This window comes from Benincasa hispida, chromosome 7, assembly GCF_027475165.1.
Source record: "Benincasa hispida cultivar pf3 chromosome 7, pf3_genome.v1.1, whole genome shotgun sequence".
Classification (NCBI taxonomy): Eukaryota; Viridiplantae; Streptophyta; class Magnoliopsida; order Cucurbitales; family Cucurbitaceae; genus Benincasa; species Benincasa hispida.
In genome coordinates this window covers 51,137,498-51,209,586 of record NC_143484.1, presented here as the reverse complement: position 1 = coordinate 51,209,586, position 72,089 = coordinate 51,137,498, and the positions used below count along the sequence as shown (strand labels likewise).

Here is a 72,089-nt window from a genome sequence, read left to right as displayed (position 1 = left end):
AAGAGTGCAAGCCGACAATAACATACTTAAGTATATTTTCTTCATAGATGCACCATCAACTGATATTATAGGTAAATAGTAATTCCATGCATCTAAAAAAGCAATAAGAGTCATAAAATAATACTTAAATCTATCTTGATCATCAGCTTCTTCTACTCTATAAGTTCCTACAATGAATAAAGTCAAAAGTGAATATCTTCGCAACCTAAAACGTAGACAAAATAAAATACATTGTATTTGGGAAAAAAAACAAGTACCTGGATTTTTTTCAATCAGTGCATTTGGAGAATGCTAAAAAAATGGTATGGGAGGACTCTGGAGTATCCCTAATAGAATTCAAAGAAATCTCAGGGCCTTTCCAACCCTTATCGTAACTTACATTAGAATGACCTCTTATACAAGAGTACCTCTGAGCAAAAGCGAGATCGTTCCAAACTCATTGTGGCAGAATTACCGCATTTGCAATCTAACAGAATAAATATGCAATATACAACAAATTACCGGCATACTTTTAACAATTAAATAATGAGAGAACGAATACATACCTGTTGAAGAACTCTTCTTCACCAAAACTCGTTCTCTTCCAAGGAATGCTCCTCTTGCTCTCGCTAAGCACATCCAAGAAAATTGCCCACAAATTACTGTCGTCTACCCACGAACGGACTCCACACGAACACAGCACGGGGATGACACCACCACTTAGAACCCTCGATATTTTCGGTGTGAGAATCCAGAAGGTGTGGGCTCTGTTGAATTTAGCAGAAGAAAGGAGGAAGGAAGATCGTATACAATGACCAAGCAAATGGGAGAAGGTCGATGTCTATCATATAGATGATGCTTGATCGTTTAGAAAGAGGTACATGATCGTTCAGTAATTATGCCACGATTGTATAGACGATCGTTTAGTAAACGCTCGGGTGTGCGATCATTTAGGAAAAAGCTAGACGATCATTTAGCAAATCCTATGCGATCGTTTAGAAAGAAGCGCGCGCGTATATGATCGTGTAGAAACGTTGAACTATCATTACGAAAACTAAATAACCTCCCACTATCACACGGTTACGGACAAAATGCCGACATAATTATCCTATAATTATCCAAGAATAAATAATAAATATAATCTTATTATATTCATAACATATGGTTTAGTATCACATCAAATGCAACATATGAACCATAGTCTTTTCTCCTCCACTAGATATAAATCATATTTATATCATTTTCCTCCAAATAATGTATCTCATACATAATGTCAATCATATCATATATAATTAACCAGTTCAATCATATCATATATAATTAACCAGTTCAATCATATCATATATAATCGAACTCCCTCTTGTCAATTTGAACATTTCAAACTGATTCTCAACTTGAATCCATTGAGCTACCAAGGGAACCTTATGGACTTATAGTTTGAAGCTCCAACGGTACGTGAATAGCTGACTAAACTCTTTAGCCACGAAATCCACCATCCATTAACTGTCAAGCATTCCATTAAAGATCGACAGTTGCACTCTTCTCACCATAGATATATTTCTATGTCCATCAGATATAACCAATCAACAGTACGATAACCCTTTTGTAGATGCTCGTAAGTACAGTTGGGCCAATTTGCCATTTTGCCCCTGTAGTTACATCTAACTCCTTAAGTACCACTGATCCCTCTAATGAAAAATACAACATAGTCCTACTATGTGTGGACACCTCTCGAACCATGAAAAGGTGTGTGGCGCCACATCGTTCAAGCCCCGAGATCAACTCTTAAGGGAGTAATCTATCTACTTACCCCTGCTTCGGGGAAAGGGTGAATTTCATCTTGTGTAGCTGAGTTATCAGCTCCCAAATTAGACGAATCCCCAAAGTGGTAGGTTTGAGTCGGCGATCTAGCCACTCGCACCCATGCAAATCAAAGGACTGGCCTCAAAGGCAAGAGTTCCCAACGCACTCAAGATTGAGGTCATGTTACCTATGATCATCCTAGTGAAGTGAAGTCTCTGTCATGAACGATGTTATATAACGAGACTATTGCACTTCGTGGTCCGGTCTTATACAAACTCTTGGTATAAGACTTCTTCGCTCGCATGACTTCACATGAATGATCAAGATCATACCATCTGTAGCAAGTCACAACATTTGTAACTATTCTACAAAGTGAGCCGCATCTGTAGCCTTACCAAGATAAGGCTTCCCTCCTATATCCATATACTACAGACCATTTTGGTTATCACTTAAGACATGATTCACTTATATGTCTCCACATACATGCTTAAGTTACAAATGATAACCAGGGATTTTAGTTTATTGGTTTGTGGCAAAGTAAATAAAACATCCAATATTCATAGAAAAAGTGTCAATAAAATATTATATATTATACATCACAAGCATTTATTCAAAACTGTGTTTACAAACTACAGGACACGAGAGTTTAGGGCATCATCCCCAACAACATTCACACTATGTTTCCTTTTTATATAGCTAGTAACTGTTTAGATTGGTGACCTAATTCTCACAAAGTCTCATTGTTTGTAATGATACATATTGTTTGATGAATAAAATAAATGTTATTTAATTCTGGCATTTACTCATATCCAATAAACGAAGTTCCTTGGTTATCTTATATAAACTTAAGCATGTATATGTGATATACAAGTGGATCATGCCTTAAGTGATAACCTAAATAGGTCTGTAGTATAAGGATTAAGGTGGGATATCGTATCCTGGTGAAACTACGAATACGACCCGCTTGGTAGAGGTTTGCAAGTATTGTAAACTACTACAGACGATAGATCCTGACCATTCATGTGGAGACGTGCAAGTAGTCGTGTCCTATACAAAGAATTTGTATAAAATCGGACCACGAGATAACTAGATTCTGTATATAACGCCATTGATACTAGAGACTTACATCTCACCTAAATGACCATAGGTGACACGACCTCAATCTTGAGTGTTTTGGGAACTCCTGCCTTTGTGATCAGTTCTTTAATTAGGAGTTGGGAACTCAATCCACGAGAAGGAATTCACTCTTTTCCCAAAGCAGGGATAAGTAAAGAGATTGCTCCCTTAAGGGCTGATTCCGGGACTTGAACATAGTGGCCACAGCTTCTCTTTGGAAGAGAGGACTTATTCATAGTAGGATTATGACTTATGTTCATTAGAGGGATCTGTGGTACTTAAGGAGTTAGATGTAACTACAGGAGCATAACAGTTATTGGCTCAGTTGTACTTACGAGGGATCTGTGAAGAGTTATCGCACTGTTGATTGGTTGATATGGATACATAATATATATGTAGTAAGAAGAGTTTAGCTGTCGATCTTTAGTGGAGTGTCTGGCAGTTAACAGATGGTGGATCTCATGACTAAAGAGTTTAGTCAGTTATTCACGTACCGTTGGAGCTTCGAGCTACAGGTCCATAAGGTCCCCATAGTAGCTCAATGGATTCAGTTGAGGATCAATTCTTGGTGTTGATTTGAAATGTACAAATTAACAAGAGGTAATTCGATTATATATGATATGATCGGTATGATGTACGAGATACATCTAGTGGAGGATTAATGTAAATGAGATTTAAATTAAGTACCATGGAATAGAAAAATAGCTATAGTTATATGTTTCATGAGATGAAATATTAAAACTATAGGTTATAAATATAGTATGATAAGTTGGTTATCAATTATATTTATAATAATATTATTTATTGGATAATTAAATCTTTTTCTCTAATAACCAATTGAGTGGAAGGTTATTGGTGGTTCATGGTAACCATGAGATAAAAGGAAAATTGTTTTCCTAATTTTAGTAATTTTTTTTCAAATGTTGAATTTTTTAGAATTCTCTCTCAGAAAAAGAATCTCACGGAAGTTGTCAAGTAAATAAGATTTACTAAGCGATAGCTTAACAAAGGTAAACGATCGTGTAGTGTTTGTAGGTAATAGACACGTTGTTAAGCAATGAACTAAACGATTGCTTAGCTTTTTCTAGACGATCGCCTAGCTTTTGCTAAAAGATTGGGCATCGACCTATATGATAGGTTCTATCTTCTCCCACTTGCTCAATAGTTTACACGATTATTGATTCCTCCGTCTTCTGCCTCAAACCAAGTTCACAAAGAGTCGACCCTCTGAATTCTCACACGAGAATACCAAGGTAGCATTCTTGATGGTGTCATACTCAACTCAAGGCCATCGAGGTTCTATGGAGGCCGTTCTTGCTGTTGGGGTGTTCATGACCGAGGAGATCACTGAGTTCGAGTGCACAGTGTTCGTGTTGTGTAGCGGTCATGTTGTCGAACATTCGAGGTTGCTGTGTTCGAGCGTTCGTGATCAAGAAGCATGGAGACGAGTCTACAAATGTGTATAGAGATTTCTCTTCTTGATCATTTGTAGTTTCATGCTGTAATTTTTGTATTGAATGCATAATCGTATGTTTCGTTTTATGACTGTAATTTGGAATGTTCATACATGATTGTAATATGGAATGATCTTTCTGCTGCTCATGGAAATCCTCGTGTTCGATTTCCTTCAATAACATCACATGGATGACATGAAATCTTGTCATTCATTCCAAAAGACTTTATACACTCAACAACAATCTAGGATGCCACTTACCTATGATCATCTTTGACAATGTCGACAGCACATTGATAGGTGTTTGTGAATTTACGAACCATCCACACCTAGTTTTCTTATACACAGATGCACGTAAATACCAACCCCTGATATCAAGTATCAAATGACGTATGATTTGACCTAATCATAGTAAGTTCAAAATTATTATTAAGAGCAAGCAAATAAATAGCTTTTTTCAATATAGATTTGTTCCTAAACCTTCTTTAATAGAAATTTCAGATTGAGAGTATACAAAAGCTTCAAAATCAATTATTTCGTTATTTCGATCTGACTGTTAGACGGAATGCTTTATTCTTGCTAACTGACTTTTCAAATACACTAAATTTCCAGAAGTACTAGACGATACAGTGTCAACAACTATACATAAATCATTATGGGGTAATTTTGATAAAACTAACATAAGCCCCATCCTTATATTCAATGATTCGAATAAGATTCGAATTGTTGGAACCATACTAGTAAACTATCAAACGAGACATAAAGAGATTGGAAGATGGGAAAAGGCTTACCTTGAATACAGTCAATAAATTGTTGAAACGAAGAATCTATGGAATATAAGATTTGCATCACGATGATCGTTGTACAACCATAGCAAAAACAGAAAGATTAAAACAATGGATAGTCACTTTTTTGTAGAAAATATAGACTTCTCTTAAGATATTGATAAAATGAAAAGTATATCCAGGATATTTAAATAATAAAACAATATAGTAAGATGATTCTAAATAACAGGTGACTAAAAAAATACGAAAAAATGATAAAACTTAAATGAAATATACAGTTTATTAGATAATTGTTGAATGAGAAATTTTGGACCAATCACAAGTCACCACGTCGTTTGCTAAATTAACGATGAATTTCTAAATCATTGACTTTGGATCCAATTAGAAGTTGACACATGTCCCGAATTGAATTGAAGACAAGTTTCGTTGAAGTCACACGGATGAATCAAATGAGATTAAATTAGTCCAACTTGATATTACTATTTGGGCTTAAAGTCCAAACTACAAAAAAAGTTGAATTAGACCCAAATTCCAGATCAGGCCCAAAACCAACTAATTGGGCCTAAAGGTCAGGCCCATGGACCAACCAAGCCAACGAAACCCACTTGAGAACTCTATAAATAGAGAATATCTTTTCATTTGTAAAGGCAGCATTTTCTATACTCAGAAGACCCAGAGAGAATTCACTAACAAGCAGAGAAGCTTCCAAGACTCCTGAAGCTGCACTCCTATAAGGCAGAAGACCTTTAAAGATACAAATACTCTTCCAAGACTTATACTTCAAGCTTTCAAGACTCCTGAAGCTGCACTCCTATAAGGCAGAAGACCTTTGAAGATACAAATACTCTTCCAAGACTTCTACTTCAAGCTTCCAAGACTCCTGAAATTGCACTCCTATAAAGCAGAAGACCTTTGAAGACACAAATACTCTTCCAAGACTTCTACTTCAAGCTTCCAAGACTCCTGAAGCTACACTCCTATAAGGCAGAAGACCTTTGAAGACACAAATACTCTTCCAAGACTTCTACTCCAAGCTTCCAAGACTTCTACTTCAAGAACGTTCGGTGCTTTCCTTTTCCAAGTCAAGCATATTCACCCAACTGAGAGAGAATCAGAGAATCAAATATTAGAGATCGAACCACATCGCATCAAATCAACTCCAATATCAACACCAACTCAAGTTTAACTCCACGAAACACGTTTCTCCAGAAACCTCGTGTGAACAATGATAATATGTATAAAATATTAAGTAAAATTCAAATCAAGATAAAAAAAAATTGTTTGAATTTAAAATAATAAAAGTGAATAAAATAACGTAAAATATAAAGATATATTGTAAATTAAAATCAAAATATTGATAAACAAATTAAATATTGATTAATTCTGAATATTTTCAAAAAGTGGTTAAATCAAATAGAAAAAGATATGAAACTAGCAATTCAAATTTCAAAGTAGGAGAAAAATCCGTCACCTTTATCTCTTGAATCTGTTAGGCTGAAATCTCATACCTAAAAATTCCATTTGCACTCCATTTGCATTGTATTTATATTGAGAATTGATATACTATCTCGTAACATACGATTCCATTTTATACTGTATTTCTGTTGAGAATTTATACATGGTAGAGCAATTACATAGTACTCGAAAAAACTATTAATCGATCATACCAAAGACAATTTATGGATTAAAAATATATATATGTGCATGGCACGCTTTTGCAAAAAAATCTTATTATTTCCATTTTTTAGACAAAAATCAAAAGACACCCTCAAGTTTACCTTTTCCTCCCATTTCTCAAATCAAAAAACTTGGCCCAGTTAAACCAGAGAAGGCCAAAGTAGCCCAAGGACCTCAGAGCTTATTCGTTGTAATGGCCCAATCTAATTGTTGACAATTTTGTTAACGGTAGGTAGGATGGTATTTCCCTTCAATAAATAAATAATAATAATAACAACAACATTTCAATAAAATTCATCGTAGTACTTTTAAAAAATTTGATCATGTTTTTAAAGAGTAGACTAAAATTTCCATAGCATTATGAATAAATATGGATAAACAAATTCGGTTGTATTTTCAAATAAAATCTTGCCAATAAAAATGAAATCATCATAATTAATAAATTAGGTAATCCTCCTAAGTCCAATAATTTTATTTTCACATATAATACAACATTGAAATGAAATTTCTTTAGTCAACACAATTCAACTAATTACAACATAACTAATTACAACATAGGTAATCGATCAAGAAGTTAAATGTTCAAATCATACCTCACATTATTTATGAAACTAATATCTACCAGTACTAAAAACATATATATATATATATATATATGAAGATTTATAAATCCAAAATTTTTCTCAGGTTTAGTCTACATCCTTCGACTTGCATACAAAAGCTCCACTTAAATTTTAAATCTTAAATATATAAATAAATTCGCTCAATTAATCATCCTTTAATTATAGATATTATGGACAGTAGCAATAAAACGAACTAGTTGCTAAAAGTAATTATTTGGTTTTTTTTTATTTATAATCAAGCCTATTTTATACACATTTAATACAATGATTTTCATCTTTCTTTAAATTCTTAATTAAATTAAAAAAAAAATTTGAAAACTACTTTTTTTTAATTCTCAAAATTTGACTGAATAAATTTAGAAGTGTAAGTAATGTTCATAAATTTAATTTTCAAAAACAAAATGACTAACAAACGAGACCTAAATGTTAGAGATTATGTTCGTGAACTTAAAGGTAATTGTAAAAATCAATCAAATTTCAGTAGGGAGGTAAATAAAAACCCCACATTCAAACAATATTAAATGGAGCATTTATCTTCTGCTTTTAAGGAGCTCATAAGTCAGAGCTCCTACTCATCTATATTTTTATATACTTCCCAAAAAAATTTATAAAAGAAGAATAGAAAAATTCTAGACTCTCCGATTTATTATTTTTCATCCTAATCTAAACATTGTAAATGTGATAATAAAATGATATATCAATCTGTTTTGTTTTCCCCAAATATGAAAAATAAGATGATGCCTTTTTTAACCAAAAAAACAGATTATATTTATGGATTTCTGGGTCCGAAATTGTTGCTAAAATCAAATAAATAGCTGATGTCAATGGGAGAAAAATCTATGACTTCCTGACCACTCACCAAAACTAAATTAATGGTACATTTTTTTAAAAATTAAAATATAATTTTATATTACTTTTAAAAAGATAAAAAGTAAAAAATAAACAGTTTATTTACCATGTTTCTTCATTATTAGCTGAATCAGGCTGCGTTTTACTTTTAACCGCTTTTCTTTTCTTTTCTTTTTTTGGAAAAATATATTGTCTTATCAACTAAAATCACTTTTAAAATATCCCTAACAGCTTTCAAATCTCACTTTTTAATCATTTTTCAATCTCCATTTTTTTTAAAAAAAACATTTCAATCTCCAATTCATTATGTAAAATTAAGATGTATTTTATATATCTAATATCACGTAACCAAAATCTATGCACCCATTTTCTTAATCCTATCCTATTGATTTTGCTATTTTCCTTAACATTTAACCATTAATCTAGAGCAAACAAAATATAACATTAAAAATACAAATTCGAACAGTATCTTTATTTTAGTTATTTTATCTAAAACAAATAATTTAGTACTGATTTATCAAACAATGTAAATGCTTCCTACACTAACATTTTTTTTTTAATAAAAATACTGTTAAACCAAAATTAATTTAAAAGCTACCATAATTCGAAAATTAAGGGTTAATTGTCGATAAGCTAAATTAAATGGGCGTTAATGAAGAACGTGGATGTCTTTTTCCTCTCACTACATAATCCGCCACTGCTTTTAATGAAGTTGAATTTCAGACGATTCATTCTCCTTTCTTTTTTTTTTTTTTTTTTTTCCTTTCTAGCAAATTTTCTTTTTCTTTTTTCATTTTTAGTTCCTACATACCAAAATTTCCTTTTATGGGTCTCATAACTTCAACACGTGTTTCTGATACACATACCTTGAGAAATTAAATAAGAAAAATTGATTTCATGGGTATATTGAGAAACAAAAACAATTACATTACAATATGTGTCAGAAAATGAGTAAAAAAAGAGGGAAAAAAAAAAGGAAAATTGACTGATTTTTCTATACAGTATAAATTAGAAGAAAAAAATAATAATCATAATCAGCTTCTTACAATGATACGATCATATGAATACTTGTAATCAGAAAATGTTTTTTTTTAATTGGGAGGAACAGAGTCAACTACAGAGTTGTGGCGGTCGGAAGGGCCGGAAGGAGGAATCGGAACGCCTCTGGGAAGAAAGCTGAAGGTCTGACCGACATATCGGAAGCCAGTCTTGTAATTGAAATTGTGTTGTTGATTGTAAGAATTCGACATGTCGGAGTTTTCCATCGTTTTACCTGGACGAGTTGCAGAGCAAAACCCAGAAAAAAGAAGAAGAAGAAGAAAGATGAAAATGGCGATCGGAGAAGAAGAAGAAGGCATTGTGTGTCAAGTGTTTATGAAAGAATTAATTGCATGGGGAAATTATATAATGGAGTATTTATAATAGGGGAAATTATAAAAGGTCAACGGGGATTTTATATAGTGAAGAGGACGTTAATTTCGCAGGATTTCATTACAAAATTTCAAATTTGATTTTTGGTTTTTGTTGAATTTAGGGAATGGGATTTTTCGTGGAAAGTTTAAATGGGTTGGTTGATATTGGCAACTTATGTGAATGGGAAAATTGGAATGTTTTTGGTTTGTGTGGGGAACACTTCCTCCTCCCTTTCCTTTCCTCTTCATATTTTATCTTTCCCTTTATTGAAATTTCCTCTCTTTTTTCTTCTAATTTTATTTCTAGAGATTATTTGGTCAAGAACATAGTCCCCAATTGTTTTTTTAACCGATTCAAAACATCTCTCTATCTACATTTAACATGCAAGATCTAGTTTCGAATAGGGTGAAAAATTTTCAATTAGATGGAGAATGAAGGAGGGAGAGGAGTATTCTTTTTTTTCCATCGGTTAAACACGGACGAGGACAAAGAAGTCGTCCCTGATCCCGTCCCTCCCCATGAACATCTCTATCTATAGATAAAGATTTTTCTCGAACCCAAAAAATTATTAAACTACGACATTTAGTAGCTGAATTTTGAAAATTGTGTATATTTTAATCTAAAAGCTTTTTAAAAAATGTCTAATGCATTCCTAAACTTTCATATTTGTGTCTGTTTGGTCACCCAACTTTTAAAAAATGTTTAATTTTATTAAGATTTTGATTTTGTGTCTAAAAAATATTTATATATGTTAGCAATTGTTTAAAATTGACGGACCTACTAGACACGAAGTTGAAAGCTTAATGGATCTCTTATTAAAAAAAATTGTAGATCTAATGTATTAGTCGATTTAATTTTTTTTTAGTATGTATTAGATATTAGTTTAGGAATCTATTTGACATGAAATTAAAAATTTAAAGACATATTAGATATTTTTTAAAATTTATAAAGCTTTTACACGATATTTTATCGTTTAATAGACTAAAAATGTAATTTAACTAAAAATATAGAAAAAAAACTTGGTCATAACATTCGAGCCGCCAACAATGTTTAATAAAAATATGTCATGTGATTAATTTAAAAAAAAATAAATTGGATTATTTTTTATTTTTTATTGTTTTAAAAAAGAGAATGCATGGAATTAGGTGTAACCTAATTATTACCTAAATATATATTACTTTTCGGTATGTAATTTTTAGATTTAAATATTATTTTGGTTCTTGAACTTTGAGTCTTGTTTTATTTTGATCCCTAGACTTTTAAAAACGCCGATTCTAATCCTCTAACTTTTAAAAAGCATTTATTTTAGTCTCTGTTATTAAGATTCTATTAACTCTTACACAAAATAATGAGATGACTTATATTTTCATATGACCTAAATAAGTTAGTCACGCTAAAAAATCTAGAGTTCCAATTTTGAATTAGATGGTAAAATAATTTTCTATAGGAGAACTCAAAAGTAATTTTTGCATTCAAGACTTTGGCTGTATATTGGTGCATTAGCTTTTGATATTTTACTTGGCCTTTATTTTGCTCAACACATGCTAGTTTAAATTTCATCAAAGAGTTAAAAAAGTCTTAATAGTAGGGACTAAAATAAACATTTTTTAAAAGTTTAGAGACCAAAATAGAATAAGATGATGAAAATAGAATTTAAATTTAAAGTAATTAAAAGCAGTAAATTTTGTATTTACAAGAGAAATTGATTGGAATAATTAATGTGATAATCGAGTAAAAAATAATTTGAAGGGAGAAAGGTTGTAGAAATTGGGAAAATGAAGAAACAAAATGAGGATCTTTTGCGTAGGGAAGTGATATAAGAAAACCAAGTGCAATGGCAATGCCACCAAAGACAATCCACATCACACAATTTCCTATAATGCTTGTTTAACTTAATAACTTTAACAATGAAAAAGATGTTTACATTAATTCATTTTAAATTAAACTTTAATATGTCATCCATTTGTTAGCCATAGTTTTTTCACAATTACTAAACCTATACCTTTTCAAGTCAAGTGCAATTTCTTCTAAATACTATTGACATTTCATTCTAATTCTTTAATAATCTTTGACCCACCCTAGCAAATACAATGTAGAAACCTCCCTTATATATTTTTTTTTCTTAAAAAAAACATCCACACAATTCAATTTTCTTTCGTTAAATTACAAGTTTAGTCTTCATGCCTTCTACCATGTTCTAGAATTTATTTTATGTTGTGTTCAATAGATCTTTGAATTTTTTATTTTTTGCTAATAAGTCTGAACTTTTCAATATTGTGTTTAATATATCAATGATTTATTCTACTTTTTTTAAAAATTCACAAATGTATTAGACATAAAATTGACTTCTTAAAGTCCTATTATACATAAATTTCAATTTTATATCGATTAGATCAAATCATTTAAAAAAATTTCAAACATGTCATTCATCTATTTGACAAAAAAAAAAAATTGGAAAGTTGACACTTGTAGACATGTTAAGTTTATAAACCTACTAAGCACAAAATTAAGAATTCATAGACCTATTAGACAGCTTTTTAAAATTTAAAAAACAAACTTCAAAATTTCCTAACTAGATTTATAATTTAACCTTTTCTTCTCAATTATAATTTAAATTTTTCTTTAGGAACTAATTCTTTTGATTTTCTTTCTAATTTCATTGTGAATTCATTCTCAATTGTAAAAGAGTTTTCTAAGGAACACCTCTTCTTTAAACAATATAAGGCTAAAAGCATCTCAACAAATTAACCGTTCAAAAAACATTAGAAGATGAATTTGAATACAAAAATGGTTAAAGTACGTGTTTAGTTCATAAAATTTGATATTTACATCTTTGCATCTATTTAGTTTATAAATTTTTTAAAATATCTAATATATCCTTAAATTTTTAATTTTATATCTAATAGGTCTCTAATTTCGTGTCATATAAGATTGTAACAAGTTTTAAAATGTACAAAAACTAAAATTTTAATTTTGAAAGTTAAAAATTAAATAGACAATTAATTTTTTTATTTAATATATATATTAAAAAAAAAAAGTAGAAATACAATTAGGGGGACAATGGGATAGAAAGTGGACAAAGGGTTGAATAATAATAAATAAAAGGAATTGGACATAGAGGGGATGCCCTGGTTGGTATGCAATTACCACAATTGTCAAGGGGCTGCTTTTTTCTGATACTGACTTCCCTTTTATCCATTCTCTTAATCTAAACTCAAATTTTTTCTATGTTAAATTAAATATGTATATGCATTTAGTCTTTTTTAACTTTTAAATTTATAAATTTAGTCTCTTTTTTTCTTTTCTTTTTTCTTTTTAACAAATTCACAGATTTCTTATATAGAAAACTAGAAATTTAAAGGTTAGAAATCAAATACACCAAAAAGGATTAAGCTTGTAATTTAATATCACCAAACTTCTTGACCTTTTTTTGGGGCAATAATCTCTAAACTGTGTTTATGCCTATGGACAATGCCTGCCTCATGGATTTTTTATAACCAAATTTTCATTGACTTTGAATCACATATGAAAATACTTTTATTCTATATATTTATCTCTTTTGGAAGTTGTTAGGAAGCACGTATATATACACCTATATATATATAGAAAAATTATTTTAAATGATAAAATTACTGAAAATATTTTTAAATATTGAAAAATGACAGTTTGTACATGATAGACACTTAAAGACATGTATTGGATTGAGGATATATAAGTTTGGTAGTAAATTTTAACTTAATTTGGTATATATGCAATTTGAGTGTTTGATTTTTACCTCATATATTTTAAACTAAAAAATAACTATTTTATTGTTGTAAAATAAAGTATTGACATAGTAAATACTTTTATGAGTGTTCAATCTGTAACGGCTTAGAGAAATTTAATTTTGATATGTGCTTTAAATACTCTTTGTACATAGTCCAACATTTTTTTTTCTAAAGTTTACTTAATTGTAGTGAGTCAAATTTTACATTGATGTCTTTTTAAAATATAGTATTACAATTATGAGGTGAGAATTTAAACCGTGAATTAAAAATTACTTAATTTCTCTTAAATGGAATATATAAGATTAAAAAAAAATTACACCACACGACAAATTTCTATTTTTCCATTTAAGATTACGGTTAAGTTTTAATTTCATCCAATTAAATCTTGATATTTATATTTATTTAATCCATAAAATTTTAAAATGATAAATTTAATTCTCGAACTCTCTAAATTTAAAATTTATGAATTAACTAAGTACAAAATTGAAAGTTGAAAGTTTCATTAAACATAAAATTTAAATTTATATCTATTCATATAAAATCGAAATTTTTTTAAAAAAAATCTATTAGACATAAAATTAAAAGTTTTGATTTATTAAGTATTCTCTAAATTTAAAATTTATGAATTAACTAAGTACAAAATTGAAAGTTGAAAGTTTCATTAAACATAAAATTTAAATTTATATCTATTCATATAAAATCGAAATTTTTTTAAAAAAAATCTATTAGACATAAAATTAAAAGTTTTGATTTATTAAGTACTGTTTAAATTCCTTTTTTTTATTTGATTATAGACATTTTTTAAAGTTTAAGAATTAAATAAATATAAACCACGAAATTTGAGGGTTAAACTAGTAAGTTAACCTAAAATTTTTCTTAATAACTATGATAATGTTCCAATTTAAAGCTCTTACGTTAGTCTAACATCACTAACACTTATTCCACTTTAGTCTACAATGTTGTGAAAGATTTGTTATCTTGTTTCTTTCCTAGTTTTTTTTTTCTGTTTTTTTTTTTTTAAAAAAAAAACATGATATCCACCACGAATCTGGTTTTTTTTCTTTTTTTTTTTTTTTTTTTTGGGAGATATTGACTATGAATCTTGTAGTTTTTGTACAGTCAATATCAATTGACCTTGCTCGTTTACATTTTGGCTCTTTCCTATATTATTTTAACATAGTCTTCGTTTAATAAGAATTATATTTTTTAATTTTTAGCGGGTAAAATTTATGCTTATTTTTCTACCATTTTTTTAAAAAAAATTAAATCACATACATACATGTAAACTTGACTTTTTAATCGTATGCATTCATACAAAAACAAGTTTTTACAAACTATCAATCTAAATTATGAAAACGTTTAAAAAGAAAAAGTAGATAAAAAAACGAAATTAAACAATTCTATGTAAAATAAATAAAATAGTTGAGAAAATAAAATTGAATTTGATTGTTGCAAAGTTTTGAAAATTATAAGATGAATGACATCACAACATAACATTATAGGGCACATAAAATAATAGTGCGGCAAGTAGATGAGGAAATAGGTTAGGTAGATTAATGGGTAGGTGTCACACCAAAGCCTATCACCTTATAATTAAACAACGATATACCTTATTTATGGTAAATGCTATTGCATCTCTTCTTCTTAATGTTTTCTAGACTCTATAGTTGAAATTTAGATATATTTTTTTTTAATTTAAAAAAAAAATGTTTACTGGAATTTGGTAGAACAAAAATTATGGTATATATTGTTGTATTTGTTAAAAACATTGTTTCCAAATTTGTAGTTAGAAAAATAAATTTCTTGATTAAAAGAGAATATTTCATCAATCAAAACAAATGTATAAAGATTGTAAAAATAGATTAAAAAAAAAGTGGGATGAAAATTTTTAAATATCTAATTTTTTAATCGATAATATATGTCTTAATCAATTAAATGTATTACTTACTTAAAAAAAAATGTATCTAATAAATTGATAAAGACTATAATAACCTTTGTTGTATTTCCTCTTTTTACAATGACCACGGTTTTTTACCTTACAAATTAATTAGATGAGTCATTCGAGGTTAATTTATTTCAACAAAAATTGAGGATTTAAAAATGATGTTTCATGGAACACATTTTTTAATGGGTTGAAAAATACACATTTCTTAATTGAGTATTATTGGTCTATACTCTTATTCAAGTAATTATTTAATCTTAAATTGTAGTATATAATTAATTTTTTTTATTGTATTTTAACGATTAAGTCTTTAAATTTTATTATGTAATATTTTTTTAGTCTTCATAGCTTAAAACTTGTAAGAATCTTCTTTTAACCATGTAAAATCTTAAGAATTTTTAATGAAGTTTCTTAATTATATAGATCGATCCATTGATTAGAGACTAGATAATTATACACAACTAAAAAAATCAATAAAACTTTACAACTTACCTTGTGGGATTTTTCAGCATAGGGACAAAATTGGTACATATTTAAGATCAAAGACTAAAATTATTACAATGACTAAGTCTACAATACTAAAATTAGGGATTAAATCACCACTCTAAATAAAGTATAATGATTTTTTTGTTCGTATTAAAAAATGATTTTTTTTTCTTTTACCTTGTTATCATCATTAAGACATTTTTTAACTAAATTTATCATTTTCAATTAAAATTCAAACTTTGATCTATTGCTAAAAATAATGAAACTAAGTGCAATCAAATCATTTAAAATAAGCATATATGCATAATTACTTTAAATCTATATTGAATATACTAACCCTAGGATCATTCATACTAAATTGTCAAGAATAAATAACATATCGCATTCGATTGAGTTTGTTGAGAGCTTCAAGATGACTATAGTATTCTTCAACTAAAACTCCGAATGTCCTTAATGGGATCTCTCTCTAGATTAGATTTAAGAAAAACTAAGTGCGTATTGTTTTGGTATATTGGGGACCATAGTCCTAGGTCTCTTTATATACTACTTCAATTAGAGTTCCCATTAAACCCTAATTAACTAGGAATAGGCTTCTACCATTAAGTTCATACTCAATTAGAAATCTAGGGCCTTAATTAATTAGATCACATAATAAGACTCAATCTAATAAAATAATCCAATGTGATAAAATATTAATCCACTCATAGCCCATACTTTAATTATACATATTATTATTTAAATACGTCTAACAATCTTCCACTTGGACTATGTCTGTGTACCTGATGTAATTAACTCACGTAAACCTAAAATGCACATAAACATGTTATTTCAATAATATAATTTTCCCTTTAATTCAATCTAGTCCATCTCCTGTATTAGCACGGAATCAAGGCGACTTTTGTCACTACCCTTGTAATTAAACCTTCATTGATCACCAATTCCAATACATTCAACGACATAGGTCAAGTATGAATGGATAGCATAGAAACTACATGAAAAGTGATCTAAATCATGCCTGTTTCCAACTAATCCAAATTCCTTAGTGAGATCATTCCTAAAAAGTTTATGCTAAATTGCATGCATGATAAACAAGTTCAAATAATAAAACATAAATCATCAACTTTATTCGATATAGAAAATAAAAAAATTAAAGTCAAAGACATCTTCAATAACAAACTCCCACTAAACCATGGAATCAGAAAAGTGACTAACACCCATGTGATTAACATGCTCATAAAAAACTTTAAGTGGTAAACCTTTAGTCAATGTATATGCCACCATAGAGTTTGTTCCTATATGTTCTATCGAAATTTGATCATTCTGAACTTTTTCTTCCACAACTAAAAACTTCACGTCTACATGCCTTGATTTTGTATCGTTTTTTTTTGTTGTTAGAATATATTTCTACCGACTTATTGTCACAAAATAATTTTAGGGGTCTTTTTATGCCAACCACTATCTATAACCCAACGGCAAAATTTCGCAATCATATTCTATGATTGGATACCTCATAACATGCTATAAACTCCGCAACCATGATAAAGAAGCCATAAGTGTTTGTTTAACACTTCTCTTAGGATACAACTCCTTCAATCAACATGAAGATATAGCCTGAAGTGGATTCCAAAGTATCTTGGCATCCAGCATAATCGGAATCAAAATATCCAATGATCTCTAAAACTTCTAATCTTCAATAAGTGAGCATATAATCTTTTGTTCTCTGTAAATACCTCATAACCTGTTTGATTATTTTCCAATGATCCAACCCCGTGTTGCTCAAATATCCGCCTTATTGGGATTGATGCCCTAATCTCGTAAGGTCCTATAGTTTGTAAACATTGTTGAACAAACTCATTGTGTATTTAATAAAATATATGATATTTTATTCATTGTCTATAAAATATATGATACTTTAGTTGCATTAACCACAAACCAATAAACTAACATCCAAGGTTATCTTTGTAATTTAAACATGTATGTAGAGACATACGAGTGGATCATGTTTAAGTGATAACCTAAATAGTCTGTAGTAGATGGATAAGGCTGGGTACCTTATCCTGGTGACACTACGAGTATGGCCCGCTTTGTAGGTGATACAATTGTCGTAAAGTGCTACAAATGATCTGATCATGATCCTTCATGTATAGACATGCGAGTGGGAATATTCTATACAAAGAAGTTTGTATAAGACCAGACCATGAAATGTTTAGTCTCATTATATAACGCCGTTCATAATAGAGACTTACATTTCACCAGGATGATCATAGGTAACATGACCTGAATCCTGAGTGAGTTGTGAAATCCTGCCTATGAGGGCGGTCCTTTGATTTGTATGGGTGAAAGTGGCCAGATTGTCGACTCAAGAAGCCTACCATTTTGAAGATTCATTTTATTGGGGAGCTTGGAACATAGCTACACAAGATGGAATTCACTCCTTCCCCGAGGCAGGGGTAAGTAGATAAATTGCTCTCTTAAGAGCTGATTCCAGGTCTTGAACAATGTGGTGCCACACTCTCTCCTAGCCCGAGAGGGGTTTAGTCATAATAGGACTATGATCTATTGTTCATTAGAGGGATCAGTAGTACTTAAGGAGTTAGATGTGGCTACAGAGGCAAAACGGTAATTTAGTCTAGCTGTACTTACGAACAATTTGTGAAGGGTCATTGTACTGTTTATTGGTTATATCCAATAGATACAAAAATATATTTGTAGTGCGAAAAGTACAACTGTCAGTCTCTAGTGGAGTGTCCGATAGTTAACGGATGGTGAATAATGTAATTAAAGAATTTAATTAATTATTCATGTATTGTTGGAGCTTCAAGCTACAGGTCTATGAGGTCCCTTTGGTAACTCAATAGAATTAATTAAGAATCAGTTTTTGGATGAATTTGAATTGTTCAAATTAATAGGGGGATTTAATTATATATGATAAAATTAAGTTGTTTCAATTATATGTGATATCATTATCATAATGTATTGTATACATTATAGCTTAATGGGAGGAAATAAATATTTGAATGAGATTCAACTATAGTTTCTATGAATTGGATTCGTGGTTGTTAAATTTAATATAAATATGATTTATATTAAATTTCATATAAAAGAGAAAAGAAACTATAGTTTATATCGTATGTGATACAATATTAAAATTATAGATTAAATGTTATATTTGATATAACATATAATTTTATATATATATATATATATATATATATATATATATATGATAAGTTAGTTATCATATTTATATCTATATTATTATTATTATTTTAATAATAAGAAAGGGAGTTACAACTCCCTTCCCTTTCTTTTCTCCCCATCCATGTAAGTGGGTGTGGTAATATCTGGCAAGTAGAAAAGATTTTTTTTTTTTTTTTCTTTTTCTTCTTGCTAAGGTTAATCGAGATTGAAAAAGAGAGAAAGACAATAAAACAGTTTTGTGGTTTTAAGTCTTTGAGAGAGTTCTCTAGCTTTCCTCCTCTACATTAAGTTTTCCCTTAAAATACAAATTAGCCAAAGCCCATCGTTACTGGATTCTCACCCTGAGAATACCAAGGTAACATTCGTGGTAGTGTTTGGTTTTGTTCGAGGTTAATCTTGAAGAAAGTCTTCAAATTGTTCGTGAACTATTCAAGGGAAAGTGTTCAAAGGTGGGGTTTCTTGAAACCCTTTCTTTAGCATGCTATAATTTAGAATTAAATCCATATCTTGTTACTTGTTTATTGTAAAATTTTCTATTCAATAAAAATAGATTTTAGTCGATCTGCTTCCACTCCAGGTTCTCTCTCCATAAAGTGTTGGGATTGGTGTCCTAATTCTCCTGGAGTCTCGTTATTTTGTAAATACGCACATTGTTCAATTAATAAAATAAGTGTTATTTAATTCTGGCATTTACTCATATCCAATAAACAAAGCTCCTTGGTTATCTTATGTGAACTTAAGTATGTATATGTGATATACTAGTGGATCATGCCTTAAATGATAACCTAAATCGGTCTGTAGTATAAGGATTAAGGTGGGATACCTAATCCTGGTGACACTATGGATATGGCCCGCTTTGTAGAGGTTTGCAAGTGTTGTAAACTACTACAGATGGTTGATCTAGACCATTCATGTGGAGACGTGGAGCGGGGGTGTCCTATACAAAAAGTTTGTATAAAACCTAAACCATGAGATGACTAGACTCTGTATATAACGCCATTGATACTAGAGACTTGCATCTCACCTAAACGACCATAGGTGACACGACCTTAATCCTGAGTGTTTTGTGAAATCCTACCTTTGAGGGTGGTCCTTTGATTAATATGGGTGAGAGTGGCCAGATTGCCAACTCAACATGCCTACCTTTTTGGGGACTTGTCTGATCTGGGAGCTGGGAACTCAATCCACAATATGGAATTCACTTCTTTCCTGAAGCAGGGATAAGTAGAGAGATTTCTCCCTTAAGCGCTGATTCTGAGGCTTGAACATAGTGGCCATAGCTTCTCTTTGGAAGAGAAGACTCAGTCATAGTAGGACTATGATTTATGTTCATTAGAGGGATCAATGGTACTTAAGGAGACAGATGTAACTACAGGGACATAACAGTTATTGGCCCAGCTTTACTTACGAGCGATCTGTGAAGGATTGTCGCACTGCTGATTGGTTAAGATGGACACATAATATATCTGTAGTGAGGAGAGTTCAGCTGTCGGTCTTTAGTGGAGTACCTGGCAGTTAATGGATGGTGGATCCCGTGACTAAAGAGTTTAGTCAGTTATTCACGTACCGTTGGAGCTTCGGATCTACAGGTCCATGAGGTCCCCTCGGTAGCTTGGATTCATGTTGAAAGATCAAGTTCTTGGTGTTGATTTGAAATGTTCAAATTGACAAGAGGTATTTTGATTATATGTGATATAATCGGTATGATGTATGAGATACATCTAGTGGTGGATTGATGTAAATGAGATTTACATTAAGTACCATGGAATAGAAAAAGAACTATGGTTTATATGTTTCATGAGATAAAATATTAAAACTATAGGTTATAAATATAGTATGATAAGTTGATTATCATTTATATTTATAAATATATTGATTATTAGATAAATATTTTTTTCTTTTAAATAATCAAATGTAGTGGGTGGTTATTGATCATGGTAACCGTGAGGTTTTAAAAGGAAATCGGTTTCCTATTTTGAAAAAATGAGATTCTTACAAAAGTTTGAAAAGTTTTGAGTTTTCTCTCCGGCGAAAATAAACTCATGGAAGTCATCAAGTAAATTTAAATTTACTAAACAACGACTGGACTAGGTAAACGATCGTGCAGGTGCTAGCTAAACGATCGTGCAGTGTTTACTAAACGATCGCATAGCTTTGTTAGACGATCGTTGGCCCAAGGTACACGATGGTGTAGAGTCTGCCGAGCTAAATAATAGAGTTAAACGATCGCATAGCTTTTGTTAGACGATCACATAGCTTTATCTAAACGATTGGGCATCGACATATACGATAGGTCTTCGACTTCTCCCACTTACCCAGTCGTTTACGCGATCATTGTTTCCTCCGTTCGTCTGCCTCATTCCAAGTTCGAACAAAGCCCACCCTCTGGATTCTCACACCGAGAATACCAAGGTCGCCTTGTTGGTGGTGTCAGACTCAACTCGACACCATCGAGGTTTTCCAGAGGTCGTTTGTGGTGCTGCGGAGGCCATTTGCTGTTGCGAAGGAGATTGTGACCATAGAGATCGTTGAGGACGAGCGCGAAGTGTTCGTGCGGTAACGCGATCGTGTAGATCGAGCGCTCGTGATTGCTGTGATCAATCGAGTGCGCATCGGAGCATGGAGACGCTTCTGCTGTTGTTAGTACAATTTTTCCCTCTGTACTTGTTATTGTTTCATGCTGTGATTTCTCTGTATATTTGCATAACCGTTTGTATGGAAGTCGACTGTAAATGTATTGTTGATTCATGATTGTAATTTGGAATAGTCTTGCTTCCGCTGCTCACGGAAATTTTGAGTGTCGATTTCCTTCATAGAGTTCCTTCATGCCTAACACTCCAACTATGAATGCAATATATGGATGCGTACATACTTGAGCATACATTAGACTTCCAATAGCCGACTTATAGAGAACCTTCTGCATCTTTAGTCTTGAGGCATTGACCTACATGAAATTTATCACCTTTAGTGATAGGAGTATCTTCTAGTGCACAATCTTTCATGTTAAATCTACTTAAAATCTTTTCAATGTAGTTCTTTTGTGACAATCTCAAAATACTTTGAGAAATCACCAAGATCCTTCATCTCAAAATTCTTTTTGAGAAATCTCTTAGTGCCATGTAATAAACCTACATCATTACTTACTATGAGTATATCATCGACATAGAACACCAAAAAGGTTAATTTACTCCCACTAAACTTGTGATATATACAATCTTCTACTATATTCACCTCAAAACTAAAGGAGGTTATTATTGAGATTGATGCCCTAAATCTCGTGGGTCCTGTAGTTTGTAATTGTATTGTACAAATAGTTTATTTATTTAATAAAATCTGAGGTATTTCATTCGACATTTAGTAGCATTAACCCATAAAACCAATAAACAAACATCTAATATTATCTTCTATAACTTAAACATGTATGTAGAGACATACAGGTGGATTGTATTTAAGTGATAACTTGGACGGTCTGTAGTAGATGAATAAGGTTGGTACCTTATCCTGGTGACATTACGAATATGGTCCGCTTTGTAGATGTTACAGTTGTTGTAAAGTTCTAAAAATGATATGACCCCAAACATTCATGTAGAGACATGTGAGCGGAGATGTTCTACACAAAAGGGTTCGTCTAAGATCGGACCATGAAATAAATAGTCTCATTATATAACACCGTTAATAGTAGAGACTTACATTTTACCAAGATGACCATAAGTGACATGACCTGAATCTTAAGTGAGTTGTGAACTCTTGCCTATGAAGATGGTCCTTTAATTTGTATAGATGAGAGTGGTCAGTTCGCCGACTCAATATGTCTACCATTTTAAGGATTCGTCTTACTGGGGAGCTGGGAACACAACTACACAAGACGGAATTCACTTCTTTCCTAATGTTGAAGTAAATAGATAAATTGTTTCCTTAAAGGCTAGTTTTAGGGCTTAAAAAATGTGGCGCCACATCCTCTCTTGGCCTGAGAGGGGTTTGGTCATAGTTGGACTATGACTTATTGTTCATTAGAGGGACCAATGGTACTTAAGGAGTTAGGTGTAACTATAGGGGCAAAACGGTAATTTTCGCCTAGTTGTACTTATGAGAAATTTGTGAAGGGTCGTTGCACTATTGATTGGCTATATTCAATGACACAGAAATATATTCGTAGTGCAAAGAGTGCAGTTGTCGGTCTTTAGTGGAGTGACCGACAATTTATGGAAGTTGTGTAATTTAATTAAAGAAGTTTAATTAATTATCTAAGTACCATTGAAGCTTCAATCTAGAAGTCCATAAGGCCCCTTCTGTAGCTCAACTGAGATTATTGAGAATTAATTTTCGATTAATTTGAATTGTTCAAATTAATTGAGGAATTAATTATATGTTATAATTAATTCGAATTAATTATATATGATATAACTAATATAATGTATTTGATACATTATAATATAAAGTTTATTTGAGAGGATATAAATATTCGAATATGATTCAAATATTAATTATATGAATTGGATTCATATATTTAATATAAATTTGAGTTATATTAAATTTCATATATTATTGAGAGAATTCTAACTATAGGTTATATTGTATTTGATACAATATAAAAACTATAGATTATGTTTTATATTCAATATAACATATAGTTTAATGTATAATATATGATAAGTTGGTTATCATATATGTATGTTAAATGTTATTTTATTTAATTTTTATTTTGAATTAAATTAAATGAAGGAGTTATGGATGTAACTCCCTCCCTATTTTCTCTCTATATCCATTGTGGGAAATATGGAGGTTACATAATTTTCACCTTCTTCCCAAAAGATTCATAAAGGGTCTTAGATTCCAGCGTATGTCTCTCCTAGTGAAAATTCCTCTCTTCTAAATTCTCTCCCTCTTCCAAAATCAACAAAGCCCACACATTCCTATAATTCTCAACCCCTAAAGGAGAATACAAAGGATTATCTGTTGGTGGTGTCCAATTTGGGTTTTTGTTGAAGAATTTCAATTGAAGAGTTCGTGATTGGTTGGAGAGGAATTTCGTGAAGAATTCAATGTCTTCAAAGGTTAGTATGACTAAACCTTATTATTCTCCTCTTCTCCTTTGTTAAGCATGTTGTAAATTTGTAAAGAATGCATAATAGGTTTCTAAATTTTATTTATTCTGTGTAAAATTTGAAACTGGGAAACAATCTTGCTTCTGTCTAAGATTTTCACAAACCTTCAGTTATTACTTCATGGAATTTGTGATACCATTGACAAGAGACTTGCTTGAGACTATAGATGAATTTCTTTAATTTACACACCATAAACTTTTAATTACCAAATACAAAGTTGTCTAGTTGCACCATATAAATTATCTCATCAATATTCTCATTGAGAAATACAGTTTTTACATGGATGAGGAACTTTAGGCATTAGACAAGACTCACACTTGGGAGTATGTTGATCTACCGCCTGGCAAGAAACCTATTAGATGTAAGTGGATCTATAAAATCAAGACCCACTCCGATGGATCTATTGAACACTATAAGACTCTTTTAATGGCTAAAGGGTATTCACAGGAATATGATATTGACTATGAGAAAACATTCGCTTCAATTACACGAATGACATTTATCCGAAGTCTATTAGCCGTAGCAGCTTCCAGGCAGTGGTCCCTTCTTCAAATGGATGTTAAGAATGTCTTCCTCAATAGCACACTGTCTAAGGAAGTGTATATGCAGCCACCACCTGGCATACCTTCTTCACCAAACAAGGTCTATCTTCTTCACTGTGCATTATATGGGCTCAAACAAGCTCCTCATGCCCAGTTTGCAACCTTCAACTCTATAGTTACTCAGCTTGGATTTTCCTCCAGCGCGCATGACTCTGCTCTGTTTACTTGAAAAACTTCTCGTGGACTTCTTCTCTTTATGTTATATGTAGATGATATGATCATTACTGGTGATGATCCTCAGGCTATTTCAGATCTCCGACGTTATCTAGGAGAGCATTTTGAGATGAAAGATCTAGGACCACTCAGTTACTTCCTTGGTCTTCAGGTTTCATCATGCTCTGATGGATACTACCTATCTCAAGCAAAGTATGCATCAGATCTGTTAGCTCATTCAGGTATCACTTTTTCTGCTACAGCACCGACACCATTGGATTCCAATGTCCGTCTGACCTCTTTTGATGGTGTTCCCCTCTTGGATCCAACATTATATAGATAACTATTGGCACCCTTATATATTTAATAGTAACTCGTTCAGACATAGCTTATGTGGTTCATATTGTCAGTCAGCTCATGTTCAATCCCCGCACTATCCACTTCATAGCTGCCCTTCATATTCTATGTTATGTTAAAGGTACGCTAGGACATGGACTTCAATTCTCCTCTAAATCCTCTTTGGTTCTGTTTGGATATTCTGACGCTGATTAGGCAGGTGATCCTACGGATAGATGGTCTACCAGCACTGAATCGGAGTATAGTGCATATGTTGATGCAACCTCAGAGGTTATTTTAGTTGCACTGGCTCTTGGCTGACATGGGGACTCCTCAAAATTCTGCATCTATTCTTCACTGTGACAATTATAGTGTCATTCAGATAGCACATAATGATGTTATTCATGAACGGACAAAGCACATAGAGACTAACTGCCATTTTATCCATCATCATCTTCAAAACTTCACTCTACGCCTTCAATCCATACCTACAACTGAGCACCGGCCGACATCTTCATCAAAGCCCTTCCCTCTGGATGCTTTCTTCAGCTATTGTGTAAACTCAAGTTGGTTTCTACCCTCCCACCTTGAGTTTGAGGGGAGATGTTAAATTGTAAACTACTTTTGTTAGGATTTTCAGGTTGCAAAGTCAAGTCTCCTTTTGTTAGATAGTTGAGCTTTGTTAGGGGATTCTTGTTAACTAATTTTAATGTTGTACCAATCTATTTATACCTGTATAATTGATCAATAGAGATACACAGAAAATCATCCATTCAGATCTTGTTTTCTACAAAATTCATGCTCTGATACCACTTATTAGTATAATTACTTTAAATCTATATTGAATAGATTAATCCTAGGAGCGTTGTAAATTATATTTTAACATTTAAAATGGTTTAATTTTGTAAAATATAAGTCAAGTTCTAAACTTTGACGCATACAAATCAGTCAATTTCATAGGTCAGGAGGCTTGGTTATTTCTACCCAAAAAAAAAAAAGTTTAATTTATGAAAATTCGTTAAAACTTGATCTCCCAAGAGTCAAGACCTTAAGTCGAAGATCTGAGAAAAAAAAACAAACAAAACAAATTTCCAAGTCTTTGGGCTGTCTTTTTAATGAGTATTTTGACTTTTTCTCATTAAAATTTGCTAGCTTAATTAAGAAAATGCTATTCAATTCCTTATACAATATGTATTTATCATTTAGTTAGAATTCCAAAAATAATCAAATATTAACTGAATAATGTCTTTTTTAAAATACAATTTTCAAAAAAAAAAATAGTGGGGATTCCCATTTTTTAAATCTTATACTTTAGTTTAATTTTAATTAAATCATAAGTTTAGTTTATATACTTTCAAATTAGTTAAAGAAAATTTAACTGCATTTCGATCTAAAAGATCGGAGTTTCAATTCCCCACCTCATAATTATTATATTAAAAAAATTAATAAATTTTTAAATCTTTAATTTTGTGCCTAAATATAGATTTTCGACTTTAATATTGTATTAAGAAAAAGTTTGGTGGATGAAAATTAGTTCAACTTTGATCTTCCGAGTTTCTTCAAGTCGATGATATGGGGAAAAAACAAGATAATTTTCCAAGTCTCTGGGCTGTCTTTTTAATGATGATTTTGACTTTTTCTCATCAAAACTTGTTAGCTTTGAATTTTAATTATGAAAATGCTATTCAACTCCTTATAACATAAGCATATATCATAAAGTTAGAATTCCAAAATAATCAAATATTAAAAGAACGATGTCATTTTTTTTAATACAATTTTCAACTTTCTTTTTAGTATACAAAAAAACAAAAAAAACAAAAAATAGAGGTAAGGGTTCCATTTTTTAAATCTTATACTTCATTTAATTTTAATTAAATTATAAGTTTAGTTGATATAATTTTAATTTTGTTTAAAATAGGTTTTAGAGTTTAAAACGTATCTAATAATATTTAATTTTATATTTAATAAACTTATAAACTATAAAAACGATCTAATAAGTTCACAAATTTTCTATTTTGTTTCTAATTAAGCATTTGACCTATTCAAGATTAATCAGTAGATATAAAATTTAATTTTTTAATCTTATAAATTCATTAATTTTAAAAGAATATTGAATATGTCAAGGAAGTTCAAAGATTTCATTGATTTTTTTTAAAAAAAAAATGCAATGACCTATTAGACTTTAAGGACTTTTAGTTATTGCACATCTTTTAATGTTGGAAAAAAATACATTTTTGTTCAAGTTTCTATTTAATATCTAGATTTCAAAATATTAGTCTTTTGAGTCTTGAGCTTAATTTGAATTTAAATTGAATAACATTGTGAAAGTTTGACTCACAAATTTAAGCTAATTGCCATATGTTGTGAAATCGATAATTAAAGAATACAAAAGGAACGTAGAGTAGGGAAGATCGACACACAGATATACGTGGTTCATTAACAGTATGCTAGCTACGTCCACGGGCAGAGGGAGAACAACAATTATTTCGAGAGAATGTTTTCAGAATTACATAAAAAAACAGCACCTCTAGGGTCAAAATCGTAAATAACTACAAATAAATAAATATGTTAAATACAAAATCTGAATAGGTACTAGGTTGTTCGAAGCACCACCGGTCAGCGAGACGCCCGTACTAGGTTGTTCGAAATGCCAGCAAATAGATTCAAGGCATTTCAACAACATAGGTAAAATTTAATATATATCATCTAACAATACTAAAAAAAAAAAAAAAAAAAAAAAAAAAAAAAAAAAAAAAAAAAAAAAAAAAAAAAAAAAAAAAAGTAAAAAGTGTAAAACTTGAAACCAATGGACCAATATCTTATTTTCTTACAATTTCCTACAATTTTCTATAATATCTTATTGGTAGTAAAAAGTATAAAGCTCGAAATGCGTAAATATAAAAGTGTAAAAAAAATGAAATTAAAATGAACACCTAAGAATTAAAAGTATAATATTTTAAAATTTAAGAATGAAATGAAAAGTAAATTCAAGTTTAAAGGAAAAATGGAAGGAATACGCGTCAATGAAATGCTGTTTTATCTCCAAAGATGTAGGAAAATAAAGGAGTCTTGTTTTTTAAGGTTGACTTGAAAACAACTTTGCTTTGGTTTCTTGTCTTGGTGTTGACTTAGGAATTTGAAAATTTAATATCCCTAGCAATATATATTGAAGAAAAAATTTAAAAAGAAGAATGGAAAATTTAAATTGAGAAGGATGGTGTGGGGATTTGACGAGAATCCATGGGAAGAAGAAGACCTCTTCACTCGTTTTCTTTTATATTCAAATTCCAAGCCTTTCACTATTCCCTTTGCGCCTCTTTTATTTTATTTTATTTTTCTTTTATAAATATTATTGTAACTTACTCTAAGATCAAGTCTTTGCCACTTTGATTAATAACCTTGGTTAATTGTTTCTTTTTTAATTAAAAATCACCTTTAATCACCTGAGCTTTTATATAAGTAACAATGTAGTTTCTAAATTTTGATTTATAATTATTTAAACCATGTAATTTTAAATCGATAACAATTTAATCCATGTCATAGAAATTTATGTGAAGATTTAATGAGTTTTCTTATCTGAATAAATTGATAAACTGATTAGAGACTCAATATTTTTATTGAATACAAATTTTACATCATAAAATAATAAAAATTAACATCCAATTTTGAAGTTTTTTTTTTTTTACGTTAGGGACTAAATTGTTACAAATTCGAAAGGACTAAACTATTAGATACTAAAGTTTAGAGACCAAATTATTATAAAATTAAAAATACATAGATTAAATCGTTACAAATCAAAGTTACAAGGACAAAATTATTGCCTTCAAGAAAGTTCAGGGATCAAAAGTGTTTTTTAATTTTTTTTTTTTTTTAAGATAATCCAATTTCATTTATTTGAGACTACATATATTATTTGGTGTAATTTTTTTCTGAATCGAACCTCTAACCTCGAGGTCGATAGCTTATCAATTGAATTATGTTCATTTTGGTTAGTTTGATGTAGTTAACCATTTATGAAAATTTGATTAAAATATCATTTTTGTCGGTACATTTTGGAGTTTGTTCAACTTTAGTCTATGTATTGTTGAAGAAATTGGCACCAATATCTTGGAAGAAGGAAATTTTTTTTAAAATGTATAAGGATGAACACTTTTAAGAGATTAATCTTTCACTCTCTCAATATTCACTCACTTTTCTTCACACTCTCTCTTTCTTCCTCTCCTTGCTTTGCTTGTTTTTACAAATGACGACATATCTCTTATTTATAGGTTTGAGATCCTTGGATCTCAAGCAAGATGATTTTTCTAAACTTTTTTGGATCTAACAAATTCTAGATATTTCTATGAGATTATTCTTATCTAAAAAAATTCGTTAGAATTCCTTGGATTCTAAATCAATACTAAAATATTTCTATTGGTTAGGGAAGGAAGTGATCATGGGTATATAAGTAGGGACAATTATCTTCATTGGTATGAGATCTTTTCATGTGAAACCAAAAGCAACGCTACGAGGGTTTAACAACTTCTAGATATTTCTTCTTGCATATTTACATGCATCTTCAACATAAATTTAGAGTAATCTATTGTAGATGCTTCAAGAAACTTATAAAATAGTTAGTGTTGCTTCTACATCAACGTGTACTTTTAAATGTCTAATTTAGTTTTGATGCTTTCAATAAATCTTTAATTTTATCCTTCAAAATCAATTTCTATTGGAATGATTACATAATAATCTTATTAATAATTTTCATGCAAAAATAAATAAATAATGTATGTGAAGTTAAAAAATTTATAGGTGAAATTTTACTAAATAATAATAATAAAAAAAAAAAAGTTTTAAAAGAATCAACAATAAATTAGCAATTAGCAGATTTATTGAAAGTATATGAACTAAAATTAAATAAATTATAGAGTTGAAAGATCAAAATGTTATTTTAAGTAAAATTTTAGTATTACTTTTTTTTTTTGTTAGTACTAATTAAATATGAGATGAGAATTTTAATGTATAGTTTTCAAATGAGAATGATAATATCTTATATTGGTCGAGTTATTCTTAGTTTGTCAAAAATATTTTAATTAGATCCAGAAATTATGGACGAAAATGTTTTTTACCCTTTAAAAAAGTTTTTTATTCTTGTAAATGGACTCAAAAGGGGTTTTAAATGGGCATTTTCTAGCCTCGGCCCACTTTTAAGTTCAATCCAGCCCATTCTCTAGCCTTTTGCTCTCTCCCTCCCTCTCTCTCACGTTGCATTTTCGTTCTTGGTTCTCGAGTTTTGAAAAATATGTAGGGTTTTGTTTTCAAGTCTTTAAAATATATATTTTTTACTCATATAGCTTTTTAAAACATTTATTTGATTTTTAAATTTTCGAAATGTGTCTTTTTAGTTTTCAAATTTTTAAATTTGGGTTAAAACAAGGCTAAAGATTTTTTTAATATTATTTTAAATAATTGTATCACCTTTTAATTTCTTTAAAACAATTTGAGAGATAGAGATAACTTTTTAAATTGATTTTTTTTATCTAAAATAATAATTAAAAAATTACTTCCGTGATTTTTAAAATCTACTTTTAAAAACTCAAAAATTAAAAAGTTACAGTCCCTTTGTAACCACTTAGTTTTTGAAAATTAAGTCTATAGATACTATTTTTTTATCAATGATTTTAAAAAAAAATCAAGTTAAATTTTAAAAAGTAAAAAAAAATATATCTTTTAAAAATTGATTTTGTTTTGTAATTTAGCTAAGAATTTAACCCAAAAAAATGTAAATTATTGTAAAAAATGAGAATAAAATAGGCTTAATTTTTAAAAACCAAAAACAAAAAACGAAATGGTTACCGAATGAGACTTACATTTTGAAAATACATAAACCAAAAACACTTATCCTTTAAAACTTGGAAATATATATATATATATATATATATATATTATTTTGGACCTTTTATTTTAATATCGTAGTTTGCAAACAATAATTAGAAAATTAAGTGGTTTCCAAAATATTTAGAAAAATGTAGCAGTGTGGCAGGTGGTTTAGAAGATCGAGTTCTTGGCTCTCGATTAATTAATTGAAAAAAATAAATAAATCAATGAAGTTAGATCGAAGGTTCAAAATTCAACCAACATCTGCACCATCCGACACGCCCTGTTGACTACACTCTGCCTGAAGCCCGCTATCTGACACACCATCGCTCGTCTTGTCATTTCGATATCTCATCCCAACTAGTAGGTCAAGTTAAACTTGACCTACCTCTTTTTAACTTCTCTTCTCCTAGGTTCCTCCTTAGTTTTCACTCATCCATTTTCACTTTTTTACTCTTCCTAACTTATCGATTACTCTCTCCTCTTCCCCACAAACCTTCTCTCCTCTTCCCCACATATTAGCCAATTTCTTCCAAAAATTGTCACTACTTTTCTCCTATTCGTCACATTCAATCATAATTTGTGGTCATTCAAGTTGTGAAATTTGTGTTACTCTACTAGATTCATATTTTTTTACCATAGTTATAAATTTTGCCCCTATTCTCATACTATTCTATTCCTTTTAATACTTTTTATTGTTGTTTAGGAATCCAAAAAAAAAAAAAAAATCAATTAAATCTCTATTTTTTTTAAAAAAAAAAGTTATAAGTCCATATTCTCATATTATGATTTTTTTTCGTAGTTTTTGTTGTTTGGATAACAAATAACAAAAAAAAAGAAGGACCGTTATCACTTTGAGGAAAAAAGCAGAACAGTTGTTGAATTTATGAGTTTCCTTTTTATGTATTACTAGGTTTTTTTAAAAAAATATTTTCTGATATTTATATTATGTTAGATCTACCACGTTAATGTTATTATTTGTTTTTTTTAATGGTCGTTGAATTCGAGAATATTACATTGATTTTAGGAATTTTTTCTATAGTTCAATGTTCTTATTTATATCATGCTAGATCTATGATGTTAATGTTTTCTTTTACATTTTAAATAATATTAAATTTTGTTAATATTAGAATTTTTAGCATTTAGGTTTTTCTTTTAAAAAAAAGTTTAGTTTTAGAGTTATTTTCTTAGTATAGTATTAGTTAGTTGAGTGATTTTTTTTCTATTGCATTTTAAATAATATTAGATTTTGTTAGTATTAGAGATTTTAGGATTTAGAGTTTATAGTTTTTTTAAAAAATCATTTAGTATTACAGTTTGTTTTTTAGTACAATATATTTTTAATTTGAGTTCTCTTTGCATATTATGTTTATAGTTTTTTAATGCAAAAAGTTTAGTGTTTTTTTAAATAAAAAATTACTAGTTTAAGTCAATTTTTTTTTATATTAGGTATAATATTCAATTTTTTAGTATTAATTTTTTAATTTAAAAAGTTTAGAATTTTTGTCTGTTTTTTTAATACGGAATTACTAATATGATTGTTTTTTTAATAATTTTAATAATTTTTTTAATATTTAAATTTTATGTCTATAGTTTTTTAATACAAAAAGTTTAGTATTATTGTTTGTTTTCAAATAAAAAATTAGTAATTTGAGTGGAATTTTGTTATATTTTTTATAATATTCAATTTATTTAGTATTAGTTTTTAAATCTAAAAAGTTTAGTATTTTTGTTTGTTTCTTAATACAAAATTACTAATTTGAGTGATTTTTTTTATATTTTTTATAATACTCGATTTTTGTTAGTATTTAAGTTTTATAGTTTTTTAATAAAAAAAAGTTTAGTTTTTTTTATTTTTAATATAAAACTATTAATTTGATTGAATTTTTTAAATATTATTTTAATATTCAATTTGTTTGGTATTTAAGTTTGATAATTTGTTAAATAATTAGTGATGTATATTGTTGTCTTTTTTTTTTTTTTTTAGAAAATGGCAAATAAAAATTTGTGATTTATGTTGTTTACGAATGGTCATATGATTGATGGTGTTGATTGAGTTGAATATGACTAACCAACATGTAGTGGTTTTAGCATAAATCTGAACTATGGAAATATATTTGAACAATTCATTGAAATGGTAGAGTCATCGCTTGGTGTAGATATGAGAGCAAACTAGTTAGAAATAATATATAGACATCATAATCTAACACCATCAAGATTAGTAAGGTTTATGCAATCTCTTATTCCTAATAAATAAGCAATGATGCTGATGTTTTCAATTGTAATGTCGCTCCTGAATTTAGTGCATTTATATGTTAATGTGAACAACATAGGTTAAAGATAAACTTGAATGCACAATCCTTTAGTTAGTTTGAAGACCCAACTCAATATATTGACCCTGATTCTAAATCAATTGCACCAGTCTGTGATGATGAAGATATGGTAGCTAACAATTAATATAAGAATTTTAAAAGAGAAACAGACGATGAATTCGAGGATTTGGACTTTAACGGTCGTGAACATGAGTTATCCTAAGATACGTTCGATGATTTGGATAAGAATGTAATGTTGGGAATCAAATCCCAAGCGAAAGCATTAAGATCGTCTTGCATTCGGTTTTTACATTTTATGAGAAATAAAAACAACATGCTAAACAGAGCATAAATGGGATAAACATCATAAACGCATGCTTTAACGAAGGAGAAACAAAGAGAAAGAACCGTTCTTACCTTTGTAGGCTTCCGAGCCTCTCAAAATTTCCTCTAGCTTTTCAAACGAACGTCTCCTCAATCGATCTCGAACACGACCACAAGAATAACCTTGTTATTCTCTTAGGAATTCCAATAATTGGATAAGTGGTATCCAACAATTGGAAGAGGCAAAGGTAAAGAAATTTCTTCGAGGGGGTGAAGAAATGATTTTCCTTTTGATGGCTAGATTAAAATCTCACCAAATGAAATCTTGCCCTAAAGAGGGCCATAAGTAGGAATTTAAATGGAGAAGGGTTAACTCTTTCTCCAAATCTTTCCTTTTCTACCCTTATACTAAATTAATTAAATAACTTTTATTTAATTATTTAGCACAACAATTGAATAACCATATATATTAAATCCAATTTAATATATGTATATATAGTTATTTAATAAATATAAACATCACATATTTATATGCATCTACCTCTCAATAAATTTCTTAATCAATTAATTAACTATTAATTAATCAATTAAGTAACTATATCAAATCATATTTAATATAGAGTTAATTAACATATAAAGATATTTATATGTTTACAACTTTTAGGAATTTAATTCCCATAGATCTTATATTTGAATCTCATTCAAATATCTCTCTCACATAATGTGAATTATAGATCACATCTATAATTAATTATATATTAATCGCATTAATATACAATTTCCTCAGTTGATTTGAACTATTCAAATAATTCTTCATTAATATCCTTTCGCAAGCCAACAAAGTAACCTTATGAACCTACAGATTAGAAGCTCCAATAATATGAGATTAACTGGCTAAACTTATTAACCAGATTAATCAATATTCATTAACTGCGGGTACACTTCACTAAAGACTCACATCCACACTCTTCTCAGTGTAGATATATTTTTGTGCCTACGGATATAGACCAATAACAGCAAGTTAGTCCTTCACGAGTGTTCGTAACACCAACTAGATCAAATTATCGTTTTACCCTTAGGTTACCTCTATATCCTTAAGTACCAGTGCTCCTCTAATGAACAACATGTTCATGGTCTAACCATTAAACATAAACTCCTCTCAAACCAATGAGAGGGTAAGGTCCTTTATTCAAGCCTCAGAGACACCATTTAAGGAAACATTCATCTGCTTACCCTAAAGTCAGGAAAGAGTGAATTTCATCTTGTAATATTATGTTCCAAACTCCCCACTCGTTCATGTCCCAAAAATGGTAGGCTTATTGAGTCGGCGAACTGACCACTCTCACCCATATAAATCAAAGGACAATCCCTCGTGAACAGGAATTCATAATATACTTAGGATTAAGACTATGTTGCCTAGGTCATCCTATTGAAATAGAAACATAACTAGTCAACGGTGTTACATCTAGTGGTTATTATTTCGCGGTCCGGTCTTATGCAAATTCATTGCATAGGATACCCCCCACTCGTATGTCACCTATAAGAATACATTGGATCATTGCGTTTGTATCAAATACAAAGTGGGTCGTATCCATAGTATCACCAGCATAAGGTACCTAGCCTTATCCATATACTATAGACCCTTTAGATTGTATCTTGAATGTTGATTCTTGTATGTCTCTGAAGGAACCATGAGGTCTGTAGTGGAAGCGGGATCGTTTCCAATTTTTATTTTTATAGAATAAAAATTCAAAATATAGAAATTATGCATCGAAACAAAAAATTACAACATGCAATTTAATAAAACAGAGAGAATGGAGAATGGTTTGGATCATGATGTGCCCTTAAAGAACAACTTCTTCGAGTAAATCCCTCCTCGTTGATCACGTCATGAACAACTCGAAATTGAACATTTAATCATGATGGTCAATTAATTGCATTTACTATCTAAAAGTTTTAAGGCATAAAACCCAACAAACTCCCACTTGAACTAAAACTCTAGTTAGTTGGATGTACATAATATCACTGTCCAACGCAACGGGAATGGTAAATAAATACAATAAACTAGTGCATCCTTATACCCCATTACACATCTCTCATTTGCCCTAGATTATACAATGTAAATATCTCACAGAACTAGACTCTCTAGATGACTCTCAAACACTTTAGCCAAGAGAGCCTTCGTAAATGAATCAACAATATTGTGCTCCTAAGCATTCTTTGTGACGATCACATCTCCTCGTTGCATAATCTCTCGTATCAGGTGACACTTCCTTTCAATATGTTTTTCTTGTTTGTAATTACGAGGTTATTTAGAGTTGGCTACTGCTCCACTATTGTTACAGTATAACGTGATGGGTAAGTCCATACTTGGAACCACTTCCAAATCACTTAGGAACTTCCTAAGCCAAACTACTTCCTTTGCTGCTTCACAAGCAACTACATATTCCGCCTCCATAATGGAGTTTGCTATGCAACCTTGCTTGATGCTATGTCATACTACAACTCCTTTGTTCAGGTAAACATGAATCCTGACGTGGATTTCCTAGAATCCTTGTCAGTTTGGATAGAAAATCAAAGTTGGTGTATCCCGTAGGGATCAAATCCTTAGACCCATACACTAGATTGTAGTCCCTCGTTCTCCTAAGATACTTGAGGATATTCATAACCGCTATCCAGTGGTCTAACCCTAGATTGGACTGACACCTACTGACAATTCCCACTACATAACAAATGTTTGGCCTAGTGCAAAGCATAACATGCATTAACCTGCCCACAATTGAGGCATAGGGAACACGTCTCATATCCTCAACTTCTTGAGGTGTCTTAGGACACTGTTCCTTAGACAAGTGAACCCCGTGCCTGAAAGATAATAAACTCTTCTTTGAGTTATGCAGAGAATATCGAGTCAACATTTTGTTGATATAAGTTGGTTGAGACAAAGCCAATGTTCTGTTCTTGCGATCCCTAATAATTTGGATTTCAAGTATATACCGCTCTTTTCCCAAATCTTTCATTTGAAAATGGGCTTCCAACCAATTTTTAATATCAGTAAGGTACCCTACATCATTCCCAATGAGTAGGATATCATTCACATAAAGTATTAAGAAAGCTACTCTACTGTTGATGATTTTCTTGTACACAAGATTCATCAACGTTTTAATCAAACCAAAAGATTTAATCGCAATATCAAATTTATTGTTCTAAGATCTAGATGCATGTTTCAACCCATAAATGGATCGATTCAACTTGCAAAATTTTTGCTTTTGACCTTGGGCTACGAACCCCTTGGGGTGAGACATCAAATATTATCTTCAAGATTACCATTCAGAAAATCAGTCTTGACATGCATTTGCCATATCTCATAGTCATAATATGTGGCTATAGATAAGAAAATTCTTATAGACTTAAGCATAGCAATAGGGAAAAAAGTTTCCTCATAGTCAACCTCTTCCTTTTGGGTACAACCCTTTGCTACAAGTCTAGCTTTGAAGGTATGTACCTTCCCAGCAACATCTCTCTTTATTTTATGGTGGCAATTAATATAAGGATTTTAAAACACAAACAGATGATAAAATCAAGGAGTTAGACTTTGTTGGTCGTGAACATGAGTTACCCTCAGATACCTTCATGGATTTGGATATGAATGTAATGATGGGAATCAAATCCCAAGCAGAAGCATTAAGATCGTCTTGCATTTGGTTTTTACATTTTATGAAAAACAAAAACAACATCTTAAACAAAAGGGAAGAACTGTTCTTACCTTTGTAGGCTTTATAGCCTCTCAAAATTTCTACTAGCTTTTCAGACGAACGTCTCCTCAATCGATATAGAATACGACCACAAGAATAACCTTGTTATTCTCTTAGGAATTCCAATAATTGGATAACTAGTCTTTCCTTTTCTACCCTTGTACTAAATTAATTAAATAACCTTTATTTAATTACTTAGCACAACAATTGAATAACCATATATATTAAATCCAATTTAATATATATACATAGTTAATTAACAAATATAAACATCACATGTTTATATGCATCTACCTTTCTATAAAATTTCTTAATCAATTAATTAACTATTGATTAATCAATTAAGTAACTATATTAAATCACATTTAATATAGAGTTAATTGACATATTTATATGTCTGCAACTTTTTAGGAATTTAATTCCCATAGATCTAATATTTGAATCTCATTCAAATATATCTCTCTCACATAATATGAATTATAGATTACATCTATAATTAATTATATATTAATCACATTTATACAATTTCCTTAGTTGATTTGAACTATTCAAATAATTCTTCATTAATATTTTTTCGTGAGCTAACAAGGAGACCTTATGGACCTACAGATCAGAAGTTTTAATGATGTAATATTAATTAGCTAAACTCATTAACCAGATTAATAAATATTCGTTAACTGTGGGTACACTCCACTAAAAACCCACAGTTGCACTCTTCTCAGTATAGATATATTTTTGTGTCCACAGATATAGACCAATAAAACCAAGTTAATCCTTCACGAGTGTTTGTAACACCAACTGGATCAAATTACTGTTTTACCCTTAGGTTACCTCTATATCCTTAAGTATCAGTGCTCCTCTAATGAACAACATGTTTGTGGTCCAATCATTAAATAGAAACTCCTCTCAGGTGAATGAGAAGGTAGGACCTTTGTTCAAGCCCTGGAGACACCACTTAAGGAAACACTCATCTACTTACCCTAAAGTCGGGAAAGAGTGAATTTCATCTTGTAATTTTATGTTCCCAGCTCCCCACTCGATCATGTTCTCAAAATGGCAGGCTTATTGAGTTAGCGAACTGGCCACTCTCACCCATATAAATCAAAGGACAATCCCTCGTGAAGAAGAGTTCATAATATACTCAGGATTAAGACTAAGTTGCCTAGGTCATCCTATTAAAATAAAAACCTAACTAGTCAACAGTGTTACATCTAGTGGTTACTATTTCGTGGTCCGGTCTTATGTAAACTCATTGCATAGGATACCCCAACTCGTATATCACCTACAAGAACACGTTGGATCATTGCGTTTGTATCAAATATAAAGTGAGTCGTATCTATAGTGTCATCAGGATAAGGTACCCAGTCTTATCCCTATACTATAGACTCTCTAAGTTGTATCTTGAATATTGATCCTTGTATGTCTCTGAAGGAACCATGAGATCCGTAGTGGAAGCGAGATCGTTCTCAAATTTTATTTTTACAGAATAAACATTCAAAGTATAGAAACTATACATCAAAAAAAAAAAAAAAATTTACAACATGCAATTTAATAAAACAGAGAGAATGAAGAAGGGTTTGAATCATGACATGCTCTTAAAAAACAACTTCTTCGTGTAAATCCCTCCTTGTTGATCCGGTCACGAACAACTCGAAATTAAACACTCAATCATGATGGTCAATTAATTACATTTATTATCTACGAGTTTTAAGGCATAAAACCCAACAAACTCCCACTTGAACTAAAACTCTAGTTAGTTGGATGTACATAATATCACTGTCCAAAGCAACGAGAATGATAAATAAATACAATAAATTAGGGCATCCTTATACCCTCATTACACATCTTCTACTTGCCCTTATACAATGTAAATGTCTCACAGACCTGACTCTCTAGATGACTCTCAAACACTTTAACCAAGAGAGCCTTTGTAAATGAATCAACAATGTTGTACTCCCAAGCGTTCTTTGTGATGATCACATCTCCTCGTTGCACAATCTCTCATATCAGGTAACATTTCTTTTCACTATGTTTTTCTCGTTTGTGAGTGCGAAGTCCTTTAGAATTGGCTACTGCCCCACTGTTGTCACAGTATAAGTGAAGGAAATCCAAACAGAGATCTCCATGAACAGCGGAAGTGAATCATTCCAAATTTCATTCAGAATGAACACAACAATTACAGTCTTAAACGGAAACGAACAGATAATGCATAAACCGAAATTACAGCATGCTACAAGAGGATACAAGGGATAAAGTATGCGTACCTTTGAAGAACTACTCTTCAAGTATCCCTCGATCAATTTCCAATGCGTCCAAAGTAGCACTCGAACGCAACAAATAGAACACCAACAGCATGAACAAATGGATGTACCTCGAATCCAATCAAGTCCAACTCGATCCACAAACGGATTTAGAATACCACCATAAATATTACTGGTATTCTCGGTGTGAGAATCCAGGAGTTGTGGGCTCTGTATGATCTTGGATTGAGGAAGACAAGAGGTATACAATTGAGTAGACAATCGAGTAACTGGGAGATAATGAAAATTGTCTATCGTATAGACGATGTACTCGATCGTTTAGAAGATGAAGTCTATCGTATAGACTTTACTACTCGATCGTGTAGCAACGATCAAAGAGTAACTATCGTATAGTCAACTTTTAGCTCGATCGTGTATGCTCTCAACGGCTATCACTTAGTAAAAACTCTTTTTACTTGATAGCCTTTTCCGTGAGAATTTTCTGAATGGAATCAACTTTCGAATTTTGGAAAAAAAAAATTCTTTTATCTCACAGTTACCATAAACTTCCAATAACCTCCCACTCAAATTCGGTTATTAGAGAAAAAGAATTAATTATCATATAATTAATTTATTATAAATAAATATGATAACCATATAAATAAATATGATAACCAACTTATCATATTATATTTATAACCTATAGTTTTAATATTTCATCATATGAAACATATAAACCATAGTTCTTTTTCTATTTTATGGCATTTAATATAAATCATATTTATATTAATTCCTCTAATTAATGTATCTAATACATCATATCAATTATATCACATATAATTGAATTTCCTCTTGTTAATTTGAACACTTCAAACTAACCTAAAATCTTATTCTTAACTTGAACCCATTAAGCTACCAAGGGGACCTCATGGACCTGTAGCTTAAAACTCTAACGGTACGTGAATAACTGACTAAACTCTTTAGTCACAAAATCAACCATCCGTTAACTGTTGGTCACTCCACTAAAGACCGACAGCTGAACTTTTCGCATTACAGATATATTTCTGTGTCCATATGACCAATCAACAGTGCGATAACCCTTCACAAATTGCTCGTAAGTACAGCTGGACCAATTTACCGTTTTTCCCTTGTAGTTACATCTAACTCCTTAAGTACCACTAATTCCTCTAATGAACAATAAGCCATATTCTTACTATGACTGAGTCCTCTCTTCAAAAGAGAGGGTGTGGTCACTATGTTCAAGACCCGGAATCAGCCCTTAAGGGAGCAATTTATCTACTTACCCCTGCTTCGGGGAAAGAGTGTATTTCACCTTGTGTAGCTGAGTTCCCAACTCCCCAATCAGACGAATCCCTAAAAAGGTAGGCTTGTTGAGTTGGCAATCTGACCACTCTCACCCATACTAATCAAAGGATCACCCTTATAGGCAGGAGTTCCCAACTCACTCAAGATTAAGGTCATGTCACCTATGGTCATTTTAGTGAAATGCAAGTCTCAATTATCAACGACGTTATATAAAGAGACTAATCATCCCGTGGTCCGGTTTTATACAAACTCTTTGTATAGGATACCCCCGCTCGTATGTCTCCACATGAATGATCAGGATCAGACCATTTGTAGCACTTTACAACACTTGTAAATATATACAAAGCGGGTTGTATCTGTAGTGTCACTAGGATAAGGTATCCCTCCTTTATTTATCTACTACAGACCATTTAGGTTATTACTTAGGGCATGATCCACTTGTATGTCTCACATATATGCTTAAGTTATATAAAATAACCACGGATCTTAGTTTATTGGATTTGAGTAAATGCAAATAAAGAATATTTATTTTATTAATAACAATATGTACAAAAAGTTTACAAACTATGAGACCACTGGGAGAATTAGGACACCAATCCCAATAATCTCCCACTTGTCCTAATGCCTCAGGAGACTAATGTACAATACATAAAAATAGTACAATATACAATAAACTAAGGCATACTCTATACCCCAGTATCATCTCCCACTTGCCCTAGACAAGGTGTTGCATGTCCCATAGATCCAGACTCTCCAGATGATTCTCGAACACTTTAGCCGTGAGAGGCTTTGTAAACGGATCAGCAACGTTGTGCTCCGACGCAATTTTCGTGACTATCACATCACCGAGATGCACAATCTCCCTGATCAAATCATACTTCCGTTCAATATGCTTGCCTCTTTGATGACTCCAGATTCCTTAGAATTTGTCATAGCCCTACTGTTATCACAATAGAGAGTGATCGAAAAAGACATATTTGGAACAACTTCCAAATTTGTAAGGAACTTCCTAAGCCAAACAGCCTCTTTAGCAGCTTCACAAGCGGCTACGTATTCGGGGATCGGGATCGGGGTCAGGGCAAGGGCAGGGATCAACGTCGGGATTGGGGACGGAGCAGGATCCCCTCTCTGTCCTCACCCTGTCACCGACCGGGGATCGATTTAAATCCCCGATTTGACCCGCATACCCTGTCAAATCGGGGATTCCCCGTTCGATCGAAATTTTTCCATCCCTATTACCATTACCAACAGTGTTTTGTTAAAAATGATCTTTTGCTTCCAACCAAATTTGGGCAATAAGTTTCGTGGATCAACATGATACCTCTTGCAAAAATCATTAAGAGCAACAAATAGAAAGGATAAACACTTTCAATCTAACAGGTAAAGATATCAATCAAAGATTTGAAAGAAAAGAGAGAGAAAAAAAAAAAAAGGAATACCACAAGTCAAGGACAAAAAAATAACACAATTCAAGTCATCTAGAAAGAAAATAATCCTAGTATACTTTACGATGATGTAAAACATATTAAATGTCTACTCTAGTATACTTGCAAACCACTATACAAAATAAAAGCATGAGAAAAAAAAATGGAAAAAGAGACCAATAATGAAAAATTACAATAAGCCCCAATCAAAGAAATGAAATTTGAACAACTTCTTGAAGAATCCGAAGGCAAGTGTTACAAAAAACAAAACAAAACAAAAAACTCATTATTTTAAATCAAGTTTCTTTTCTTGAATAATCTAGGACTTTGAACTTGAGATTTGGATAGAATTACAATTTTAAACTAATTTTGACATGAAACTTGAATAATCTAGGACTTTGAACTTGAGATTTGGATAAATATGGATTTTTTTTTTTTATTATTATTATTATTATTATTATTGTTATTATTATTGTTATTATTATTATTATTATTGTTATTATTATTGTTATTATTATTGTTATTATTATTATTATTATTATTATTATTATTATTATTATTATTATTATTATTATTATTATTGTTGTTGTTGTTGTTATTATTATTATTATTCTTATTGTTGTTGTTGTTGTTGTTGTTGTTGTTGTTGTTGTTGTTGTTGTTGTTGTTGTTGTTGTTGTTGTTGTTGTTGTTGTTGTTGTTGTTGTTGTTGTTGTTGTTGTTGTTGTTGTTGTTGTTGTTGTTGTTGTTGTTGTTGTTGTTGTTGTTGTTGTTGTTGTTGTTGTTGTTGTTGTTGTTGTTGTTGTTGTTGTTGTTGTTGTTGTTGTTCTTATTATTCGGAATTTTCTTTTTACATTTTTTCTTTTGTTTTTCTTTTGTTGTTCTTGTTTGGCATTTTTTTGTTTTGTTCATACTACTCTTTTCTTTTTTAAAAAATAAATTCTTTTTCATTTTTTTTCTTTTCTTTCCTTTTTTTTCTTCTTCTCTTTTACTTTTTTTTTTCTTTTTTCTATTTTTTTTGTTTCGTTTCTTTTTCTTCTTTTTTATTTTTTTTTTTACGTTTTGTTTCCACCTTTTGTTTCTTCTCTTTTAGAAACAAGTCGAATTTAATCAAATTTATACAATGAATTGAATCTTTTTTTTTTTTTTTTTTTTGCAATTCTACCCTCTCCTTTTTTTATGCTTAATTTTTTTAATTCACCATTTTTTAACAACTTGCCCTCACTTTTTTTTATAGGAGTTAAAGCTAATAGGGTGGTGAAGTGAATAAGGTGGCAACATCGAATAAAGCTTAAAGATAAGCTATTAGTTCAAGAATATGGAGAGGCATTGACGCCTCTGAACTTGAAGATCGAGGAGTATCGACGGAGCCTCTGAACTTAAAGATGGAGAAGCATCAATGAGGCCTTCGCGCTTGAGTTTGACAAAGCATCAGCAAATTCTCCGCATTTAAGTTTGACGAAACATCGGCCAAGGCTCGCATTTGTGTTTGATGAAACATCGATGAATCATCAGCATATGAGCTTGACAAAGCATCGGTCAGTCCTCTGCACTTAATCTTGACAAAGCATCGAACAATCCTCTACATTTGAGCTTGAAGTATCGGCAAATTCTTCGCATTTAAGTTTGAAATATCGGTGAATCTTCCGCATTTGAGTTTGATGAAGCACCAATGAATCTTTGGCAGTAGGCTTGACTTTGCAACTTTGAGCATGAAGATGGCATTGCAAAGCCTCCAAGCTTGAGCATGAAGATGGAGCATCGATGAAACCTCTGAACTTGAAGATGGAGAAGCATCAATGAAACATCTGAACTTGAAGATAGAGAAGCATCGATGGAGCCTCTCAACTTGAAGATGGAGGAACATCAATGAAGCCTCTGAACTTGAAGATGAAGGGGCATGCAATCCAACCCTTAAACTTGGAGACAGAGAAGCAATAGTGTAACCATCGAATTTGGAGATGGAGAGGCATCAATGCAACTATCGAAGTTAGAGTTGTAGAAGCAATAGTGCAACCCTCAAACTTGGAGACGCGGAAGCAGCAGCAGCACAACCATCAAATTCGGATATGGAGAAATAGTGGTGTAACCATCAAAGCAGCAGTCTGATCCTCGAATTTGGAGATGAAGAAACAACAGTACTAACATCTTTGTAGAGATGGTAGAACTACAACAACTTTTAGAGAAGGAGCGAAGCTGTAGGGAATAATATTTTTTAGGGAAAGCAGGGAAGTCGCACCAAACTTGAAAATCGAAGAGGAAGAAATGAAACATCCAAATTTGACTTCAAAGAGGAAGCAGTGAAGCCTCTGAACTTGACTTCGAAGAGGAAGTGAAGTGTCATTCCAAGTGTGTGTTTTTTTATTTACCGTGTTAGCTCCTTAAAGAGACGAACATCTTCAATTTGTTGTGTTGCTTCCAACAGGGATGAACATCTTCAATCTGTCATGTACACCATACATAGGGTGACTGTGGTACCCTTTTTTATGAATTGAACTTAAATTTCTTTAAGTTGCCTACATACCCTTGGAAAAAGGGGATCAAGTCATGATGTAGTTCAAATATTTTTTTTTGTTGACTGAACTTAAAGTTTCTTTTAAGCTGCCTACGTACGCTTTACAATGACAGGGATCAAGTCATAACGTAGTTCAATTGAGTCATTCACCTTTTAAACTCATGCATGCCAGAAGCACCATGCAATTTAGGCTCTTGCGATAAGGAGCGAAACATTTAAATTTTAGAAGCTCTTATTTCATCATGGCTTTGATCTCCTCTTTATTTATAGAATTCGTCAATATGATGAGTCTTCGCTTCACTATCAAGGAACCTTTTGTATTTATATCAACAGACAATTTCCTCTTCATGCGTGAAGAAACACGACTGTGAATATTTTTGTCATTGTTTTCTTCATGAAATGATATTGCCTTCAAAATTTTTATCCTTCCTTTATGTTGATCACTTGTTGTCTTGAGACGATCAAAGAAAGATGTTAAAGGTCGATCTTTCTTTGATGTGAAGATACTTAGCCTCTTGAAAGTTGAAGTTCAAATTGCAGTAGACATTGGACATTGGTTTCCTTCTTCTATCGTGGCCATACTCTATCTTTGGAAAATTGGAGTTCGAGTAGTTGAAGGCTTGATACGATCCAAGACAAAAACTCTTTGCTTGGCTTGATACGATCGAGTAGTTGAGAGTGGCCAGATTGCCAACTCAACATACCTACCTTTTCGGGAACTTGTCTGATCTGAGAGCTAAGAACTCAATACACAAGATAGAATTCACTCCTTCCCCGAAGCAGGGGTAAGTAGATAGATTGCTCCCTTAAGAGCTGATCCCGGGGCTTGAACATAGTGGCCACAACTTCTCTTTGGAAGAGAAGACTTAGTCATAGTAGGACTATGACTTATGTTCATTAGAGGGATCATGGTACTTTAGGAGTTAGATATAACAACAGGGGCATAATGGTTATTGGTCGGCCTATACTTACAAGTGATCTGTGAAAGGTTATCGCACAGTTTGGTTAAGATGGACACATAATATATCTGTAGTAAGGAGAGTTCAGTTGTCGGTCTTTAGTGGAGTGTCTGGCAGATAACGGATGGTGGATCCCCTAACTAAAGATTTTAGTCAGTTATTCACCTACCGTTGGAGCTTCAAGCTACAAGTCCCTAAGGTCCCTGATAACTTGTAGAAATACAAGTTATTTATACCATCTTATTTAGATTATATGGCAAAAAGAAGGAAAAAGTTACATTGAACGTATAGAAATTGGCATAAAAACGCAAAATTTGTAAAGTGTCGGAAGCACACCCGCTAACCCCATTGTAATGGCAAAATGGAATGTCCAAGTCTTTGTTTTGCAGGAAACAGGTCACCACATGCGACGTTCGATCATGTACGAAATGATCAACGCATTTTGCACCACATGCGACGATCAATCGTGGATAAAAAGATCAACACATTTGCACTGCATGCGGCGATCAATCCTAGAGGGAAAGAGCGACGTATTCACAGGGATTTCTGAAATTGTAAAGCTTTTTTGTTGTATGATCTGATAAATTGAATGTGGAGCAGAGCGGACGTTTCCACCAAGCCGTGGCAGAAAAAGAAGCTTTTCAGAGCGGGACCACTAACGAAGAAGGTGCCAAGGTCTATAAATAGCTACATCAATTTCAAAGAAAGAAGACTGGTCTGAAGAGACAACTTAGAGAAAATTTGGGGAGAAAGACGAGACAAGACTAAAAGGGAAGTCTCGGAAGCAAGAAATTCATTCACATTCCCGAAGAGAAGCTCTGTGCAGAGATCACTTCTACCTGGAAAACAAGCCTGAGAAAGAATTTCTCCACCACATTCCCCCTACACGCTGGCAAGCAAATCGTCTCCGATCGGGATCCGTGTCAAGACATTGACATGCTTTCCTTATTTGTTCTCACTTTCTATTCATCAATCGTGTTCATGTCTAATCTTTCATTCATCCATCTATAACAAACGCTTTATCATTATCTTTTAATATCATCATCATAGTCATCGTCATCTCTTTGTTCTTCACCATACCTTCATCGTCCATTTCTTTCACTATGTGTAACTAATCCCAAGGGTAAGGGGGAATAATTAAGCGAGTAAGTTAAACCTTGTTGAAGAAACTAGCTAAGTTTAGCTAATGCATGCTCAAAAGCATCTTCACCTGTGAGAGCAGAAGTGAAGATGTTAATCCACCACTCGAAAGAAGGTTGGAAGAATGCGTTAACTAAAGTAAGAAGTATTTCCAAAGATGGAAACAACCTTGCGTTCGTAACGTTCATCCCTGATTCACCATAGACATATGGGAACGCGGCTGATCACTAAGAGGTGTAAGCCAAGAGAAAGCGAAACCTTAGTTGCGTCATCAATAGGATTGACAAACTTGCGATGACCTTTCCCCTAGCCCATTCTCTTTTTGATACATTTCACAAGACTTGCCATCTCATTCCATCAGATACTTGCACATCTTCAAGACAGTCCTCTATTTATTTATTTATTTGTTTATTTATTTATTTGTTATCGCATTTTATTTTATTACCGCATTTTATTTTATCATCGTATTTTATTTTGTCATCGCATCTTATTTTATCATCGTATTTTACTTTTCCCAATACAATTCATTATTATTTTGTTTTCGGTCGCATATATCACATTAATATCGCATTGGTCATCGTAATCCCCGTGTTCGACCTCATATCACTCTGAGAAACTTGCGTTGGAATTATACTCGGTTCCAGTACAAGAAAACTTGTGACACGCACGTACTACATGAACGCATACTACGAACGCATATCAGCATCATCGCACACATTATTTTAGAATATAGTATCGCATTTATTATCGAGAGCACATACACATCATCTACACGTCATCATCAATGCCATCACATCCACCATTCTCCATTTCCCCATCTTTGCGGCGACATTACATTCGTTCCGTTCGTCGCTATTAAAATTCATTTAACAAGTTTTTGCGCAAACAAATTCAATCGAACAGTCCCCTTGGTAGCTCAATGGATTTAAGTTGAGGATTAGTTCTTGGTGTTGATTTGAAATGTTCAAATTGACAAGAGGTATATATGATATGATCGGTATGGTGTATGAGATACATCTAGTGGAGGATTAATGTAAATGAGATTTACATTAAGTGTCGTGAAATATAAAAAGAGTTATGGTTTGTATGTTTCATGAGATGAAATATTAAAACTATAGGTTATAAATATAGTATGGTAAGTTGGTTATCATATATATTTATAATAATATTAATTATTGGATAATTATCTCTTTTTCTCTAATAATCAATTGAGTGAGAGGTTATTGATGGTTTCATGGTAACCATGAGATAAAAGGAAAAATGTTTCCTAAATTTGGTAAGTAATGTTAATTTGAGATTTTCACTCTCGAAAATTACTCACGGTATAGTTTTCAAGTAAATCAGATTTACTAAACGACAGCTTAGAGAGACTAGAAGATCGTGGAGTGTTCCTACACGATAGACACTCAGCTGGACGATTAGCTAAACGATCGCATAGCTTTTGATAAATGATTGGGCATCGACCTATACAATAGGCTTTATCTTTTCCCACTTGCTCAATCGTTTACATGATTGCTCTTCCTCTGGTTTCTCGCCTCTAACTAAGTACACATAGAGCCCACACTCTGGATTCTCACACCGAGAATACTGAGGTAACCTTGTTGGTGGTGTCATACTCAACTCGACACAGTCGAGGTTTTGTAAAGGCCATTCGTGGTGTTTGGGGTGTTTGTGACTTTGTGATCGCTTTGTTTGAGTTCACTGTGATCGTGCAGTGTAGCGGTCATGTTGTACAAGCGCTTGAGTAATGCAGTGTTGCGGTTTGTTCAAACATTCGTGATCAAGCAACTTGAAATGAGTCTTCAAAGGTTTGTTGATTTTTTCCCTTGATCTGTAGAAAAACATGTTGTAATTTCAATTTATGCATAACCGTATTGTTTCCGTTTGTGACTGTAATTGTATATGTTCATATATGATTGAAATTTGGAAAGAACTTTCCGCTACTCATGGAAATCCTCATGTCCGATTTCCTTCACCTTCATTATCATCTTCAACATGATCATCTTTGCTTTAAAAATCTGTTGTCAGAATCTCTTGTTGGAACCGAACGACTATAGGCTCAAAAGTCCCAAACTGGATGAAGCTTTCTCTTTAATTATGAGACCCAGACGGTGTTGGGACACTTGAAATCATTGTTACTGCCGCGTGATTTATTTGAGCTATTTCATCAACCTCCAGCTCAATCTTCTTTTCACGAGCCAACTTTATAATTAGCTCCTTCAACACGAAGCACTTTTCAAACGGGTGACTAATGACTCGATGATACTTACAGTAATTAGGATCATCTACTTTTCTTGCTTGTTCTGGACGCTTGCATTCTGGTAGTTGAATAAGTTGTTTTTCTAATAATTGCTCCAGCATGTAGGTAACATCAGAGTCGGGGAATGGATAAACCTTTTTATGTCTTTCTTTGAGAGTTGGGCGATGTTTCTGGCCGTCATCATGCTTTCTTTCAAACTTTGTTTCTTTTCCTTTGGAGGAAAGTTTCAGCGGGGTCATCTAAACGACCATAGATTCTCTTGTGGCACTATCCACGATATTTTCAGTGCCCTTGGGTTCATTCTTGTATTTTCTTCCTTCAGGGACTAGAAAATCTTTAGTTCCCCTGTTGGCGATGCTCAGCTCCATATCATAAGCGTGTGTTGCCAACTTCTCAAATGTATGAGGCTTTATCCCTTGCAGAATGTAGAGAAGTTCCCAGTGCATGCCTTGGGTGCACATCTCCATTGCAGATAATTCAGTGAGTCTATCTTTGCAATCCAGACTCAATACTCTCCATCGGTTGATGTAGTCGATGATCGGCTCTTCTTTCCGTTGTTTTGTATTCGTTAGCTCCATCATGCTAACGGTGCACCTTGTGCTGTAGAAGCGGTTGAGGAACTCTCTTTCCAACTATTCCCAGCTGTCAATCGCTTCCGGCTCTAAATCAGTATACCAATCGAAAGCGTTTCCTTTCAAGTACGAATGAACTGCTTGACGAGCTGGTCTCCTCTGGTTCCTGCATTTTTGCAGGTTTCAATGAAGTGAGTAACATGTTGTTTTGGATTTCCCTTTCCATTGAACTATTGGAACTTTGGAGGTTGATACCCAACTAGCATTCTCAGATTGTCGATTCTCTTGGTGTATACGACTTGGAGTACATAAAAAATGACTTCAATGGTCCTCCATACTGAGCCTTTATGGAGTTTGTAATCATATCCTGCAGCTGTTGAACTGACAGGGAGGCAACAGAGGTGGATTGTGGTGGTTGAATTTCCTACAAGATATTCTTTCCTTTGTCATTGGATTTTGTAGCTAGAGATTGACTCGACTTAGCAGTTTTTCGAGCCTGTATTTGATCTCTTAAAGCAGCGATTTCATGATCTCGCTCTTCTACAACTTTCATGAGGAGATTTATCTTTCTCTCCATCTCTGCCATAGCCGATTCAACCGCTATGTCAGTCACCATGACAGACACTACATCAAAGTGTGATTCTTTATCTGATGAATCATAAGAAGAAGCATAGTTGTCAAACAAGGGATTTTCTTTGATGACAATCCTGCCTTTAGGAGATTCCATCAACTGTTCCCAGATTTTCTCCTTGATGATAGAACTTATGTAAGTGTTGCTGATGATGGTAGCTTTGGATGCAACTTTCTTTAGTGCCATATGTAGATTTGTTGATTTGGATGACGAGAGAGAAATGAGAAGTAGAGAGGTCCCACAGGGAGTGCCAATTTGTTCGCACGAGATTTCAAGAGAAATTTATTTCGTGGAACTTGAACTTTGTATTTGTATTAATTGTTTGTAAAGTGAATACAATCTCTAATACATAATGTTTTGATGCTTTCAAATAACCTATAGTCTTTAAGTTGGTTGATCTTCTTGAATGATTGTCCTTTGGGCTTATTGATCTTCTTGGATGATCGGCCTTTGGGCTTGATGATCTTCTTGGATGATCGACCTTTGGGCTTAATGATCTTCTTGGACGATCGGTCTTTAGGCTTAATGATCTTCTTGGACGATCGGTCTTTGGACTTGTTGATCTTCTTGGACGATCGGCCTTTGGGCTTGTTGATTTTCTTGGACAATTATTGTTCGCACGAGGCTTCCAGAGAAACTTATTTCGTGGAGTTGAACTGAGTTGGTGTTGATGTTGATATTGATTTGATGCAATTTGGTTCGATCTTTAGTACTTGATCCTCTGATTCTCTCTCAGTCGAATGCGTACGCTTGATTTGAGGAAGCGTAGCGCGTGATGTGAAGGAAATCGAACACGAGGATTTTCATGAGCAGTGGAATGATCTTTCCAAATGTCAATTGTATATGAACATTACAATTACAAACGGAAACATACGGTTATGCTAAATACATAAATTACAGCATGCTATACAAAAATTCAAGGACAAGAATCAACACACATTTGTAGATTCATCTTCGAGTTCCTTGATCACGAGATCAACACGACCGCTACACTGCACGAACACTGCACACTCGAACTAAGCGATCGCCAAGGTCATGAACACCCCGAACACCGCGAACGGCCTCCACAGAACCTCGACAGTGTCGAGTTGAGTATGACACCACCAAGAAGGTTACCTTGGTATTCTCGATGTGAGAATCCAGAGGGTGGGCTCTCTGTGGACTTGGTTTGAGGTAGAAAACTGGAGGAAACACAATCGTGTAAATGATTGAGCAAGTGGGAGATGGAACAATCTATTGTATAGGTCAATGCCCAATCGTTTAGGAAAAGCTGTGTGATCACTTAGCTTGGTGTCTATCGCCTAAGAACACTCCATGATCGTTTAGCTAACTCCAAGCTATCGCTTAGTAAATCTCATTTACTTGACAACTTTTCCATGAGTATTTTCCAAGATTGAAAATCTCAAATTAACTTCTTTTCTTCTTCTTTCTTACTTTCTTACTAAAATTAGGAAAACATTTTTCCTTTTATCTCACGGTTACCATGAAATCACCAATAACCTCTCACTCAATTGGTTATTAGAGAAAAAGAGATAATTATCCAATGGTTAATATTATTATAAATATAAAGGATAACTAACTTACCATAATATATTTATAACCTATAGTTTTAATATTTCATCTTATGAAACATATAAATATTTCATCCCTGGTTTTTAAACCAACATTTGGTATCAAAGCCAGGTTGTCTTCTCATCGTATTTTCCACCGTCCAATGAAGATGTCGAGTGTCTCGCAGCAAGCAAAGGAGAACAGAAGAGTGCCAATTCTCTACCCGATGTTGACTCCTCACAACTACACGGTGTGGGCGATAGGGCCGGCGAAAGGAATTGAAGTGGATGTGAAGAAGGACAATAAGGCGTCCACGTACATTCTCCAATGCATCCTGGAAGACGTGCTTCTACAAATCGCGAAGAAGAAGACCGCAAAGGAAATATGCGATAGTCTCAAAACGAGGTACTTGGGCAACGAGTGGGTGAAGATGGCGCGAGTTTAAACCTTGAAGAGCGAGTTTGATGTTCTTCGGATGAAGGAGATCGAGACAATCGATGAGTTCGCGGGAAAAATCAGCGGATTAGCAAGCAAGTTTTCCACCCTCGGTGTTGCACTTGAGGATTCATCATTGGTCAAGAAGCTCCTGGACTCTATCCCCGACAAATATTTCCCCGTCGTCACCGGAATCGAGCAATTCCTAGATCTTAAAACCATGTCGTTTGAAGAGGCGATCGGACGAATGAAGGCCTATGAGGAACGGATGGCACAGATCCGAGGAAACAACAACAACTCCGATGGACAACTCCTACTTACCCATTCCAAGCAGAAAGCAAGACAGAAAGGGAATAACGGTGAAAACTCTTCGGTGAACAAAGGGCACGGATCCGATGGTAGCGATCGCGGAAGATGGTAAGGACAAGGACAAGGACGAGGTCATGGTCGTGGTCATGGTGTGGAGCGTCAAAATAGTGCGGGAGGCACTAGCAACATCGAAAATGGAACTCGTGACAAAAGTCACATAAAGTGTTTCACTTGCAACAAGATGGGACATTACGTGTCGGAGTGCCGCAGAAAAGGTCGTGACGACAAAGCTCATCTAACTTGCGCCGCCGATGAAGAACCGACTTTGATGATGGTCGTGTCCGAGGAGGGGACACACACTAGAAATGATCAGGAGGATGCCGTACTACTCAGCAAAGAGCGGTTGTTGTCGGAGATGTATCGCAACGACAAGAATGGAGAAAATAATGACATTTGGTACCTTGACAACAGTGCTAGCAACCACATGTCTGGCCATCGCGAGAAGTTCCAAGAATTGGATGAAAGCGTCACCGAGAGGGTGAAGTTCGATGATGGATCAACCATTCAAATCATGGGAGGTCGTGTTCAAGTGCAAAAACGGTGATCAGAAGACTCTCCAAGAAGTGTACTACATTCCAAAGCTACGTAGCAACATCATAAGCCTCGGGCAAATGACAGAAGATGGGAACAAGGTGCAAATGGCGGGAGATGCCATGAAAGTGTCTGATAGGAGCGGGAAACTCTTGATATCGGTGAAGCGAACACAAAATCGCTTGTATAAGATAACCTTGAAGATGTTCAAGCAAGTCTGCCTTCTGACGAGCCTAGACGATCCAGCATGGTTGTGGTATGCGAGACTTGGTCATTTCAACTTTCATGACTTGAAGCTCATGGGCGAGAAGAAATTGGTAGTTGGAGTACCACCAGTGACTCAATCGAACAAGTCATGCGAAGCATGCGTGATTACCAAACAAGCGAGGTTGTCGTTCCCGCGCCAATCAACCTATAGAGCAGCGAAGCCGCTAGAACTTCTCCATGTCGATATTTGCAGACCGATTTCACCGTGTACTCTCGCTGGAAACAAGTATTTTCTGCTGATCGTTGACGATTCCACAAGATGGATGTGGCTATACATGTTAGAGGCAAAAAGTGACGCACTCGAAGCATTCAAGAAATTCAAACTCTTGATGGAGAACAAGACGGAGTACAAGATCGGAACGCTCCAGACGGATCGAGGTGGCGAGTTCTTATCTGCGGAGTTCACTCAATTTTGCAAAAAAGAAGGAATCGAGAGATACCTTACTGCTCCATATTCACCGCAGAATGGCATCGTAGAGCGTCGTCACCGCACCGTAATGGCAATGACAAGATCACTCCTCAAAAGCATGCACATGCCAGCAAGGTTTTAGGGAGAAGCGGTGAGACAAGTAGTTTATGTGTTAAACCGTCTTCCAACGAAGGCCCTTGGAGAATGCACACCATTTGAAGCTTGGATGGGGAGAAAGCCACATCTTGCACACTTGAGAGTGTTTAGTTGTGTGGCATATGTAAAAAGCACAACCCCTCACCTCAAGAAACTCGACGACCGAAGCTCGCCGATGGTACATTTTGGTGTCGAAGAAGGATGCAAAGCTCAGCCTTCCACATGGGAGTGAAAAGAAGCTCGACTAAATATAGGATCCCTCTTGTAACTCCGCTTATATGACCCGAGCCGTGGAAAACTTCAAATTAGTAGAGATGTCGTTTTTCAAGAGAGTCTTGAATGGGCATGGAACGAAGGCATTAATGACGACAAGGAGATTCTGGAGTTTCAGATGATGGACCAATTTTATTCCGACAAGGCCGATAATATGGAGGATACAGAAATCGGGGTAAAAAATGCAGCACACAAGTAGCCGAGATACCCGAAATTAGAGAGACTAGTCCATCTACTCCATCGACGAACACACCAGTCCATCTAAGATCTCTCGCTGACATCTACGCCAACATAGAGGAAGTTGTAGGTGGTGATGTACAAGAAAATGAGGTGATGATGGTGGTGTCCGAAGAACCGACTTGCTACCAAGAAGTTGCGACTGAGGCCCGCTGGTACGAGCAATGGAGAACAAGCTGAAATCCATTGAGAAGAATAACACATGAAGTCTAACCGAGCTTCCACCGGGACACAAACCCATTGGTCTAAAATGAGTGTTCAAATTGAAGAAAGACTCTAATGGAGAAGTTGTCAAGCACAAAGCAAGATTGGTTGCTAAAGGCTATGTACAAAGACAAGGCATCGACTTTGAAGAATTTTTTGCACCGGTTGCAAGACTTGACACCGTTCGAGTCATTCTTGCACTCGCTGCAAACCGAAATTGGAAAGTACACTATCTAGATGAGAAGTCGACATTTCTCAATGGGGAATTGGAAGAGGAAGTATATGTTACTCAACCGGAGGGATTTGAGGTTCCAAACCAGAAACACAAGGTGTATAGGTTGTCGAAGGCTCTCTACGGATTGAGACAAGCTCTATGAGCTTGAAACATTCGACTTGATAAGAGTCTCAAAGAGCTTGGCTTTGGGAAATGCACTCAAGAGCAAGCAATCTACATAAGAAGAGAAGGAGAAGAAAGTGTTCTTATTGGAGTGTATGTTGACGATCTAATTGTAACGGGAAGTAGCACCGAAAAAGTCAACAAGTTCAAGCAACAAATGATGGCAAAATTTGAAATGAGCGATTTGGGTCTTCTCTCTTACTACTTAGGGATTGAAGTGGAACAACAGAAGGGTTGAATCTTGCTCAAACAACCAACTTATGCCAAAAGAATCTTGTCCCGGTTTGGGATGGCTGACTGCAATGCCACGAAGTACCCGATGGAACCCAAGGCACAACTTCACAAAGACATGGAAGGAGCACCAATTAATGCTACGGAGTATAGAAGCATCGTTGGTTGTCTTAGATACTTGCTGAACATAAGACCGGATCTCTCATATGTTGTTAGGATGGCGAGTAGGTATATGGAAAGGCCTACGGCCATGCATCACAAGGTGGTAAAGCAAATACTTAAGTATTTGAGAGGGACAATTCACTTTGGGCTCACTTATGTGAAAGGTCCCCGAGAAGTCGATATATTTGGCTACTCTGACAGTGATTTAGTCGGTGATCTCGATGGGAGGAAAAGCACAAGTGGAATGGCGTTCTACTTAAATGAAAGCTTGGTTTTATGGAATTCGCAAAAGCAAAAGACGATGATACTCTCATCTTGTGAAGTCGAGTTCATGGCAGCCACTATCGCGGCTTGCCAAACGTTGTGCTTAAGAAGCCTTGTTAGCGAGTTAACCGGAATGGAGCCAAGACCGGTAACATTGTTCATGGACAACAAATCCGTAATAGCTCTCATGAAGAATCCCGTATTTCATGGCCACAGTAAGCACATAGATACACGCTTTCATTTCATTCGAGGGTGTGTCGAGAAAGGGAAAATTGTCGTTGAATTTGTCAACACTGGAGAACAACGAGCTGACGCACTGACCAAAGCATTGACAGGAGTGAAGTTAGTTGTTATGCGTCAGCTACTTGGTGTGCGTGATTTAGAATCATATTAGGATTAGGGGGAGTGAGTGTAAGCTAATAATCCGGTCATGATTCAAGACCGAATCTTCCAGATCGTGTGGAAGAAGACGTTCACACATTGCTATTTTTAGTGAGAATTATGTTAGTGGTTTAGGATTATTTTGTTGTTATTAGACTATAAATGTAAGTCCATCAATTGAATAAAAAAAAAGGGGAGTTTTATTACTTTTCTTTCTCTCGCTAATATATTTTGCTTCCAAAATATTTTGTTTTGTCTGTTTTCTTCAAATATATATCAGAGTGCATGAGATTTGTTTTTGTGCAGATCCCTGGTTTTTAAACCAACAGAACGAACGCCTTTGGAGATGCAACACAGACTAGTGTGGTAAGAGACTCCCAAAAGCGAAACTCACTAAGGAGTTTGTCCATGTGAACTTAGTGGGGTGTTTGAAGAGCCTGCAGACGTCGGTGGTCCAGTCGCTCCACTTGGCCTAGGAGATAGCTTTGAGTTGAAGAGATGGTTTCCTGTGAGATAAACCATGGAAGAGTTTCGCTCGATCTAATTATTAGTCATCTCTTCATCTTTGGGGTCTACAATCTACAATTTCAGTTCACGGTTTCCCTTCTTGATCAACTCATGAAACTCATTGTTATCATTCTCTTCTTCACTACACGAATCCTCATCCTCCTTTTGTTCCATCTTCACAAAATACAGGCGAGTCAAATCGGTGGTTAATTAGGACGAGACTTGAACGATCGAACGCAGTTTGTGAAGAAGAAATGGAAGAGAGCGATATGTGAATGAACGAGTGTGAGAGATGAGTGAAAGAGATGTGAGAGAGAGAGGAAGAAGAGAATTCGAGGATTTGAGAATTCTTTTAGGGGGTGTTTGATAAATGGGTATGAGTTGAGTTGAGTTAGGTGGGTATTTATTACCCATGTTTGTTAAGCCCATAAAGAAAATCTATGGGTACCCCCTTTTTTACCCACTCAAAACTCTCCTTTTTTATCCCCTCAAAACTAGGACCTTTTATATTAATATGATTGTTTTCAAAACTTATTATATTAAAGAAATATTAGACCTTTTATATTAGAAAAATATTGTTGTTTTGCTAGAAGTCGAGGGTTGAGGATTGGATTAATGTAGAGGTCGAATGTTGAAAACTCGATAAACAAAGAAAAACTTGGAAACAATGTATATTAGGGTTGTCGTAGGTTGAAATTTCGACATACATAACTCGATAAGCAAAAAAAACTTGGAAACAATATGTATAAAGGGTTGTATATAAGTCGAAACTTCAACCCTGTACAAGTGAAATCTCGCTAATTTTGTGATGAAAATCTCGCTCTAGAAGGAAATCTCGCTAGAAATGTGGGTTGAATCTCGTTATGGAAGGAAATCTCGCGAGAAATGTGGGCTGAATCTCGTTAATTTTGTGATGAGGATCTCGCTCTAGAAGGAAATCTCGCTAGAAATGTTGATTGTTGAAATGCAGAGCACACACATGGGTAGACTTGCATCGTGGCAAAAGGAGAAGTTTGAGCTAAGAACGAGATCGTTGAGAGTGAGATCAACAAGATTGTTGAGAGCGAGATCATTGAGATCGAGACCAGCGAGATCATTGAGAGCAAGATTTTGAGCGAGAAAGTGGGAGAGAGCGAGATTGGAGAGAGAAAGACCAGCGAGAAAGTTGGAGAGAGTGAGAGTGGAGAGAGCGAGACCAGCGAGAAAGTGAGAGAGAGCGAGAGCAACCTCATGAGCGAGATCCTCCTCATGAGCGAATCTCGCTAATTTTGGGATGAGGATCTCGCTCTAGAAGGAAATATCGCTAGAAATGAGGATCTCGCTCATGAAGATCCTCATGAGCGAGATCCTCATTGTTTTTTTTTTTTTTATGAAAATATGTTATTTCTGTTTACTTGACTTTACTATTTGTATTTACTTAACTTTACTACCAACGTGGCTGCTACTTACTTTCAACTAACACTCAAATTAATTTCACTCTTTAATTAATGAGGTTAAATTAATTTCACTCTTTAATAAATGCACCCAACTCTCTCCAACAACCACTTCTTTCTCCCTCTTCTATTTATAGATGACTTCCCACTCATACGTTTTATATTTCCACTGTCTTTCTCCACAAAAAAAAGGTATGCTTTTGTTGGTTACTCTTTAGTTCAATTTTTTTTTTTTTTTTTTTGTTGCTTACTTCTTAGTTCAATTTATTTTATTTTATTTCTAATCTAACTATCATTATTTTGTGTTTCTTGTGGGGTCCAAACTAATTACACAAATCATTCCTAGTTATTTTGAAGTTCAAAGTATCTTCCTTTTTTTTAGGACTTATTTTTTTTATTTTTTATTTTTTATGGAAATATGTTATTTGTTAATTGTTCACATTTTTTTGAAATACTCGTTCACAAATTTTTTTTATTAATGGTTGGCGACATTATATTTTTTAATCTGATACTTCTCAAATTTTTTATGAATTATGGGTGAAATAGTACTATTATGTAATTTTTTTTATCTAATAATAAGTTCATTTCAATGGGTGAAAAACAATGAGGATTTCGCTCATGAGGAGGATCTAGCTCATGAGGAAGATCCTCCTCATGAGCGAGATCCTTCTCATGAGCGAGATCCTCATTGGGGAAATAACACCATAAATCTAAACTATAACCTAATATGCCCAATACCGACGCTTGACATCGTTTTCTATTCTTTCTTAATCATGAAACATAATCCGCCACTTTCAGGAACAACTTGTGTATCCCTTTCCCTATAAAGATGGATATTATTGAAGACCTCTTTTCGATCATGAGAATTATTTTGCACTCTCAAATACAGTTGTTCATAACACTAACCTCGTTATTGAACAACTACCAAAGGATAGAGAGACAACTGGTATATGCTAAGCACTGCATTAGGCAGTTGACGTTCTTTCGCCTAATTTACGAGAGTGACTTGGCATGTTGTGAAAGCACCCGAATGGATAGACGTACCTTTACGATTCTATGTAATATGCTACGGTCGACTGGTTGTTTGGAACCAACAAGATGTATGGACGTCGAAGAGATGGTTGTGATATTCCTACACATTCTTGCACACGATGTCAAGAATCGAGTGATACGCAGAAAATTTTCGAGGTCTGGTGAGACAGTTTCGAGATATTTCAACGCAGTTCTTAGGGCAGTCTTACAACTTCACACTGTTTTGTTAAGAAAACCAAAACCAATCACAAATACATGCACCGATGGAAGATGGAAGTGGTTTCAAGTACAAAAAATACTCAGTTTTTTACATGAATACGTCATAAATATGCATGCAACGATAGATTTTTTTTTTTAATTCATTTTGATCACTTGAGAGAAACAGAATTGTTTAGGTGCGTTCGACGGCACATACATTAAAGTGAATGTTAGTGTCATCGATCGACATCGATATAGGACGAGAAAGAGAGAGATTGCCACAAACTTTCTTGTGGTGTGTGATCAAAATGGGGAGTTCGTCTTCGTTTTGCCATGGTGGGAAGGGTCTGCAACCGATTCAAGGGTTCTTAGGGATGCGGTTTCGCGACCGTACAGATTGAGGGTTCCAAAGGGTATTATAATAACCGTATACGTTATTTAAACATGGGTACCTGCCATAACACATGTGTATGACATTTCAAAACGTGTACAGGATACTATTACCTATGTGATGCTGGATACCCCAACGCTGAAGGATTCTTGGCGCCGTACATAGGGGAGCGATACCATCTCTCCGATTGGTATGGAGCAGGAAACGCACCGACAACTGCGAGAGAATTTTTCAACATGAAACATTTTTCAGCAAGGAACGTTATCGAGCGAGCATTTGGGTTGCTAAAGGGGCGGTGGGCTATTCTTAGGGAAAAATCATTCTACCCAATACAAGTCCAATGTCGAACAATAACTACATGTTGTCTTATTCACAACTTAATCACAAAGGAGATGGGAATCAGTGTAATGCTTGACGTGCCTGATGAGGAGAATTTTGCATCAATTGGTCTTGATGGGGATCATATTGAATTTGTTGAATCATCAGAGGAATGGACCAAGTTCAAGGATGACTTAGCAGTCGAAATGTTTACTCAATGGCAAAGAGCCTGATTATTCAATATTCATTACTTACTTTTCTTTTACTACTGAATGGAATTTAATTATGAAACATTCCAAGTACGCCGTGAAAATGTTTTGTACCAAGACTCTGTGTGAACAAGTTAAATTGGAACATATAATTTCAGCAGTTTATCCTTTGTTTGTGCATGTGTTTAATTTATAGCATCTTTTCATTCAACAAACGTATGCATGCAGCATAATGGCAGGTAATGGTAAGAGGTTTAAACACGTATGGTCAAAGATGGAGGACGCTAAGTTGGTGGAAGCTCTAATGTATTTGGTGGAGACCGGTTGGAGGTCCGATAATGGGATGTTTCAACCAGGATACCTACAACACTTAGAGCGAATTTTGCATGAGAAAGTGCCCGGGTGCGCACTGAATCAGAATACCATTGAGTGCAAGGTGAGGAGTCTGAAGAAATAATACAACGTAGTATCAGAGATGTTAAGTCAGTTGGGGTTCGGCTAGAGCGAGGAGTTCGAATGTGTTCAAGTCGAGAGGGAGATTTTTTATCTTTGGGTTCGGGTAAGATTCTAGAAAAAAAATGTACGGATACGTGTTATAATATAAATATTAATAATGTATATGTGTATCAATTCAGAGTCATCCCAATGCGAAGGGGATGTGGAACAAGTCATTCCCACATTACGATGACCTCTCCACCGTATTTGGGAAAGACAGAGCAGTAGGGCAATCAAGTGAGGACCCATACATGATGGCGACGAATGCATTCAGAGAGTTTAAAGATGAGATTCGACTTGGATCACAGGACTGTCACACCCCTGAGGTTCGCCAGACAGAATCACCATTAAATCAAGATGAAATAGATGAAGAGCCAGCAGAGCAATCTACAGGTAGAGCAAGTGTACCTACCGAGTCATCTCGAGGCAATAAGAGGAAGAGGTCATCATTCCAAGCTGAAATGATCAACATCATGAGATCGACTATTGAAATGCAGAACACACACATGGGTAGACTTGCATCGTGGCAAAAGGAAAAGTATGAGTTGGAGTTCGGGCGTCGGAAGGAATTAGTAAATGCCATATACAACATTGATGGCCTAGATGAGGATGATTAGGTCACCCTTATTGACCTCGTTGTCACAGACATTCAGAAGACAGGTTGCTTCCTTGCAGTACCAGAACACGCACGGAAGAAGTACTGCCTCCGTCTACTAGGAAGAAACATGTAGACTGATCACACCCCTATATTTTGTTTATAGTTCTTTTGGATAACAACAAATGGACAATGGACTGTCATGTTGAAAAGAATGATAACTTTTGTATACTTGAAAATATGTAATTTTTGTGTTTGTAAATATAACTAATATTATGAGGATCGAAAAGAACATATATTTTGTGAATTTTTTTTTTGATATATATACATACAAATATGAAATATGAAATATATATACCTTCAATATATATACAAACAATATACAATATACCAATTAATTGAGCAGCAATATGAAATATATTTTGTTGGTATGTTTTACCGATTAAAGAGAATTAGAATTATTACAGTTTTTGAAAAGAATATATGAAAAATAATCTATTATGTTCTACAAATTGAGGGAAAAAAATTGAGATCGTCCAGTTTATGTCATAAATGATTTGAGAAAATACGTGTATATTTGAAAATTAATCAACAATAACAAAGCATAAAACTAAAAAAAAGAAAAGAATGAAATAAAAAACAAACAAACAAAAAATAGAACTAATCTCATTCACAAAAAAAAACTGCATCAGATCCTCCAACTCAACTCAACTCTGCACAACAAACACAAATAATTTAACTCCCCAGATAATTTAACTCTTCAGATAATAATTACCAACTCAACTCAACTCAACTTTCTACTTTTATCATATACCAAACAAACCCTTAAAAACGTAACATAAGAGAATGGAGATCAATTGCGTTGTTTTTTGGGCGGGCCAATAAATATTAGTTCTCGGTTCTTTTTTTTTATTTTTTTTTCAATAGTGATTTTTATAGAAAGCAATAATTAAATGTTATTAAAAGGGGTATTTATTGTAGGGTAGTATACTACCACTACTTTGTGCATCTAGATTTTATGAGTTGGCCAGATTGAGATTCATTCAGTTAGATTGAAATCTTATTACTACATTGGTTGAGAGATATAGACCAAAGACGCATACATTTCATGTGCCTATTAGAGAGTGGGTTATCACGTTACAGAACATAGAAGTATTGTTTGGGTTACATGTTAACGACAAGCCTGTTACCGAAGTAATGCATGATGAATATTTGCCAAATGCTACTTGGTGTGACCCCATCTGCTAATAGAATCATGGGATCAAGATTAATTTTAATGTGACTAGGGACGCAATTTCAAGGCTTGATGATGATGCAAACGAGGAAGCTGACATGAGATATGCACGAGCATACATACTACAGATGATGAGTGGAATTCTGGTTTCTGACAAGTCAATTCACTTTGTGCACCTAGTGGTCCTGCCATTGTTAGCCAATCTCCATGAAGTAGGACAGTGTTCTTGAGATGGAGCATATTTGACATGGTTGTATAGACAAATATGCAAAGCAATAAAACCTGATGTTCATGAAATCACTATGCCTTTGATACTTTTGCAAATATGGGCTAGGGAACAATTTCCAATAATGACCTACAGCTCCGACATGTCAACGATCATTAGTTAGTGGAGGAGCCGATGGTTGTATGTTATTTTATTTTAATTTAACTTAACCAATATTTTTTATATGACTATAGTTAATTTAAAATCTAAAATATTAATTCAATAATATAGGTTGATAGACTAATTTTGTGTAATTAGGTCAGCTACACATGTAGTGAGTCAACATAGATACATGTTTGATCTGCTTCAACCTGATCAGGTACGTGAATACTGAACCAATTGAATTTTTTATATACTTGTCTTTAATATTTTTAATATAATGTGTTATGTTTTAGATTATTTAGGAGCCTTACAAAGTTGTCATGGACATTTTGCCCAATTTCTTTACGAACAGTCAAAACATGTGGCAAAACCATAAGTCCTTTCATATGTTTTCACACTGGTGAATGGTATCTTCGTGATAGGGTGATTAAACAGTTTGGTTTCCAATAGAATGTCCCATTAGAGTGCAATATTGAACCTCTATTGCATGACAGCAACCTAAGAATTGCATATTAGTCTAAAAAAGCTGCACATTTGATAGTGCGATGACACTATCGTAAAATGTCTATTACAATTGAGGTTTCAATTAGGCAATTCGATAGGGATGTAACTTAAGATTACATCCATTGATATAATAATATTATGAGGTGTTATATTACTCGTCTAGGAGCAATTGTGGGTCATCTGATACATAATTAAATTTCATCTAATTATTTTTAATTTAAATTTGTATTAAATATTCTCTAATTATTCTATAATTCACATAGATCTAGTAACAATAGCCTTCATGATGTTATAGATGATCCAAACCAGGTCTTTAATGTATGCAGTAATAATGAGAGCTACATGAAGGAGATACATTATATGTACGATATATGTACTGCACCTCCGCCAGCACGAACATGGGTTCGATGAGGTTGACCATAATGTGGAAGAATTGCTCCTATGACACAGATGTAGAGTCATACTGATTATACTAGTCCGATGATGATAATGCTAGCCTTCGATTCAGGATATTATGATTCAAAGACCAGTCCATCTTTTTCATACATGCACGAACATGGGTGTGATCGTGGAGAGCATAACAAATATTTATACTATGGGTCTAGAGCTGTCAGAGGATCAAGAGAAACCAAAGCAACCTAAAGTTCAAAGTCGACGAAAACAATAAGCTCAAAATTGATGACGTCTGCCTTGTGAGACCCTTTGATTTTTTTATCATTATTTTTAAATTAATGAAAAATTTAAATTATTGCATTGATATGGACATTTTAATTTCCATTTTATTATTTTTTAATTATGAATAATAGTTGTAATACGGAAGAAAAAAGATTGAAAATTTATTATTTTCTATGATGTCTCTTAAAGTTAGAACAGTTAAAGATGAAACAACGGTAAATTTTTCTTACTATTAAGAAATACAAGAGTAAGTTCTTATTATTAAAAAATAAAACGGTAATTTTGTATAAAGTACGTTGTTTAAGGAATTGTAAAAGTGAAGAGTATTAAAAAAAAATAGTTAAGTCGAGTATTGAACACTAGACCATTGTTGGAAAGAAAAAAAGATTAAAGTATCTTGATTGCTTGTTGAACACTTGATCAATTAAAATATATCATTCCACACAAGTCAAATCTTCAAAACTACGACATTTCTCTAATTATTTTCAAAACCACGATTATTTTATTAATTATTTTGAAAAAATACAATATTTCTCCAATTTTTCCAACAAATTTGGACATGTTGTATCAAAATAATAATAAAAAAAATTCCTGCTGTCGTAGAGGAAACCCCTAAACTGACTCTAGGATAAAAGATATCGGTTCACAAAATAGATAGATAATAATTAAAAGAAAGAAAAAGAAGAAGAAAAAGAAAAAAAGAAATTGGTGGGATAGGGTTATTAAAGAAGACTGCGTTTGCAGAAATAAAAGAGCGTTACCGGTCTTCACCTTGGGATTGGTTCCTCTCTGACACTCTTCCACTTTCTCACTTTTTTGTTCTTACTTCAAACCCCCCCTCTTTCTTTTTTTCTTCCAATCCAATTCCCTTTTCTTACACTATTTTAATTTTCAACCCACCAACTCTTTTCCCCTCTCTTAAATTTCAATTTCAATTTTAAATTTTTATTAATCTATTAATTTAGATTTCGAAATTTCAGAAGTGCACATTTTTAAACATTTTTTTATATTTTATTTTCATATACTTATGAAACTCCATGTTTAAATTTTAATTTTAATTGATACTACTTAAAGCTCAAGATTTAAATTAATATACCAAATTCATAAATATAAATTGATATTTTTCCCTCAATAGTTTATATTTTATAAATTGTATTCATGCTTAACAAATCCAATAAATTTGATCATTTCAGGCTGGATTGAAGATCACCTGTCCACCATAGATGCTCAGAAATTGAGTGGTTTCTTATATGTTTATGACTAGGATGCCGAATTAGTTAATCACATTAAAAAATCCAAGGTTTTGAATGGAAAATTGGTTTTTCACTTTGTCTTCCAGATTTTAGTCGTTCATTGAGGTACTTTTCTCTGTTTCTCTCTATCCCTTCTTCCTCCTATTTTTAGTTATGTGATTGAATGAGGTAATATTTATTTGAAATTTCTGAGAGTTTTATTTTCTATATGGGTTGCGTTTATTTACATTTGCTTAGTTTATTTTACCTTATCATGAGACGTTTTATTCTTGTATTTAAAAGTTTAGTTCTGTTATATTTTGATCCTACTCTATTTTATTATGATTTGCTTGGAGATTCTAACTAAAAACAAACAGTAGCATTTATAGCATGTGTTTTTTTTGTTTTTTTTGTTTTTTTTTTGTTAACATAAAAATTAGTAGGACTTAAATACTCATAGTTAAACAATAGGAAATTATTTAAAATGAAAAAAGTATTGAAAATATTTATAATAATAGCAAAGTATCACAATGTACGCAAAATGAAATTTTGCTATATTTGTAAATATTTTGGTTCATTTTCCTACTTTTGAAAACAGTCCTAAAAATATATATGAAAAGTGCACCTTTTTTTTTACATAATAGATTTATAGCTAGAAAATAAATAAGTTAACAAAAAATATAAATCACCTCAACCTTCCATTAAAAAGTTAGCGAAATCCTAACCGCAAGAACCAAAATAAACAATTTTTAAAAGTCCAGGGACTAAAATAGACGTTTTTGAAAGTTTATAGAACCAAAATAGAACAAGAGTCAAAGTTCGTGGACCAAAATAGGACTTAATTTTTTTTTTTTATTAGACACAAATTTATAGGGATTATTGTTTTAAATGATAAAATTGCTAAAAATATTTACAACTATAGCAAAGTGTCAATATCTATCCATGATAAACATCTATCGCTGACATTGACAAATATAAATAAACCACGATAAATGTCTATCACGATCTATCATTGATAATGACATTTTACTAAATTTATAAATAAGTTGACTCATTTTTCTTTATTTAAAAATAGCTCAAATTTAAATCTGATATATTAATTAATTATAAAAATTAAAAAATTTATGGAGAGATTTTTAAAATTTTAAGATAAAGTTGATATTTTTTATCCTTTCAAGTTTAGCCATACAATTTAATTGCCAATATAAAGTCGAACTCACAAAAAAAAAAAAATAAATAAATAAAAAAAAAATAAAATAAAAAACGTTTTTGTGGATTTAGAATTTAAATACTGTATCATGGGTTTAGGACATCTATTCTCTTCATCTGATCATCACGTCACGGTTATTATAACTATGACTTTTCTAATTTGATTCCTAGTACTATAATTAATAATAATATATTTAAATTACATTGTTAACTTCATTCTCATTTAACTTAACTTTTAAACTTCAACACTATTTTTCACACACACACATATATATATATATATATATATATATAAACAGAGAGAGAAACGAACCTTTTTTTTTATATATTAAGAATATTCATATAATCTAGTGTTTTGTTTTCTTTGGGATGTTTGAGACAAAGATTATCATAAGATTATGATAACCACTTTTTGTTACATTAAATACTATTTCAAAACCCTCAATTAGCTATAATAAACACTATTTCAAAATTCCAATTCGTTACCGTATATATTATTTATTTTTACTATTTTACTATAGTATTTACTATTTCTTTCTCAAACTAAAATAATTTACACTTCAAACACATACTATTATAATCTAAACTAAAATCATATTTACCCCAAACACAAACGGTTAAAACCCAACTATAACAATTTAGAAATATAATAACTAACTCCTCGTCCCAAACACACATTTTTAGTTCAACTAACACGTGAGGATTTGAACCTAACTCTAATTCTACCCAATTCTCTTGGAATATAAAGTAAAGATATAAAATTGATAGCACAGATCTTATGATCGTTGAGATAGTGGAGATAATTAGCAAATGAAAGCTAATACTTACACAACCAAATCGAGTGGTTGAAATCGAAACAACTAACTAAACTCTATTACAAATAACCATTTTAACTTCTTTTTCTTCTTTTCTGTTTGAAAAAAAGAAGTAACATTTTGTTAGGACGTCAGCTTGAAATTCACACCAAACACTTTTAAGAAAACAAACCTCTGTTTCTATTTCATAGCAACATATTCATATTCATTAACAACGCCATCGTTAATGTCTTCCCCACAAATTTCCACCAGAATCCTTCAATTCCAATCCCAGAACAACCCTTTGAAACAGCCAAATTCCGATTCCCCATATCCAAATTCGTCTTGGAAATGGGTTTCTTTACTAATTTCGCCACTTCTTCTTCCCCCTCACATGGCCTCACACCATATGGAGCATTGTTTGCTCCAAACATTCCTATGGGGTAACACAAATTCGGATTATCCCATGCCCCAAATCTCCTTCCCATTTTCCCGTAAAACTTTTCGGAGAATTTAAGGTCTCCAGACAAATTGTTTCCAAACAAGTAAATTGCGCTAACAAAGGGCAGAGTTGCAAGTTTTGGCGAGGGGTTTCCGGTTAGATTGTTGTGGCTAAGTCCCAGAAACCTTAGACTTTTCAATTCAGACAATGAATCTGGAATTTCCCCTATCAAACTCATGTCGGAAAGATCCAAAATGGCTAAATTTTGTAGATTTTTCCAGTTTATGCTCTTGAGTTCTCCCCCAATTGGATTGTTGGATAAGATAATTTCTTCTAAGGAATTCATCTTCTCAAACGACTGTCTCAATCCACCGTTGAAACTGTTGTTGCTCAGATCCAAAAGCGTCAAATTTCTCATATCGCCGAGTTCACTCGGCAAAATTCCACTCAATTTGTTGTCACTCAGATCAAGCTTCAAAAGGGAAGTCAAATTTCCCAAACTCGGCGGCAAAGAACCCGACAGCAAATTTCTACTCAAATCCAAAATCAGTAGCTCGCTCAGCCTGCCTAGATTTTGAGCAATTGGACCAGTGAGCGAGTTCTCAGCAAGAACCAATCGCTTCAATTTGATCAAATCGCCAAAACTTTCTGGTATTTCACCCACGAATCCGTTCTGTAATAGAACCAAAGATTGCAGCTTTGATAGACTCCCAAAATTGGCCGGAATTTGTCCGGCGAGGGCAGCGTTTGATCTGAACTCAAGAGATTCTAAACTTCCGGCGAGTTTAACCCATTCTCCAGTTGGGAGTGAAACAGAATTGTTCCCTTTTGTTGAGACAAAGCAGCTGAAGAAGGACAGAGTTTTAAGGTGTTTGAGTTCAAACAATTGCTGTCTGAAATGGGCATTTGGGGAACAAGCTAGAGAGTTGTCATGAGTTGGTCCAATGTTTAGTGCAGTGACATACCAAAGCCCATCAAATATATCACAAGAAACCCCCTGAAAAATATCTCAAAAGATCACCACACTTTCCACTTTCCATTAAATATACAAAATTTTCTTCAAATAACAGAGTGCCCTGTTTTCTCAGGCGTTTCCTCAATTGGGAAATTTTGAAACAATGATAAAAACTCAAAAAAAAAAAAAAATGGAGTAGATTGACGAACAGTACTTACCTGTATTGGAGTCCACCCACAAGGATCTGGGTAGAGATCTGAGCCATTCCACCAATTACCGACAAATCCCTGTATTGCAGAGAACAGAGAATCCAGCTCTGTTTTCTCCATTGGAGCTTCTCCACCTTCTTGTGCATAGCTTCTCCAACTTCCCAAACAGACAAAGAACATAACAATAAACAGCCTCTTCAATGCCATAACAGAAACGTATTGCTGTTGAAATTCAAAAGTTTATGGTAACATATGGAGAAAATCAATGGAACGGAGAGAGAATGAAATGGGTACGCAGTGCATGGGGGGTTCACAAGAAGAAGAAGTACAGAGAAAAATCACAAAAACAAGGTAGAAAAAAGCAAACCCAGATGAAGAAAAGAAACAAAATTAAAGAGAGTTGTGTTTGTGGGTTGAGATTATGGGAATGGGGAGAACAGAGTGGGGAAGAGAAGAGGAAAGAGAGGGGGGGATATAGGCAAAGCACAATTCTCAAAAAAGGCCAAAAAAGCAATAATAGTAATAACAATAATAAAGATCAGAGCGCCATAAAATGACTGAAGGGGCTAAAGCCTCAACCCCAAATGAAAGCGAAATGTGGGGCAATGTCCTTTCCTTGTATGCATTGGAATGCCAAAGGAAAAAGAACTCTCTTTTATCAGAGAAATGATTTAGTTAAGCAAAGATTTATTGCCATGAAGGATAGGATGGCTAAAAGAGTAAAGTGGTTGGAAGAATTATGGTTTTAGAGTTTAGAGAAGATTAAAGAAGAGGTGTGGAATTAGGGTTTAGGTAGGGTTAGGGATAGGACTGTGGGGGGGTGGGGATTGGGGAAGAGAACTAAATGGTGCTTTTAAAAAGGGGACCATTATTTCTTTTCTTTTTGGCATGCAGAAGAGAGAGAGTGTGTATTTTGTATGTAGGGAGGGAAAGAAAATAAAAAAAGTTGAGATTTTGGGTAATGGGTTTTCTTTTAATTTGTATGTATTTTGGGTATTTGGGATGGATTTTCAAGTGTTGTATTGAGAATAGGGAAAAGGACAAAGGAAGGGATTTGAGTGTTTCACAATGTGGGGAGGATGATTGCTTGGCCTTTAATGGTGGCACGGTTAAGAGCTGAAAATTGCAGTTGTTGATGTGAGTTGTGATTCTCATTGTATTGTACACAAAGCCATTCTTAATTTCTTGTAAAATCAAATACTGCTTCATTTTTTTTTATTTTATTGATTTCTTAGATTTTTTTGTTGAATATCTGACCGTTGACCACTTATTTTTCTTCCATCTCTTTTCACTTCGTCCAACGGGATTGGAATTCTTTTGTGCATGTTCTTACAAGGCGCGATCTCTTTGCAATTTCGTTTTCTTGGTATTTTAGTATTTTTGCAATGGTTGGTTTCTAGTAGCCATTTTGATGCTTTGAGTTTTATCCAACAGCCTGAAGTTGTCTAGTCTTGATTTTACTGTCTTTTTTTTAAAGATGAAAAAAATACTACTACCTTGAAGGTTCATTTGTCTTGACATCTATTAATTTAATACAAAGCCTTTAATAAGTAGTGTTCTCTCTCTCTTTTTTCTCGTTTTAAGTAGTACTAGAACAAAAATAAAGAGAAACATTAAACATGATCTTAATTCTAGTGACTATGAAATCTGTCTATGCTGGTGTTCTTCAATCCAAATGGGTTAATTTTAGAAACGGTTGGAATATCTTGAATCTATTATCTAACGATTCGAATGAACAAATATAGGGGTCAAGAGGGGTGGCATTGTCCCCGAAACTTAATTAGAATTGGTATTTGATATATATTTTATTATTTGATTTTTTTTCTTTTCTCTATAGAAGTGCACTATATAAACTCTCTAACTTTAGAGGCGTTATTCGTTTTGTTTTGTATAATATTCTTTCTAATAAAATTGTTCTCCCTTTATCCCATTAACGTAGTTAACACACTGCTAGCGAACCACTTCAAACTATGTGTCGATCTTCTCTATTCTCTTTACATTTTATGTATTTTTTAATTGCTGATTTCGTACCACATACTACTACTATATATTCCTCTTTTGGAAGGTTGCTAAATTTGAATTTTAACTATAATAATAATGACATAGTTGAGATTACAGTTAGTCCAATGAGTAATAAATAAATAAAAGAAAAAAAAGTCAACATATTTCATACAAGTTAGATTATAATCGTAGTTCATACACGTATTAGTTCCATACACGTATTCAAACATATTAATTTATGTACCAATTTAAATTATGAACTCTTTGTAACTTGTTTGTGGTTATATATTTATCTGGTGATTAGCATTAATTACCAACGAGTATTAAATAATAGGAAAAAAAATAGTAATGTGTATTTATTCATTACACCTAAAGTTAACGTGTGGTATATTTATTTATAAATGTATAGACATCTCATATATAAGAAAATGAAGTAGAAAGATAAGATAGAAAAATAATGAACCTGAAAATTGCCTTGTTTTAAAAAATATTCACGATTCCCAATCCGTAATTATAGTTATGATTTCTGATTTCAGTGTATAATAATTGGAACTCGTCATAATCTATGCCCCCCCCCCCCCCCCCCCCCCCCAAAAAAAAAAAAAGGAGAAAAAGGGAAAATATTGGGAAACTTGCGAAGGACATTTTTTGAAATTATTGTTGGTAATGATTAACTTGGATGAAAACAACGTTTTAATCCATAAAATTCACTAATAATTTATAGTCTAGATGTTAATAAATATCATACTATATAATTTGTAATAATTTACTTCCTCCATTAAAAGATACCAATAAATTTAGAGAAATTCACTACACAC

At 33.1% G+C, this 72,089-nt stretch overlaps 1 protein-coding gene and 1 pseudogene across 1 annotated transcript; both read right to left on the bottom strand.

Moving 5' to 3' along the window:
- Window positions 1–49,232: 49,232 nt before the first annotated feature.
- On the bottom strand, window positions 49,233–50,790 carry LOC150035229 (uncharacterized; annotated as a pseudogene).
- Window positions 50,791–67,613: 16,823 nt separating this feature from the next.
- LOC120080820 (piriformospora indica-insensitive protein 2-like) lies at window positions 67,614–70,056 on the bottom strand. The gene is made up of 2 exons (XM_039035470.2): window positions 69,280–70,056; window positions 67,614–69,103 (listed from the first exon to the last, which is right to left on the bottom strand). The coding sequence occupies exons 1-2, from the start codon at window positions 69,475–69,477 to the stop codon at window positions 67,871–67,873; spliced, it is 1,431 nt and encodes a 476-aa protein (XP_038891398.1). The 5' UTR covers window positions 69,478–70,056; the 3' UTR covers window positions 67,614–67,870.
- Between the last annotated feature and the right edge of the window lie 2,033 nt (window positions 70,057–72,089).

Excerpts from the sequence above, each read along its gene's own strand:
- LOC120080820 (XM_039035470.2), bottom strand. The coding sequence starts at position 69,477 with ATGGCATTGAAGAGGCTGTTTATTGTTATGTTCTTTGTCTGTTTGGGA. Across the intron at positions 69,104-69,279 it reads GTGGGTGGACTCCAATACAG|GGGGTTTCTTGTGATATATT; the intron begins GTAAGTACTGTT and ends GATATTTTTCAG.